The sequence below is a fragment of the Salvia splendens genome, chromosome 7, assembly GCF_004379255.2.
Source record: "Salvia splendens isolate huo1 chromosome 7, SspV2, whole genome shotgun sequence".
NCBI classification, from domain to species: Eukaryota; Viridiplantae; Streptophyta; class Magnoliopsida; order Lamiales; family Lamiaceae; genus Salvia; species Salvia splendens.
The window spans coordinates 24,877,738-24,949,528 of NC_056038.1; the positions used below are offsets into that span (position 1 = coordinate 24,877,738).

At 41.7% G+C, this 71,791-nt stretch overlaps 4 protein-coding genes across 4 annotated transcripts; 2 read left to right on the forward strand and 2 right to left on the reverse strand.

Moving 5' to 3' along the window:
* The first annotated feature begins 44,137 nt into the window (after nt 1-44,137).
* Nucleotides 44,138-46,728, forward strand: LOC121810603 (late embryogenesis abundant protein 47-like). Its single transcript, XM_042211363.1, has 2 exons — nt 44,138-44,434; nt 46,573-46,728. The coding sequence occupies exons 1-2, from the start codon at nt 44,138-44,140 to the stop codon at nt 46,726-46,728; spliced, it is 453 nt and encodes a 150-aa protein (XP_042067297.1).
* Nucleotides 46,729-49,317: 2,589 nt separating this feature from the next.
* LOC121810962 (40S ribosomal protein S18-like) lies at nt 49,318-51,760 on the reverse strand. Its single transcript, XM_042211709.1, has 4 exons — nt 51,666-51,760; nt 51,413-51,573; nt 49,714-49,902; nt 49,318-49,629 (listed from the first exon to the last, which is right to left on the reverse strand). Exons 1-4 carry the CDS (start codon nt 51,666-51,668, stop codon nt 49,524-49,526), a joined length of 459 nt encoding a protein of 152 aa, XP_042067643.1. The 5' UTR covers nt 51,669-51,760; the 3' UTR covers nt 49,318-49,523.
* Nucleotides 51,761-63,333: 11,573 nt separating this feature from the next.
* Nucleotides 63,334-64,887, forward strand: LOC121810273. The gene is made up of 3 exons (XM_042211050.1): nt 63,334-63,675; nt 64,344-64,485; nt 64,632-64,887. The coding sequence occupies exons 1-3, from the start codon at nt 63,344-63,346 to the stop codon at nt 64,719-64,721; spliced, it is 564 nt and encodes a 187-aa protein (XP_042066984.1). The 5' UTR covers nt 63,334-63,343; the 3' UTR covers nt 64,722-64,887.
* Nucleotides 64,888-64,944: 57 nt separating this feature from the next.
* LOC121810272 (pre-mRNA-splicing factor 18-like) lies at nt 64,945-67,647 on the reverse strand. Its single transcript, XM_042211049.1, has 2 exons — nt 66,663-67,647; nt 64,945-65,494 (listed from the first exon to the last, which is right to left on the reverse strand). The coding sequence occupies exons 1-2, from the start codon at nt 67,494-67,496 to the stop codon at nt 65,084-65,086; spliced, it is 1,245 nt and encodes a 414-aa protein (XP_042066983.1). The 5' UTR covers nt 67,497-67,647; the 3' UTR covers nt 64,945-65,083.
* Nucleotides 67,648-71,791: the final 4,144 nt, after the last annotated feature.

Genomic DNA, 71,791 nt, shown 5'->3' on the forward strand with positions numbered 1-71,791 from the left:
TATGTAAACTTAGGCAGACTAGGAGCAAGTTCTAGAAACAAATACATGAATGCAGATAGATCACACAAGAAATAAATTTGTGGCTCAAGTCTTACAAGGTATAAGCATGATTCAAGGCAAACAAACAATTCATTATTTATGCACCTTTTTGTTAGAATTGGTATACTGAAAAGCATATTTCGAGCATGTTGCACGGATAGAATTGCTTGTATACAATAAACTCTAAAATCCACTTTTATCCCAAGGCGAGAAGAAGTAATTTTGTCACATTGATGTTTGCTTGTGCATTTATAAGATGTATCTCAAACATTTAAATGTATAAGAAGCAAATAAGTGTAATTCTTCTACATAGTAGACTGGTCGTGAACGACGTTCACAGAAGGTGATGCAGTCGGTTCTTTGTAGAAGAGAAAAATAATTTCACAACCTAGATAGGCTTTGGCTACCTATCGTGAAAGGTTGCAGTGTCAGTCCGCATGTTTCCTTATCTTTGGAAATAAACGACACTGGTGTGGTATAGCACTGAAGGATCTAACAGTTGAGATAAGTCTTTCTTGCTATTTACTAAAAGACGAGGTCTCGGTGATTGTTATTTCTTAATCATTGTTGACATAACATAGAGCATACGATATTGATTATGCACTACTTTGATTTATCAAATGGTGTGGATTTTTCGCGATGCAAGAATCCTGGTATCTTGGGTAGTGGTGATCAATGTCTAGAGGTGCTAGTATTGTTATTGCAATGAATCGTGTGCTGGGTGAGTTCAGTTTGATAATATCCTCAAGAGGTGTTCGATAAAGGTTTTATTATTCAGAAACCCGGCCGGTTGGAATTTATTCCAGAATAATAAATAAAGATTTTGAACTAGACAACTCTTGGAAAAAGATACAAATTAATTAAAGTCAAATAGCACACTTAAATTAATTAATGGATTTATATCTTAACACGAGAAATAATAAATTAAAGAGGTAAAGCCCGGATTACTCGTAATTTGGGATTAGACGGGCAGTCAATATTATTATACTATAATGGATGATAATAATATTCTATCGGACTTGTATTAAATTGGGGCTCAATTTAATTAGTAAAAGTCCAACAGGTTTGGCCCAAGTCCAATCTCCATGGATCCCTAATCTGGCCCATCATAACTCTATATAAAGGAGACTAAATAGAAGACAAAATTAATGAATTTAATCATAAAATTTCGTGCTCCCTCTTTTTATGAGGAGACGGAAATTTTCATTCCCTTCTTGTGGGAATTCTGTCTTCTGCCTAGTCAAGCCCTTTTCGATTTTGACAAACTTTGCCCACCCAAAGGTCATTATCAGAGTTCGGGATAGAGATTAGAAGGTTTGTGATTGAGTATGAAGAACATCACGTGGAGAAGGCGCAAGCAATCGTCGATTCTTTAGAGAATCATATCGGTAATTCTAAACCGTAGGATTTCATGAATTAGGGTTAAATTCCTTAAGCATGAATTAATGTGCGTTCTACCATGCAATTGACTGTTTAACATGTGAATCAATTAATCCCATAATCGGTCAAATAGATCTGTAGATCTGATTTATTTGTTTATGCATGTCTTCCGCTGTGCAAGGGGCTCCAAACCCCAACACTTTTCACTTAACCTTCAAATCAATGCATCAAGTCAACTCAACCAACACATAAGCGAAATTTTTATCATAGGCAACTCGGTCTGATGTTCCTAAACATGAGTATTTCTAAATTTTCTATGTTATGTTCATGACAAGATTCACCTCGGGTTTATTAAAAAAAACAAATAAAAACAAACAAAAACAACTAAACTCACGGTCCACCACTTCATCCCCCCAAATTTATTCAAAACTACGTTAAGAATAAGTTTGAAAAGTCGGTGGAGATGTGAGTAAACTAAGAAAACAAATCAAACTAAATAAAAAAGATACCAAAGTTGGGTTGCCTCCCAACAAGCGCTTGGTTAACGTCTTTAGCTTGACGTTCTTTGAGGCTCATAAAATATCCCTCATTCTCGGGATTTTGTTTGGGATGCCTTATGTACCTACAATTTCGCAATGTGAGCATAGAATGAAGAAAATTATAGTAGAGTACAATGCATAACATGTGGCAATCCCCTAAACTTTAATCATATAAAGGCATAAAATATGCAAATCAAATTATCTACCTTAACATGATCATTTTTCATCCTCCGTAATCTTCTCTATCCCCCAATTAATTGCAAAAATTTTCAACAATAGACTAAGATCAAGCAAAAAAAAAATTAAGCTCTAGAAATATACACAATTCATGCAAGATAAAATAGCCTCGCAATGCTATGAACATGAACTATGTGTATCAACAATCAAACCAAAGTGATATTCAATTTTCATCCAACAAGACCAACATACTCAAGCACACCCAACAATAATTAATTCCAAAAATCCAAGACTCACAAATTCATCATCCTCCATCAAACTCCAATCCAAACTTTCAATATATAAATCAACAACAAGACCATTCAAGGAAAAAATTCAAAATCAAAGCTCAGAAATTAAAAGAAGAACATACCTTGGTTGATTGACAGTTGAGCATAAGAATTAGTGGAATCCAAAAAATGTGATTAAGTGTGTGAATTCGGAGTATGGGTGTGTGAATTGTGTGGAGAAAATAAAATATAAAGAGGGGAATGAGGTTTTTTTTAAGTTTTTTTAGGAAAAAAAAGAAAATCAGAATTAAAAGAATAAAAAGCAAAAAAAACAAAAAAACAAAAAAACAAAAAAAAAAACAACGAGAAAGAAAAGTTAAACGAAAGGATTTTTTTTAAATTTTCTTTTAAACTTCAACTATACGGAGAAACATCAGCTCTAAGGAGGACAAAACTAAAGAAGAAAACTAATAAAAACAAGGTAGCAATCAAATGTATATATCTCACCCACGCTCTACGGAACATATCAAGTGTTGTAGCAGATAATTCTATCTTGTACTGGAGTAATCCATTGTTATGCTTCGTGCTCCTTGCAAAACAAATAAAATAAAAAAAAATTAAAATAAAACTATACAAAATATTAAACTCTAAATTAGTATTATCAACCATTTTACAATATCAGCTTAAAGCAATAATATTCCCCGGCAACGGCGCCAAAAACTTGATGCACTATTTATTAGCACTAAAAATACCTGCAAGTTTACAGGGTAGATCTAGTATAGCTAAAGGTCAGTACCGGGATATCGAATACAAGGAATAAGATTGCAACTGGCTATCATATACTAAGCGTCATATACTATTTAAAGACACGGATGTTTTTTTGTTTGATTTTATTAAACTAGACTGAAAAATAAATAAACAAATAAAACGAAAGCATATAAGCAATGATACAAAGCAGGCTTAGGAATGTAGAATATTAGGATCCAAAACACAATCGACTTTCTTGAATTACGGTCTCTAGAGTTATTAAGTCGGTCACTTAACTGGATTAAACCCTCTCATGGGGTGAGAAATCTGTAGATTAGGTGTTGAAATCAAAGTCCCCTTTAAATCTCTAACATCTAACTCCTAAAAGATCGTTAAGACCAATGACCTCATGTGAAACCTCAACTCCCCCGAGTTCTATTGAATTAAAGTGTGAATTATCCATTTTCCAAGTCAACTATTTCGTCTCTCGAATACTCTAATCAACTATAACATGTATTCAAGTGGTAGCTAATTGATAAGGCTAATTTCATGCATAGGTCTAGGGGATAAATTTATATAATTACGGGGTCTAACACACGTTTTAAGCCAGGTGTATAGAAGAATTTCGTCAGGTTCAGGAAAGAGAGAGGACAATCACATGGTCCGAGAAAACTGGCGAATAAGTAAGCATTGTGGAGCAAATTGCAAGACGGAGGAAATCTCGGAGCTGAAGGTAGAATGGAGATTTCTACGAAGGCTTCTAGAAGATTATGTCCGCACCTATATAAGGAAGGAAGCATGCATTCTGGAGGGATCTTCTCGGTGGAGACCTCATTAACAGTCTGTGGCTCGTAGCTCACTTTTTTTCTTTTACACACTTGGGTTCTTTAGAGGGAAATTCTGGGGGTTTGCATTTTGGGATCACTTTTCGCTTTCTCGCATTTCAGTTGGGTTGTAACACCGTCCTGTCGAGGGTGAAGAAACAAGTTCCATTTTATTTTCTCGTATTTTGTGGATTTCACCGAGCTTCGCTGTTCGGAGCTCGGCCCTCTGTTTTTTTTTACCGAATATTTCTGTGTTTAATGCAAGTTTAATTTTCTGTCATGTCGTAGATGTTGATTTCTGATTTCATTTCTGTGATTATCTAGAGTTTGAGTTAGTTTACTTGTGTTGGATGCGTTTCGCAATTGTTCACTGAATCTGTGCAGAGTAATGGCTGGATCGGGTTTATCATAGTTTGTTGTTGGTTGAATCGGAGGTTTGAATTTGGTGTTGTAGCTGAGTTGAGTGGAATCGTTCGAATTCGGTGTTGATCGGTTTATATCTGTTAGATCGGAAGTTATGGAGTTGATTGAGGTTGTTGTTTGGTTCGAATCGCTTGGATCCGGAGTGGATTAAGCATCCGACGTGAATCCGAGCAGAGTTGGTTTAAATTTATGCCTAGCCTTCGTGTTTTCATTTCATTCCGTCAAGTATATGTAGATCATTGTTATTTCCGGTTTGTTGCAAGTTTCCAACGACCCAACTTTTATATTCTGTTCGAATCTAGGTACGTGCTCTGTTTTCTTCATCTTTGTTTTTGATTTAGTTAAAAAATGCATGTCGTTGTTAGTTAGAGTTTCAGTTTGTTATTTGCAGCCTTTCTGTCGTACTTGCTAATTCTGGAATTATGGTCCCCACTGTTATATGCTTCCTGTCTGGTTCTATTAGGTAGCCGTTTACACGGTCTAGGAAGGGAATTTAATATCCCGTAGTCTTGATGATGTTTGATCTCAGCATGTTTATAGTTTCCTAGGTCTAGTGTTTACATTTCTTGCCTAGGTCTAGTAGTAGTTATACCTCAACCCAGTTTGCGTGGCAGCAGCCGCCTTTGTCAAGAGTCTCTAAACACTTTCTTATGTGTCCATCTTCGTGGGATTGACCCCTGCTTCTCTATACTAATCTATAGTATTCGGGTTGAGGGATCTTTGAAGGGGAGTTTTGTGTGTACAACGACAGAGTATCCCGTGTTCCATTTAGTCCCTAGACCAAGTAATCTAGTGGATTCATAGGACTTGGTATCTCGACCTAGCATAGCACATCGCATTTTCACAACACGAACACATATCTCTCTCTCGCTTCAAATGGCGCCGTTGCCGGGGATGGATGGCGTAATTTGTGATTGTGTTTAGAGGATTTTGGCGTACATAGTTCTTAATTTTTCTTTTTCTTTTATTTCTAGTTTATGAGCAGGGGCTCACGGCTTGGATACCGTGGTAACTCATCTGAGTGGAGGAACGATCAGTTTATTGGGCAAATCAAGAACACAGCATCTACAGTCACCACCAGATCGGGATTATCTACGGGAGATCCATTTCCGTTTGATTCAGAAAGTGAAGAGGATTGAAACTCGTCAGGAAGGGAGGATCCTAAATCATCTTCGGAAACAAGTACAGAGGAGGAAGAAACAGGGGACATGGCGAACTTAATCGATCCAGATCCAGAGATCGGCTCGCTTACTGCCTAGAGAGAGAGCTAGCTCAAGCTATAGTGCTGAATCCGCGACAGAGGTCCATTGAGATAAAGACAAACGTGCTCGGCATCCTACCCACATTCTCTTGGCGAAGGAATGTGTGTTCGTAGGAGTTTTTGAATGAATTCAGTAAATTGTGTGGCATACAGAAAAGGCCGACTGAGGCGACTGAGGAGGATTATCGCCTGCATGCGATTCCGTTTTCCTTGAAGGGGGAAGCCAACACATGGTTATTGAGGTTGCCCCCGGATTCTATCCGCACATGGAGAGACTTTGAAGTGCGTGGTTTGCGTGTGGTGAAAATGCGATGTGCTAGGTCGAGATGCCAGGTCCTATGAATCCACTAGATCACTTGGTATAGGAACTCAATAGAACACGGAATGCTCTGTCGTTGGACACACTAACTCTCCTTCAAAGATCCCTCAACCCGAATACTATGATTTAGTATAGAGAAGCAGGGGTCGATCCCGCGAAGATGGACACGTAAGAAAGCATTTAGAGACTCTTGACAAAAGCGGCTGCTGCCACGCAAACAGGGTTGAGGTATTACTACTACTTGACCTAGGCAGGAAATGTAAACACTAGACCTAGAAAACTGTAAACATGCTGAGATCAAACATCATCAAGACTTCGGTATATTAAATTCACTTACTAGACCGTGTAAACGACTACCTAATTTAGTTAGACCGGAAACAACTAACAGTGGGGACCATGACCCAGAAATAGCAAGAACAGCAGAAAAGCTGCAAATAACTAACCGAGCATTTAACTAACACAACATGCATTTCTTCAACGGGATTAAACACGACAATGAAGGAAACAGAGCACATACCCAGATTCGAACAGAATGTAAAAGTTTGGTAGTCGGAAACTTATGACTAACCGGAAATAACTCAGATCTACATATACTAGACGAAGCGAAATGAAAACACGAAGACTAGGCATTAAAAAAACCAACTCAGCTCAGATCTCACGTCGAACGCTTAATCCACTCCGGATCCAAGCAATCCGAAACCAACAACAACTAGATTCCACTCCAGAACTTCCGATCTAATAGATCTACTCCGATCAACATCAAATTTAAACGTTTCCACAATCAAAACTACAAAACCAAATTCAGACCTCTGATTCATTCACCAACAAACTCCGATCACTCCGATTCAGACATCGACATAACAGAAAAATAAACTTGCATAAAACACGGAAATAGTCGATAAAACAGAATGCCGAGCTTCGAACAGCGAAGCTCGGTGGAAACCACAAAATGCGAGAAAAGTAAACTGGAACTTGTTTCTTCGCCCTCAACAGGACGGTGTTACAACCCAACTTGAAACGAGAAAGCCGAAAGTGAACCCCAGCGCGGAACGCCCTGAATTTCCCTCTAAAAACCCAAGTGTATAGAAAAGTGAACTAGCTGCCGACTGTTAGTGAGGTCTCCCCCCGAGAAGATCCCTCCAGAATGCATGCAACCTTCCTTTTATAGGGACGGACATAATCTTCTAGAACCTTCGTAGAAATCTCCATTCTACCATTCAGTTCTGAGATTTACTCCGTCTTGCAATTTCTTTCACAATGTTCACTTATTCGCCAGTTTCCTCAGGCGTGTGATTGCCTTCTTCTTTTCCTGGACCTGGCGAATTTCTTCTATACACCTGGCTTAAAACATGTGTTAGACCGAGCAAATTCACAAATTTATCCCCTAGACCTATGCATGAAATTAGCCTTATCAAACTGCTCACACTTAAACCATGCTTGTCCTCAAGCATGAAAGGCAAGAAAAAGAATAAGGCGAATTTCAATGCACGGTCCCCAAGAATGACTCTACAAACAAGACACTAACATAAAACAAACTCCTAGACCTAGACAACTACAGACTCATAAAAGAAGACAACACACAAAAAGAAACAACAGACAAGCATGAACTAGTTTCAACTTTTAGGCGACTGTCCCCACAAGCTTAAGTTCTCTCCGATCATCTACAGTCTTCAAATCTTCCCCCTTCCTTCTTCTACCTAAACGGTCCGTCAGTTCGTCAAGATAGCCTATTGATTTCCCAGCGGTTAGGTTCGCTCGATCACTCATTCCTCACCAGGGATGTTAGGATCGAAACGCTCCAAAGTTAAAGTTACACCACTGATGCGTCGAGCTATGAGAGTTTTCTCCTTTCTATTGTCTCCCGATTTTTCTATATTTTTTTTCATTCCTGGGTCAGGTAATTATCACTTCCTGCCCTTGGGTAATTAATCTTCTTTTTCCCCTTTTTTCCCTGGACTTCGTCCAGCTTATACATCCGATTTGTTATTTTATTCCTCCCCTGGACTTCGTCCAGCTTATACCTCCTTTTCCTGGACTTCGTCCAGCTTATACCACCAGTTCTGGACTTTGTCCAGCTTATTCCTCCATAACCCATTTTTTTCTCCTTTACACTCTACTCCGTAAGCATCAAGTGGCAGCCCTTTTTTTTCATGTTAGCTCAAAGTGTTTAGGCTTATAGCTCGCTTTTATAGTAGGGCTGCACAACTAAGTTATCTAAGGCATTTTCTATCGTCCCTACTTTATTCAGACCGCTTTTAGTTTATTAAGGAAAAATGCATCAAAGTTGACGTGTATCCTTTCTTCAATCGCTCTCACTAAGGGAATTCTTTGCCTTATTATATCCACTAGCTCATGCAACACACAAACACAAAAACTTAGAGACTCTTAGACTCTTATTAAAAAAAACAAAAACAAAAACAAAAACTGCACTTACTCTCCCCCCTCCCGCTTCACTCAAGCTTGTCCCCAAGCTATCCTAGTGAATGAGGGAAATAGGGAAGTAAGAACAACACTACACAGACCAAACAACACAAAACAAACAAACAACAAACTTCTCACACTTAGACCGTACACCGGGCTAAGTGGGAGAAATCATAACAAACAAAACCAAAACATGCAAAAACAGAACAACCCTGTCTCACACTTAGACCACGGAGTGGGCTAAGTGTGGGAAGTTGCAACACGTATATACAGAACAGAGCATGCTGGCACAAATAAACGCAAACAGAAAATGAAAAAAATTAAAAGATGAAAAGTAATAGTTACTTGGTTTGGGGGGGGGCGAAATCAATTAGGGGTCTGGCCCCCGCGGGAGCCAGACTTGGGCGGAGCGGACGGTTGGGTCACCTTGGCTTTCTTCTTTGCCGGAGATTCCGGCTTCTCCTTCTCTGTCTCACTCGGTCTGGGGACTGTCTTCTTCACGATCAACGGTCTAGTGGAGGATGGGGTAGTCAAGGGCTTCGATGCCTGTGGGGGTTTCGGAATAGCTACACTTCCTAGACCCAGTGATTTGGAACGGCTGCCAGGTCCAGAAAGTGACTTTGGTGCATCAGGGAATCTCTCACGAAACCACTTTGCCATCATCATCATTAGCGAGACGCCCTCCGCTATCCTCTCAGTGTGCTTAGACGATGTGGCCACAAGATCATTAATGTGCCCCTTGAAGGCCACGATTTCTTCCCTGACTCGCCCGACTTCCATTCTGACTTCAGTTACCTCCTTCCTTATTTTCTCTACCTCGACACTATCCTTTTTATTACCCCGTAGGGTCACAATCCCCTCCAGAACCATCTTAATTTCGGATCGCATCCATCCCACCTCCTGTCTCATTTCTTCAACTCCGATCTTAGCACCTGCCTCCACACTCGCCGTTTCCTGCTTCACCGGAACTTCGGACCCGCCAACCTCATAAAAACATACCTCATTTCCATGCATATATAGGAGCCCCTTGTTGAAGAAATAATCCATATTGAAAACTTCCGGGGGTAGGCACATCTCCACTCCTCGGCAGGTTTTATGGACTTTCAAGATCACGTTGCGCTGCAAATAAGCCCCTAGGAGATGACATGTGTATAAATGCCTGGAAGGGTTGGCAGTTACCTGGTGGCAAGCCTGGGCAAGCCAATAGCCTAGATGAACACGGACCCCCTTGGCCATACACCAAGTAAAATAAAGGTCGGGGGTTGTCAAGGCGTTGTTGGCAGTGCCCATCAGATTATAGCTAATAAATGTCTGGGCAAATCGCATGATTCTGTTCTCGATGTGGTGGGCTTTCGAAAAGCTGGTCTTAAACTGACCCACCCTTGGGTGGGTAACAAACTCCCAAGCACTCTGTGGCTTGAAATCGGGTGTGGACTTAGGCGGTCCTACCATTCTCTCATTCCATAAACCTTCGCCGTCCTGTGTACGTGTCAGCAAACCCATCCGGAGAGTCCATTCTCTGATGCTCATCACGTGCTCTTCATTGAAGAGGCGAAAGTTAATGGAGTCAGCATCCAAGTCAGTGGTGGACTTAAACCGGAAGGTCGAAAAGAATTCTCGTGCCAAGGCGATCGGAACCTCGAAGGTATTGTGCTTGAGCAGCCAGTCAAATCCGATTGCCTCTATGTACTCCCGAAATTCGTTGTTGGACGCAATCTCCTTGAGCTCCTCTGGGTCATACATCTTCCCGGACCCAGTTGATCTAGGTAAGGGCCTCTCCAAATCTCCTGCTTTAAAGTCATCCTTGATCAAGGAATTTTCACCCTCCAAGTTCCTGGGCCTCGGAATTGTATCCTCTTCCTTCTTGCCTTCCTTGGGATCTGTCGCTTCCTTCGTTCTTACCACTGGCCCTCATATCCTTTCCCGAATCTCAAGGTAATCTGACTTATATTCGCTCTATCAGGTGGTCTTACTGAGGCGGGAATCTTTCCTTCATTCCCCATCATATCACTCAAAGAAGTGGCTATCTGGGATAATTGCTTTGCCAGCATATCCATTGCTGCCTTTTGCTCTTGCTGAGCGTCTTGAAGCTTGTGCACTACGTCATTGTTCGATTACAGGTTGTTTTGCATATGTTGCTGAGAATTGACGAGGTCGTGCACCATATCATCGATACTTTTTGGTGGCTTTGGTGGCTGACTGGGCCCTGGCCCCATACTCAGGGTCGGTCCACTCACTTTATTCTGACGAACGTTTCCTTGACCTCCTGAAGAGTTGTTGTACTGATTTCCTGGACCCTGGTAATTGTTTTGAAAATTCCTTTGGTGCGGTGGTACATAAGAGTTCCCTTGATTGTTCTGATTTCTGTTTCCCCAGCTCGAGTGGTCTCCTTGGTTCCGATTGATCCAGTTGCCCTGCCCCTCTTGGTTCCTTCCTGTCCAGTTACCTTGTCTCTCGGGTTGAGGTGCAAACTGCTGATTCGGTTGTGGTGCTGACTGGTTCTGTTCGTTGTCAGTCCATCTGAAATTTGGATGGTTCATCCATGGTGCATCTCTCTGTCTCCCTGGATTCCAGCTCCCATCGGGATTCCAACTTCCCATTGCATTGACTTGGGCCTGATAATCTCCTTCCTGGGTCCCGTAATATTGCTGAATTTGATTATCTCCTGGACCAAGAGATTTCTCCTTCCCTTGTGAAGCTAGTGGATTTGTCTTTTCAATCGCGTTCAAAAGAGCCTTCTCGAGCCTGTCAATCCTTGCCTCTACTTTATCATCTTCTTGCTCTCTTATGGCATTCACCGATCCTCTCCTCACTGCATTCCTAGGGTTATCGTACGCCTTCTTAGCGTCGATCAACTTCCCTAGGATTTCTCTTGCTTTACTTCCCCTTTTTCTGGTGAAATTCCCCCCGCTCGAGGAATTCATTAAATCCTTCGACTCAGGATTCGCCTCTTCGTAAAACAGAGAGTAGGTCTCTGCCTCTATCATTCGGTGATTCGGGCACGCATCCAACAACCCCTTGAATCTCGACCAATACTGACTCAAGGATTCGTCGTAATCCTGCTTACACTCTAATATTTCTTTTTTCAGCGCATTCGTCTTGTTGGACGGGAAAAAATAATCTAAGAATTCCAACTTGAAATCCCTCCATGTGCGGATAGAATCCGGGGGCAATCTCAATAACCATGTGTTGGCCTCTCCCTTCAGAGTGAAAGGAATCGCGCGTAGGCGATAATCCTCCTCTGTTGCATCATTCAGCCTCTTCTGAATACGACACAACTTACTGAATTCATTTAAAAATTCGTACGGGCACTCACTTCTTGATCTCAATAGTCCTCTGGAGTGGATTCATCACTATAGCCTGAGTTGGTTCTCCATCTAAATGAGCGGTTAACGAACCGATCTCTGGATCTGGATCTACTACTTGCGCCATGACTACTTCCTCTGTTTCCCTTGTTTCTGACTCTGTCTCTGACTCTGGTGGTGACTCCGGATCTTCACGTCCTGACGACGTCCAAGATTCGTCGCTAGTAAATCCACTCGGAAACGGCTCTCCCGTGGTGAAACCTGATCTGGTGGTTACTGTTGAGGCGGTTTCCTTGACCTGCCAAATGAATTGACCTTGCTCCCACCCAGACGAGTTACTCCAGTAGGTAGACCGTGAGCCTCTACTCATAAACCGAAAATAAAAGAAAAATAAATCAAAACTTTGTACGCCAAAAACCTCTAAAAACTATCACAAAATACACCATCCATCCCCGGCAACGGCGCCATTTGAAGTGCGTGGTTTGCGTGTGTGGTGAAAATGCGATGTGCTAGGTCGAGATGCCAGGTCCTATGAATCCACTAGATCACTTGGTCTAGGAACTCAATAGAACACGGAATGCTCTGTCGTTGGACACACTAACTCCCCTTCAAAGATCCCTCAACCCGAATACTATGATTTAGTATAGAGAAGCAGGGGTCGATCCCACGAAGATGGACACGTAAGAAAGCATTTAGAGACTCTTGACAAAAGCGGTTGCTGCCACGCAAACAGGGTTGAGGTATTACTACTACTAGACCTAGGCAGGAAATGTAAACACTAGACCTAGAAAACTGTAAACATGCTGAGATCAAACATCATCAAGACTTCGGTATATTAAATTCACTTACTAGACCGTGTAAACGACTACCTAATTTAGTTAGACCGGAAACAACTAACAGTGGGGACCATGACCCAGAAATAGCAAGAACGACAGAAAAGCTGCAAATAACTAACTGGGCATTTAACTAACACAACATGCATTTCTTCAACGGGATTAAACACCAAAATGAAGGAAACAGAGCACATACCCAGATTCGAACAGAATGTAAAAGCTTGGTCGTCGGAAACTTACAACTAACCGGAAATAACTCAGATCTACATATACTAGACGAAGCGAAATGAAAACACGAAGACTAGGCATTAAAATAAACCAACTCTTCTCAGATCTCACGTCGAACACTTAATCCACTCCGGATCCAAGCAATCCGAAACCAACAACAACTAGATTCCACTCCAGAACTTTCGATCTAACAGATCTACTCCGATCAACATCAAATTTAAACGTTTCCACAATCAAAACTACAAAACCAAATTCAGACCTCCGATTCATTCACCAACAAACTCCGATCACTCTGATTCAGCCATTACTCTGCACAGATTCAATAAACAATTGCGAAACGCATCCAAAACAAGCAAGCTAGCTCAAAACTCCAGAAAATCACAACAGCAAAATCAGACATCGACATAACAGAAAATTAAACTTGCATAAAACACGGAAATAGTCGATAAAATCGAATGCCGAGCTTCGAACAACGAAGCTCGGTGGAAACCACAAAATGCGAAAAAAGTAAACGGGAACTTGTTTCTTCGCCCTCAACAGGACGGTGTTACAACCCAACTTGAAACGAGAAAGCCGAAAGTGAACCCCAACGCGGAACCCCCTGAATTTCCCTCTAAAAACCCAAGTGTATAGAAAAGTGAACTAGCTGCCGACTGTTAGTGAGGTCTCCCCCCGAGAAGATCCCTCCAGAATGCATGCAACCTTCCTTTTATAGACACGGACATAATCTTCTAGAACCTTCATAGAAATCTCCATTCTACCCTTTAGTTCTGAGATTTACTCCGTCTTGCAATTTCTTTCACAATATTCACTTATTCGCCAGTTTCCTCGGGCGTGTGATTGCCTCCTTCTTTTCCTGGACCTGGCGAATTTCTTCTATACACCTGGCTTAAAACATGTGTTAGACCGAGCAAATTCACAAATTTATCCCCTAGACCTATGCATGAAATTAGCCTTATCAGACTTCAAGTTGGAATTCTTAGATTATTTCTTCCCGTCCAACAAGACGATTGCGCTGAAAAAGGAAATATTAGAGTGTAAGCAGGATTACGACGAATCTTTGAGTCAGTATTGGTCGAGATTCAAAGGGTTGTTGGATGCATGCCTGAATCACCGAATGATAGAGACAGAGACCTACTCTCTGTTTTACGAAGGGGCGACCCCTGAGTCTAAGGATTTAAGAATTCCTCGAGTGGGGGGAATTTCACCAGGAAAAAAGGAAGTGAAGCAAGAGAGATTCTGGGGAAGTTGATAGACGCTAAGAAGGCATATGATAACCCCAGAAATGCAGTAAGGAGAGGATTGGTAAATGCTATGAGAGAGCAAGAAGATGATAAAGTAGAAGCAAGGATCGACAGGATCGAGAAAGCTCTTTTGAACGCTATTGAAAAGACAAATCCACTAGCTTCACAAGGAAAGGAGAAATCTCTTGGTCCAGGAGATAATCAAGTTCAGCAATATTACGGGACCTAGGAAGGAGATTATCAGCCCAAGTCAATGCAATGGAAAGTTGGAATCCCGATGGGAGCTGGAACCCAGGGAGACAGAGAGGTGCACCCTGGAGGAACAATCCCAATTTCAGATGGACTGACAACGAACAGAACCAGCCAGCACCACAACAGAATTTGCAGTTTGCACCTCAGCCCGAGAGACAAGGTAACTGGTTAGGAAGAAACCAAGAAGGGCAGGGCAACTGGATCAATCGGAACCAAGGAAACCACTCTAGCTGGGGAAACATAAACCAGAATAATCAAGGGAACTCCTATGTACCACCGCACCAGAGGAATTTTCAAAACAATTACCAAGGTCAAGGAAACGCTCGTCAGAATCAAGTGAGTGGACCGACTCTGAGTATAGGGTCAGGAGTCAGCCCCCAAAGCCACCAAAGAGTATCGACGATATGGTACACGACCTCGTCAGTTCCCAGCAGCATATGCAGAACAACTTGCAATCAAACAATGACGTAGTGCACAAGCTTCAAGACGCTCAACAGGAGCAAAAGGCAGCAATGGATATGCTGGCAAAGCAATTGTCACAGATAGCCACTTCCTTGAGCGAGATGAGGGGAAATGAAGGCAAGATTCCCGCCTAAGTAAGGCCACCTGATAGGGCTAATATAAGTCAAATTACCTTGAGATCCGGGAAAGGATATGAAGGGTCGGTGGTAAGAACGAAGGAGGAGACAGACCCCAAGGAGGGCATGGAGTGAGAAGATACAATTCCTAGACCCAGACACTTGAAGGGAGATAGTCCCTTGGTTAAAGATGACCTAAAGGCAGGAGATTTAGATAGACCATTGCCTAGACCAATTGAACCATTCTTCCTCGATCCAGAGCCGGAGTTGAGAAGTGAGGCAATAGCATAGGAAACTGGAGAGTTATCAGCTGAAGGTTCTATAGGAGCGGGAAAGCGACTGAAACCCTTCCCAAGCCGGGGGGAAGCCAAAAAGAAGAAGGAAGAGCCGGTAGACATCGTGGATATTTTTGGGAAGTTGGAAATCAATCTACCATTCTTACAGGCTCTGAAATTGCCAGTATTTAGCAAATTCATCAAGGAATTTATAGCTGGGCAGGCTAGACCCAGTGGAAAAATTTTGATTGGTGAGAACGTCTCCGATGCCTTCGAAATGCAATGACCCAGGCATGTTTACCTTGCCCATCTCTATTGGTGATGTTAAAATCGAGCATGCTATGTGTGACCTAGGTGCGTCGATAAATGTGTTACCACTTTCCATATACAAGAAATTAGTGGGGGTAAGCATGGTGGACACGAAAGTTGTGATCCAACTAGCGAATAGGTCGTGTATCTGCCCTGAAGGAGTGCTTGAGAATGTGATAGTCAGAGTACATGATTTCTTGTACCCAGCTGATTTTCATGTGATAAAGATGAGTGACAATGAGTCTGCAGAGTCAGGCGGAGTACTTCTAGGGAGACCTTTTCTTCGCACAGCCAAGACCATAATTGATGTTTTTGATGGAACTATATGTCTTGACTACAATGGGGAAAAGTATACATTCAACATAGACGAGGCGATGAAGAAACCCCTTGATATGGAAAATTTGCATGCTATTGATGTCATTAACCCCCTGGTCCAGGAATATCTGGAGACAGAATTAATGCAGGTACAGATCGAGAATTCCGAGATGAGTCATGCCATTAATAGAGAAGTAGCCAGTTGGTGTGAAGCCATGAAAACGAGTGAATTATCAGATGAAGGGTTAGCTGAAGCAATTCTGGAATTCTGTGCAAAACCCGTACTAGCTAGGCTTGGGAGGCACCTTATGTGGCGAGCGTGGAAGGTTCTGGTGGGTCGACAAAGGAAATGACTATCGAAACAACAGAAAAAAATCCCCTGCCCCAAGAAAAGAACATCCCAAAGAAAGAACTAAAAACACTTCCACCGGGCCTCAAGTATGCTTATCTAGGGGGAATGAAACCTTCCATATGATTATTAATAGCAGTTTGACCGGAGGACAAGAAGAGGAACTGCTATAGGTGATCCGGAGAAACAAGAAAGCTATTGGATGGACTCTCTCTGACCTGGTAGGAATTAGTCCAGATTTGTGCATGCATCACATCCGCTTGGAGGAAGGAGCAAAAGCCTGCAGGGACCCACAGCGTAAGCTTAATCCGAATATGAGAGAGGAAGTCCTGAAAGCAGTCTTGAAGTTACTCTCCCTGGGAATTATCTAATCTATCCCGGACAGTGAGTGGGTCAGCCCGGTTCATGTGGTACCAAAAAAATCAGGGATTCAGGTTGTCAAGAATGACAAGAATGAATTGGTTCCCACTCGACTTGTTACTAGGTGGATGATGTGTATTGATTATAGAAAGCTGAACGAAGCGACAAGGAAAGATCATTTCCCACTTCCATTCATTGATCAGAATGCTGGAGAGGCTGGCAGGAAAACATTTCTGTTTCCTAGACGGATACAGTAGATACTTCCAAATCTATGTGGACCCCGAGGACCAGGAGAAGACTACATTCACGTGTCCCTTCGGAATGTATGCTTATAGAAGGATGTCGTTCGGTATGTGTATTGCGCCAGGCACTTTTCAACGGTGCATGATGAGTATTTTCTCGGATCTACTGGAGGACTGCATCGAGATTTTCATGGATGACTTCACGGTGTATGGAAATTCTTTGACTCCTGTTTGGCAAGTTTGGATGTAGTGTTGAGGAGGTGCCAGGAAAAGCATTTGGTCCTTAATTTCGAGAAATGCCACTTTATGGTCCCTGAAGGAATTGTCTTAGGGCACGTAGTCTCGGAGAGGGGAATACAGGTGGATCGAGCAAAGGTAGATGTGATCTCAAAATTACCACACCCGACAAATCAGAAAAAGGTGAGAGGATTCCTAGAGCATGCGGGCTTCTATAGAAGATTCATTAAGGATTTCGCGAAGATTGCTCAACCGCTTACTCATTTGTTGCATAATGAAGTGGAATTCGTTTTTGATGAAGAGTGCAAGAAGGCCTTTCAGCTACTGAAGGATAAACTGGTTTCTACTCCCATTATTAGAGCGCCCGACTGGAATCTACCATTTGAAATCATGTGTGACGCAAGCGACTATGCAGTGGGGGCGGTGCTAGGTCAAAGAGTTGATGGGAAAAGCTATGTGATTTTTTATGCGTCAAAAATGCTTAATCAAGCCCAGAAGAACTGCGACACCACTGAAAAGGAAATGCTGGCGGTAGTATACTCATTTGAGAAGTTTCGCCCGTACTTGCTGGGATCGAAGGTGATCGTTTTCACGGACCACGCAGCTATTAAGTACCTGCTGGCGAAGAAGGAGTCCAAGCATAGATTAATCTGTTGGGTGTTACTGCTACAAGAATTTGATTGGGAGGTTAAAGACAAGAAAGGAACTGAGAACAAGGTGGCTGACCACCTGAGTCGTATTTTCTAGGGGGGACCGAGGAAGTAATCCCAGATGCATTCCCCGAGGAACATTTGTACTATATGGAAGAATTTCCTAGACCTATCAGCTGGGAGGAGATTGTGGCGTTAATAGGTCCAGGGGATGCCGAAAAAGGGAAATGTCGGATAAATGCTGAGCCGTGGTTCGCAGACCTATTAAATTACTTGGTCACTAAAGAGGTGCCCAGTTCACAAGAAATTTCCCAAGCTCAGAAGATGAAACTGAAAAGTGAAGCCAAGTACTACTTTTGGGACGACCCGTATCTGTGGAGAATGGGAGCCGACCAGGTAATTAGAAGGTGTATTCCAGAATGGGAACAGAGAGATGTGCTCAATCACTGTCATGCCCTAGCGTGTGGAGGTCACTTTGGACCTAGGAAGACCGCGAGGAAAGTGTTGGACAGTGGTTTTTACTGGCTGAAGGGTGGGTGAGTCTTATGAGTTATGCGCTTGCAAAATTCGATCTAAGCAATTGCTAGGTCGAGACACCACGCTTCTCCGAATTAACTGAATCATAGGGTCCAGTAACTCGAGGGATCGAATGGCGCTCCGGTCGTTGGGCACTCACGACTCTCCTTCAACAATTAAATTTCCTCAACCCGAATACTATGGATTAGTATAGGGAAGTGGAGTCGATCCCACAGAGATGGATTCGTAGGCTAGTATTGAGAGAATTTGGACAAAATGGCTGCTGCCACGCAAAAGGGGTTGAGATTTTAACTACTACTAGACCTTGGCACAAAACGTAAATACTAGACCGAAGAACAAAGGACTCTTAAACCAAGTAACAGGCAGAAAAGTTTAAACAATTCCTAGACTGAGTACATAACTACCGATAACCACTAGACAAAGGAAATAAAAAGTGGGGACCATGAAATCCAAGCCTGACAACGTACGGTAAAGCTGCAGCTAACAATCTTCATGCACTTTTCTAACCAATTCAGATTCGCAAATGGAGAAAACAGAGGAAATGCCCAGATTCAAACATAATAAACAGATTTGGTCGACGGAAACTTACAATAACTCGAAGATACGACAGATCTACGTAAACTAGGTGAAATGAAATGTAAATACGTAAACTAGGCATGGAAATCAAGTACTCCTTCTCAGATTACGTCGGACGCTTAATCCACTCCGGATCCAAGCCATCCGAACCCAACAAACAGCAAAACCAACGCCATAACTCCGATTTTCATAGATCTACTCCAATCTCAATCAATCATGAACAATCTGAAAATAAATCACAAACTCCAGCAAAACCCAACCTCCGATTCATCCAAAAAGCAGAACCATTCTTCAGATCCAAACAACAAGTATCGGCAATAAATCAGAACCAACTGCAAAAATAACTAACTCCGACAATCCTAACTCGAAATCAATCGAACTCAACCAGCAAACCAGAAATAAACACAATAGACATAAGCGAAAGTAAAATCTGGAATAAAACCGGAAATATTGGTTGTCAAAAGAAAACCGAGCTTCGAACAGCGAAGCTCGGCGGAATCAGTGTAAATAGCAACGGAAATGTAAATTGTTTCTTCGCCCTTGAACTAGGACGGTGTTACAACCCTCGAACCATTGTCGGAAAGCTAAACGTGAACCACCAGCCAAGTGCTAACTGGAATCTCTCACTAATTCAGTGTCAAGTATGTGGAAAGGTGAATCGAGCAAGGAGCTGTTAGTGAGGCCTCCAGCCGAGAAGGTCCCTCCAGCCTGCATGCTTCTCCCTTTTATAGATGCGGACATAGCCTTCTAGAGTTTTCGTAGAAATCCCTATTCTACCCTTCAACTCCGAGGCTTCCTCCGTCTAGCAATTTTCTTCCAATTGTTCACCCTTTCGCCAGTTTCCTAGGACCATGCAAGCGTCCTCTTCTTTTCCTGGATCTGGCGAAAAACTTCACATACCTGACTTAATTCAATGCGTTAGACCCAGCAATTTCATGAAATGAACCCCTAGACCGATGCATGAAATTAGCCTTATCAAACTGCTCACACTTAAACCATGCTTGTCCTCAAGTATGAAAGACAAGAAAATAGGAATAAGGCGAATTTCAATGCATGGTTACCAAGTAAAACCCTAAAAATGAAAACAAAACAAACTCCTAGACCTAAGCAACTACGGACTAAGAAAAGAAAAGAACACAAAGAACAGAAACACAACAAAACAAACAAGCATGAACTAGTTTCGAATTTTTAAGCTACTATCCCCACAAGCTCAAGTTCAATCTGATCGATTACAGTCTTCAAATCTTCCCCCTTCCTTCGTCTGCCTAAACGGTCTGTCAGTAAGTCAAGATAGCCTATTGATTTCCCATCTGTTAGGTTCGCTTGATCACTCATTCCTCACCAGGGATGTTAGGATCAAAACGCTCCAAAGTTAGAGTTATACCACTGATGCGTCGGGTTATGAGAGTTTTCTCCCTATTCTTCCTCCTTTCCTATGAATTTCCCTGGGCCAGGCTACGATTTTTTCTGCCCTTGAGGATTATATTTTTTCTTTTTTTTTTCTCTTCCTCATTTTCCTGTATTATAACCCCTTTCCCCTGGACTTCGTCCAGCTTATTCCTCCTAGAAATATTTTTTTTTTTTTTACCTCCCCTGGACTTCGTCCAGCTTATACCTCCGGTTTCTGGACTTCGTCCAGCTTATTCCTCCTTAACCCATTTTTTCTCCTTCATACTCTACTCCCTAAGCATCAAGTGATAGCCCATTTTTTCATGTTAGCTCTAAAAGTGTTTAGGCTTATAACTCACTTTATAGTAGGGCTGTACAGCTAGGTTATCTAAGGCATTTTCCATCGTCCTAACTTTATTCAGATCGCATTCGGCTTATTGAGGAAGAAAGTGTCAAAGTTGATCTGCTTTCTCTCTTCAATCACTCTTACTAAGGGGATCTCGCCTTATTATCTAGCTAGCTCATGCGAAGCACACATCCTAAGACACAAAAACGATACTTACTCCCCCCCCCTCCCGCTTCACTCAAGCTTGTCCCCAAGCCATCGTAGTGAAGGGGGGAAAAGGGAAGTACCAACAGCAGACTGATAAAGCAAACAACAACAAACACAAATACAGAGCAAAACTTCTCACACTTAGACCGAGCATCGGGCTAAATGGGAGAAGGCGCAACAAACAAACCAAGGCATGCAAAAAAAAAACAAAACATCCCCTTCTCACACTTAGACCAAAAGTTGGGCTAAGTGTAAGAAAGGCAACACATATGTACAATTACAGAGCATGCTGGCATATAAGAACACAAACAAAACGGAAAATAAAAAAAAAATAATGGTTACTTGGCTCCGTGGGGGGTTCAATTCGGGGTTTGGCCCCCGCGAGGGCCAGACTTTGGTGGCGCTGTCTGGTGGGTCACCTTAGCTTTCTTTCTGGCTGGCAACTCCGGCTTCTCATGTCGTTCTTCTGTCGGGCGGGGTACGGTTGTCTTCAATATCACGGGCCGAGAGGGAGATGGAGTAGTCTGGGGCCTTGGGGCATGCGGTGGCTTCTGCGCAGTCAGACTTCCTTGACCTGGCGTTGTAGAATCGCCGCTAGGCTTCGGAAGTTCCTTCGGTGTCTCTGGGAACCTTGCTCTAAGCCACTTTGTCATCGCCATCATCAACTCAACTCCTTCCGTCATCTTCCCAGTACATCTGGTCGATGTCGCCACAAGATCAGACATGCGCCCCTTGAGGGTCACCATTTCCTCCCTAACCTTCCGAACTTCCGTCCTTATTTCTTCCAGTTCCGTTCGTACTCCAGCGACATCTTTCCTGACACTCTCAGTACTATTCTTACTTTTTCCCCGCAGGGACACAATTTCCTCCTGAACCATCTTCATTTCTGACCTCATCCAACCAACCTCCTTTCGCACTTCCTCTACTTCTATCCTGGCTCCTGCTTCTATGTCAGCAGTATCCTTCACTTCCACCACATCGGGGTCCTGTTTCACATGAGCCTCTGACTGCCCAACCTTGTAAAAGCATACTTCCCTTCCGCGTGCGATCAGCAACCCTTTATTGAAAAAATAATCCATGTTAAAAACCTCAGGGGGCGAACATGTCTTTACCTCTCGGCATGCCTTATGGATCTTCATGATTACATTCCTCTGCAGATAGGCTCCGAGCAGGTGGCACGTGTATAGGTGCCGGGAAGGATTTGCAGTCACTTGATGGCAGGCTTGGGCTATCCAATAGCCCAAGTGAACTCTTACCCCGTAGCCATGCACCATGTGAAGTATAGATCGGCGGTAGTCAGAGCGTTGTTGGCTGTTCCCATTAAATTGTAACTAATAAAAGTCTGGGCAAATCGCAGGACCCTATTTTCGATGTGGTGTGCCTTCGAAAAGCTCGTTTTAAACTGACCCACCCTCGGGTGAGTCAAGAACTCCCAGGCGCTTTGTGCTTTGAATCCCGGCGTCATTTTCGGTGGACCAATCATCCTCTCGTTCCACAGGCCCTCATCGTCCTCCGTTCGCGTCTGCAAACCCATCCGCAAGGTCCATTCCCGGATGCTCATCGTATGTTCCTCACTGAAAAGTCTGAAATTAATGGATTCGGCATCCAAATCGGTAGTGGACTTAAATCGGAAGGTGGAAAAGAATTCTCAGGCCAGGTCAATCGGGACCTCGGTAGTACTGTGCTTGAGCAACCAATCGAAGCCTATTGCGTCGATATAAGTCCGGAATTCATCGTTGCAAGCAATCGTTTTGAGCTCCGATGAGCTATACATCTTTCCTGACTTAGCGACCTTCCCCTCAGTACTCTTCTCCTTATAAATGGCCGTGCGCTTTGGGTCGTCAAACATCTTCATTTTATCTAGCAAGCTGTTTGTTATCCACACTTCGGTTGGCTCAAAGTTGAATTCCTCTTCCTGTTCTTTTTCCGAGTCGCTGGACTCAGAAGGGCTCTCGGTTTCTGCGGCATATGGTACCTTAGCTGCCGGCGGAAGTGTGGATTCAGTAGAGTTCCCTCTCGCCTTCTTGGTCGAGGAAGGAGCAATTTGTTTCCCCTTCCTTTTCTTCTCAGCCGCTTGGCGACGCTTCTCCTCATCACTCTCCCCCCTGCCAGGTCTGGGAGAGTTCACCTGTTCAGATGCTGCGGTCTCTGGACCCAGCGATTCTTCCTCCGTCGGCTCCACTGTTTCATCAATCTCATCAATAAGGCTCCGGCGAGCCCGCCTCCTAGCATCTCTGGGGTTGACCGGCGAGTCGGTATCCTCTGGGATCTCGGTCAGATCCACAATCAACTTCACCCCGGCGTCAGCGGGTTCCTGGCTAATTTCATAATCGAGGGCTTCTCCCTCATTGGACAACAATGGGGTTGCCCCCGAGATGTAAACAGGGGTCTCTACCCCCTCAAATCTTTCCCCGACGTGGGCCTCAGTACCCACCGGTTTCTCAGGGGTATCCCCCTCCACATTTTGTTCAGAAATTAGGGCCTCGTCGCCCCCATCTTCACCAACTATAGGGGCCTCCTCCCCCACAGATTTTTCCAAAACAGGGGTTTCCCCCTCAGAAATACTAACATCAGCAACAAAATCTTTGACTTCCCCAGATGGTTCCAGAACATCTCTCTCAACATATTCCTCACTAGCAAGTACGGGCTTCACCCCCTCAGAAACACTAATCGAAACAGGGGTTTCCCCCTCAGTTGCAGAGTATACCCTTGGTTCGCACATAGCCAACAATCCCAACCTTGTGACCAAATCTGAGTCGTCTTCACGATTCCCTGCGGTGGTTGGTTCCGGGCTAGTGGTCGTGGATTCTTGAATGTCCTCTGGTTGTGTGGTGGTCTCCGGAACAACTGTCTCATCTGGTACGGCAGTGGGTTCCAGAATGGCGATGGCTTCTTGAACGGTTTCAGGTTCGGCGACGGGTTCTGAAACGACCTCCGGTTGTGGTACACTAGAAAACGGAGCAGCCTGTACGGATTTACCCATTGCGGTTGCAAACATGGCGAATGCCTCCATCGCCTTCTCCGCACCCCCAAATTTCTGGAATAGCTCGGCCATAAACGCCGCCGCCCCAGAGTCGGCGGACCCTGAGGTGCTTCCGGTTCCTTGTTTGTTTTCCATGGATGTTCTGTGGAATTTTTGTAAAGAATTTGGGGCGGAATTTGCAGATTAGGGTTAGAGAGAGAAAAAGGGGAGAGGAAATTGGGGATTTTTTTGTGTTTGTGAATATTGGAGAGAGAATAGGTAATGAAAATAAGAAGGCAAAACCGATTATAGTGTAGGCATGAGAGAGGACGTTTTTGGTAGGCGGTTGCAGGTGATGACGCTTGCGACCGTACGCCTCCCCATAAAGTTCCTTTTGAAATCCGAACCGGTGCCAACTCCCTCCAAAATTTTTACTCCACAACTCCTTGCCCTTGTGAATTCCTTCTGCAAAATCACACTTAAAGAAAAACATTAAACTAAAAATTGAAACGCCAGACTCCCCGGGTCTAGGGTATGACAGTATCAAAAAAAATTCCTTAAGGAGTCTGGTATTTTGAAAATATTTTTGGAAGATTATTTTTTTTCTGATTTGTTTGGGTTTTTCTTGATTTAAAGAAAGCGATTGAATATTTACAATTTATGTTCAAGTGTTCTCAAGATTCCCTAGGTCAGGTCATGCTAGAACTTCTTGGATGCTGGACCTAGGAAATCTCTAAGAACACTCACTGCCCAGATCTATTAGACGATATCGTGGAGTGCGCGTAGTGGTATTTCGTCCACTACACACATCTCCGAGCTATCCCTAAATACCTTTACCCTATGACCGTTAACAAGAAAAGGAGTAGAGTTTGAAGAACTTCCCTGGATTTCTACAGCTCCATTTGCACGCAAACTCACAACAGTGTATGGCCCAATCCATTTGGACTTTAACTTACCAGGCATTAGCTTGAGCCGGGATTGGAATAGGAGAACCTTCTGCCCGACTTGCAATTCCTTGACCCGGAGGTTCTTGTCATGCCAGAGTCTTGTTTTCTCTTTGTACCACATCGCCGATTCATATGACTCCAGCCTTAGCTCCTCCAACTCCTGCAGCTGCAATTTCCTCTCTTCCTCGCAGGATTCGGGTCTCATGTTTATTTCCTTGACCGCCCAATATGCTCGGTGTTCTACTCCCACGGGCAAGTGACACATTTTGCCGAACACAAGCCTATATGGTGACATCCCAATAGGCGTCTTGTATGCCGTCCGGTAAGCCCATAGTGCGTCTCCAAGCCTCTTACTCCAGTCTTTCCTGGACGGATTAACCGTCTTTTCCAGTATCGCCTTTATTTCTCTGTTGGATATTTCCGCCTGGCCGTTGGATTGAGGATGATAAGGTGTAGACAGTCTGTGATGGACGCCATATTTTCTCATCAGAGCTTCAATAGTCCGGTTGCGGAAGTGTGTCCCATTGTCAGATATTATAGCTCTGGGCACTCCGTACCTGTTGAAAATGTTAGTTCTAAGAAACTTTGCTACCTCCTTAGCTTCACACGAGGTGGTTGCTTTTGCCTCTATCCATTTTGACACATAATCCACTGCCACAAGTATGTAGGTGTTCCCGTATGAAGACGGAAATGGACCCATGAAGTCCATCCCCCAAACATCGAAGATCTCACACACAATCACTGGGACTTGCGGCATCTCATCCCTCCTGGATATTCCCCCGGACTGTTGACACCTCTCACAATTCTGACAAAACTTGAACGCATCCTTATGCAACGTAGGCCAGTAAAAACCACTATCTAACACCTTCCTTGCTGTCTTCCTAGGTCCAAAGTGACCTCCACAAGCTAGGGCATGGCAATGATTCATCACATCCCTCTGTTCCCACTCCGGGATACACCTCCGGATTACTTGGTCGGCTCCCATTCGCCACAAATACGGGTCATCCCAGAAATAGTACTTGGCCTCGCTCTTCAATTTCATCTTCTGGGCCCGGGAGATTACTTGCGAACTGGGCACTTCTCCAGTGACTAAGTAATTTGCCAGATCTGCGAACCATGGCTCAGCATTTTGATGGCATTTCCCTTTTTCGTCATCCCCTGGACCTGTTAACTCCATAACCTCCTCCCAGCTGGTAGGTCGAGGAAATTTTTTCACGTAGTACAAATGTTCCTCAGGGAATGCGTCCGGTATTGCTTCCTCGGTCTCCCTTTGAAATATCCTGCTCAGATGATCGGCTACTTTATTTTCAGTTCCCTTTTTATCTCTAACTTCCCAATCGAATTCCTGCAAAAGCAAAACCCAATGGATTAATCTCGGCTTGGATTCTTTCTTCGCCAGCAAGTACTTTATCGCAGCGTGATCAGTGAAGACTATCACCCTCGACCCAAGCAAATATGGTCGGAATTTTTTAAAAGAGTACACGACTGCCAACATTTCCTTCTCCGTGGTGTCATAGTTTTTCTGGGCCTGGTTGAGCGTTTTTGACGCATAGAAAATTACGTAACTTTTTCCGTCAACTCTTTCACCTAGCACCGCCCCTACTGCATAGTCACTCGCGTCGCACATTATTTCAAATGGCAAACTCCAATCGAGCGCTCGGATAATGGGAGCCGATACTAGTCTATCTTTCAGTAGTTGAAAAGCCTTTATGCACTCCTCATTGAAAACAAACTCAACATCATTGTGCAGCAAATGAGTGAGTGGCTGAGCAATCTTCGCAAAATCCTTAATGAATATTCTATAAAATCCTGCGTGCCCTAGGAATCCTCTTACCTCCTTCTGGTTCGTCGAGGCAGTTTTGATATCACCTCAATCTTTGCCTGGTCTACCTGTATACCTTTTTCCGAGACTACGTGCCCTAGGACAATTCCCTTAGGGACCATAAAGTGGCATTTCTCGAAGTTCAAAACCAAATGTTTTTCCTGGCATCTTCTCAATACTTTATCCAGACTAGCCAAACATGAGTCAAATGAATTCCCGTACACAGTGAAGTCGTCCATAAAAATCTCGATGCAGTCCTCCAAAAGATCCGAGAAGATACTCATCATACACCGCTGAAAAGTGCCTGGCGCATTGCATAGGCCAAACGGCATCCTCCTGTAAGCATACGTGCCGAAAGGACACGTGAAAGTTGTCTTCTCCTGGTCCTCGGGATCCACATAGATTTGAAAATACCCACTATACCCGTCTAGGAAACAGAAGTATTGCTTGCCCGCTAGCCTCTCCAGCATCTGGTCAATGAAGGGTAGAGGGAAATGATCTTTCTTGGTCGCTTCATTTAACTTCCTATAATCGATGCACATCCTCCACCCAGTGACTAGTCTGGTGGGCACCAATTCATTCTTGTCGTTCTTGACCACCTGTATTCCTGACTTCTTGGGTACCATATGGACTGGACTCACCCATTCAATGTCTGGTATGGAATAAATGATTCCTAGGGAGAGTAGTTTCAATACTTCCTTCAGCACTTCCTCCCTCATGTTAGGATTCAATTTGCGTTGAGGGTCTATGCAGGCTTTTGCTCCTTCCTCCAAGCGGATGTGATGCATGCACAAATCTGGACTAATTCCTACCAGGTCAGAGAGTGTCCACCCAATAGCCTTCTTGTTTCTTCGGATTACCTTCAGCAGTTCCTCTTCTTGTCCCTCGGTCAAGCTGCTGTTGATAATAACAAGGAAAGTTTCGTTCTCCTCTAGATAAGCATACTTTAGGCCTGGTGGAAGTGTTTTCAGCTCTTTCTTGGGAACATCTTTTTCCTGGGGCAAGGGATTTTTCTCTGTTACTTCCGTAGTCACTCCCTTCCTTGACCCAGCAGAACCTTCCACACTCGCCACATAAGGTGTATTCCTTGACCTGGCTAGCTCCGGATTTGCACAGAATTCCAGAATTGCTTCAGCTAACTCCTCATCAGATAACTCACTTGTGTTCATTGCTTGACACCAACTGGCTACCTCTCTATCAATGTCAAGACTCATCTCGGAGTTCTCAATCTGTTCCTGCATTAATTCCGTCTCAAGATATTCCTGGACCAAAGGGTTAATAACATCTATAGCATGCAAATTTTCAACGTCAAGAGGTTTCTTCATTGCCTCATCAATGCTGAATGTATATTTCTCCCCATTGTAATCAAGGCAAATTGTTCCATCAAAAACATCAATGATAGTCTTAGCGGTTCGTAGGAAGGGTCTCCCTAAAAGTACTCCGCCCGACTCAGCAGACTCATTATCACTCATCTTAATCACATGGAAATCAGCAGGGTACAAGAAGTCATGTACCCTGACTATCACATTCTCAAGCACCCCTTCAGGACAGATGCATGACCTATCCGCCAATTGAATCACAACTTTCGTATCTACCATGCCTACCCCAACTAACTTCTTGTATATGGAAAGTGGTAACACGTTTATCGACGCACCTAAATCACACATAGCATGCTCGATTTTCACATTACCAATAGAGATGGGTAAGGTGAACATACCTGGGTCATTGCATTTTGAAGGCATCTTCCTTTTCTGAATTACTGCGGAGACATTCTCGCCTATCAGAATTTTCCCACTGGGCCTAGCCTTCCCAGCTATAAATTCCTTGATGAACTTGCTAAAGACTGGCATCTTCAGGGCCTGTAAAAATGGCAGATTGATTTCCAACTTCCCAAAAATGTCCATGAAGTCTACCTGTTCTTCCTTCTGTTTCTTGGCTTCCCCCCGACTCGGAAAGGGTTTCAGTCGCTTCCCTGCTCCGGTAGAACTTTCAGCTGATAACTCTCCAGTTTCTTTTCCCACTGCCTCATCTTCCAACTCCGGCTCTGGATCGAGGAAGAATGGTTCGGTCGGTCTAGGCAATTGTTTCTCCAAATCTTTCTCCTCAAGGTCATCCTTGACCAAGGGACTTCCTCCCTCCAAGTGTCTGGGTCTGGGAGTTGTATCCTCTTTCTTCTTGCCTTCCTTAGGATCTGTCCCCTCCTTTGTTCTCACCACCGGTCCCTCATATCCTTTCCCGGACCTCAAGGTAATCTGACTTATATTAGCTCTATCAGGTGGCCTTACTGAGGCCGGAATTTTTCCTTCGTTTCCCCGCATGTCACTCAAAGAAGTGGCTATTTGGGACAATTGCTTAGCCAACATATCCATGGCTGCTTTCTGCTCCTGTTGAGCATCTTGCAGCTTGTGCACTACGTCATTGTTCGATTGCAGGTTGTTTTGCATATGTTGCTGAGAACTGACGAGGTCTTGCACCATATCATCGATATTCTTTGTTAACTTTGGTGGTTGACTGGGTCCCGGCCCTATACTCAGAGTCGGTCCACTTGCTTGATTCTGACGAGCGTTTCCTTGACCGCCTGAAGAGTTATTGTATTGATTTCCTTGGCCCTGGTAATTGTTTTGGAAATTCCTTTGGTGCGGTGGTACATAAGGGTTCCCTTGATTATTCTGATTCCTGTTTCCCCAGCTCGAGTGGTCTCCTTGGTTCCGATTAATCCAGTTGCCCTGCCCCTCTTGATTCCTTCCTGACCAGTTACCTTGTCTTTCGGGCTGAGGTGCAAACTGCTGACTTTGTTGTGGTGCCGGCTGATTCTGTTCGTTGTCAGTCCATCTGAAATTCGGATGGTTTCTCCAAGGCGCATCTCTCTGTCTCCCTGGATTCCAGCTCCCATTGGGATTCCAACTTCCCATTGCATTGACCAGGGCCTGATAATCTCCTTCTTGGGTCCCGTAATATTGTTGCATTTGATTATCTCCTGGACCAGGAGATTTCTCCTTCCCTTGTGAAGCCAGTGGAATCGTCTTTTCAATCACGTTCAAAAGAGCCTTCTCGAGCCTATCAATCCTCGCTTCGACTTTGTTATCTTCGTGTTCTCTCCCAGCATGCACCGATCCTCTTTTCACTGCATTCCTAGGGTTATCGTACGCCTTCTTAGCGTCAATCAACTTCCCTAGGATCTCTCTTGCCTCACTTCCCCTTTTTCTTGTGAAATTTCCCCCACTCGAGGAGTTCATTAAGTCCTTTGACTCGGGAGTGGCTCCTTCGTAAAACAGAAAGTGGGTCTCTGCCTCTATCATCCGGTGATTCGGGCATGCATCCAACAACCCCTTAAATCTCGACCAGTACTGACTCAATGATTCATCGTAATCTTGCTTACACTCTAGTATTTCTTTCTTAAGTGCATTCGTCTTGTTGGATGGGAAGAAATAATCTAAGAATTCCAACTTGAAGTCCCTCCACGTGCGGATAGAATCCGGAGGCAACCTCAATAGCCACGTATTAGCTTCCCCCTTCAAGGTAAACGGAATCGCTCGTAAGCGATAATCCTCCTCTGTTGCATCATTCGGCCTCTTCTGAATACCACATAACTTACTGAATTCATTTAAGAACTCATACGGACACTCATTTCTACGCCCAGAGAACGTCGGCAAGATGCCGAGTACGTTTGTCTTGATCTCGATAGTCCTCTGGCGTGGATTCATTACTATAGCTTGAGCTGGTTCTCCATCTAAATGGGCAGTGAGAGAGCCGATTTCTGGATCTCGGTCTACCACCTGCACCATGACTAATTCCTCTGCTTCCCCTGTTTCTGACTCTGTTTCTGATTCGGGTGGTGATTCTGGATCTTCGCGTCCTGATGACGTCCAAGATTCGTCGCTAGTAAATTCACTCGGAAACGGGCCTCCCGTGGTGAACCCTGATCTGGTGGTCACAGTAGAGACTGTATCCTTAACCCGCCAACCAAACTGGCCGTGTGTCCACCCAGATGAGTTGCTCCAGTAGGTAGACCTTGAGCCTCTGCTCATAAACTGCAAACAAAAAGAGAAAGAAAACAAATCAAAACTATTTACACCACAGACTCTGAACACTAGCACTAAGCACGCCATCCATCCCCGGCAACGGCGCCATTTGAAGGGTGGGTGAGTCTTATGAGTTATGCGCTTGCAAAATTCGATCTAAGCAATTGCTAAGTCGAGACACCACGCTTCTCCGAATTAACTGAATCACAGGGTCCAGTAACTCGAGGGATCGAATGGCGCTCCGGTCGTTGGGCACTCACGACTCTCCTTCAACAATTAAATTTCCTCAACCCGAATACTATGGATTAGTATAGGGAAGTGGAGTCGATCCCACAGAGATGGATTCGTAGGCTAGTATTGAGAGAATTTGGACAAAATGGCTGCTGCCACGCAAAAGGGGTTGAGATTTTAACTACTACTAGACCTTGGCACAAAACGTAAATACTAGACCGAAGAACAAAGGACTCTTAAACCAAGTAACAGGCAGAAAAGTTTAAACAATTCCTAGACCGAGTACATAACTACCGATAACCACTAGACAAAGGAAATAAAAAGTGGGGACCATGAAATCCAAGCCTGACAACGTACGGTAAAGCTGCAGCTAACAATCTTCATGCACTTTTCTAACCAATTCAGATTCGCAAATGGAGAAAACAAAGGAAATGCCCAGATTCAAACATAATAAACAGATTTGGTCGACGGAAACTTACAATAACTCGAAGATACGACAGATCTACGTAAACTAGGCGAAATGAAATGTAAATACGTAAACTAGGCATGGAAATGAAGTACTCCTTCTCAGATTACGTCGGACGCTTAATCCACTCCGGATCCAAGCCATCCGAACCCAACAAACAGCAAAACCAACGCCATAACTCCGATTTTCACAGATCTACTCCAATCTCAATCAATCATGAACAATCTGAAAATAAATCACAAACTCCAGCAAAACCCAACCTCCGATTCATCCAAAAAGCAGAACCATTCTTCAGATCCAAACAACAAGTATCGGCAATAAATCAGAACCAACTGCAAAAATAACTAACTCCGACAATCCTAACTCGAAATCAATCGAACTCAACCAGCAAACCAGAAATAAACACAATAGACATAAGCGAAAGTAAAATCTGGAATAAAACCGGAAATATTGGTTGTCAAAAGAAAACCGAGCTTCGAACAGCGAAGCTCGGCAGAATCAGTGTAAATAGCAACGGAAATGTAAATTGTTTCTTCGCCCTTGAACTAGGACGGTGTTACAACCCTCGAACCATTGTCGGAAAGCTAAACGTGAACCACCAGCCAAGTGCTAACTGGAATCTCTCGCTAATTCAGTGTCAAGTATGTGGAAAGGTGAATCGAGCAAGGAGCTGTTAGTGAGGCCTCCAGCCGAGAAGGTCCCTCCAGCCTGCATGCTTCTCCCTTTTATAGATGCGGACATAGCCTTCTAGAGTTTTCGTAGAAATCCCTATTCTACCCTTCAACTCCGAGGCTTCCTCCGTCTAGCAATTTTCTTCCAATTGTTCACCCTTTCGCCAGTTTCCTAGGACCATGCAAGCGTCCTCTTCTTTTCCTGGATCTGGCGAAAAACTTCACATACCTGACTTAATTCAATGCGTTAGACCCAGCAATTTCATGAAATGAACCCCTAGACCGATGCATGAAATTAGCCTTATCACTGGCCTACATTGAATAAGGATGCTTTCGAATTTTGTCAAAATTGTGAAAGATGTCAACAGACAGGGGAATTTCCAAGAGGGACGAAATGCCGCAGGTCCCTGTGATTGTTTGTGAGATCTTCGATGTATGGGGAATGGATTTCATGGGGCCATTTCCTTCTTCATACGGAAACACATATATCCTTGTGGCGGTGGATTATGTATCGAAATGGATAGAGGCCAAGGCTACTACCTCTTGTGAGGCCGGTGAGGTGGCAAAATTTCTAAAGTCTAATTTTTTGGAAGGTATAGAGTGCCTAGGGCTGTTATTTCGGATCAAGGAACTCACTTCCTGAACCGAACGATTGAAGCTGTGATGAAAAAATATGGAGTCCACCACAGGTTGTCCACACCATATCATCCTCAGTCTAACGGTCAGACGGAAATATCAAATAGAGAGATCAAAGCAATACTAGAGAAGACGGTGAATCCGTCAAGGAAAGACTGGAGTAAGAGGCTTGACGACGCACTATGGGCTTACAGAACATCATATAAAATGCCCATTGGGATGTCTCCTTACAGGTTAGTGTTTGGCAAAATGTGCCACTTGTCGGTTGGACTGGAGCACAAGGCATACTGGGTGGTCAAGGAGATTAACATGAATCCTCAAGCTTGTGAGGGAGAGAGGAAACTGCAGCTCCAGGAGTTGGAAGAATTGAGGCTTGAGTCTTACGAGTCAGCGATGTGGTATAAGGAGAAGACTAAGCTCTGGCATGATAAAAATCTCCGGACCAAGGAACTACAAGTTGGGCAGAAAGTTCTCCTGTTCCAATCCAGGCTTAAGCTGATGCCTGGAAAGCTAAAATCCAAGTGGATCGGACCATATACTATAGTTGGCCTTCGCGCAAATGGAGCAGTGGAGATCCAAGGAGGTGCCTCGAATTCTGTGCCTTTCCTCGTCAATGGTCATCGTGTGAAGGTATTCAGGGATAACTCGGAGCTGTGCGTAGTGGATGAAGTACCTCTACGCGCACTCCCTGATATCGTCTAACCAGTCTAGGAAGGAAGTGTTCTTGGAGAAATCCTGGGTCAAGTAAATTGAGAAGTTTTTTATCCATACCCTGACCCGGGGAATCTCAAGAATACATGAAAGAAAGTGTAAATATTTAATCGCTTTTCTTTAAATAAGAAAATCCCAAACAAAGTAAAAAATAATAATCTTCCAAATATATTTTCGAAATACCAGACTCCGAAGGCAACTTGAGTTATCATTTGTTAGATCCTTGATCTAGGAATCTGGTGTTTCAATTTCGTTTTTCTTTTCTTCTAAGTGTGGAATTGCAGAGAGCATTTACATGGGGCAGGGAATTGAGGAAAATTTTGGAGGGAGGTGGCGTCGGTTCGAATTTCAAATGATGACTTTATGGGGAGACGTACGATTGCTCGCGTCATGCCTGCAAACCGCCTGCAAAACCGTCCCAGCCCATACCTACCGGCTATTTCCGTGCTTTTACTTTTATTTTTCATTTCATATTTGCTCTCTATCTAAAAAAACACTCTCTCTCGCAATTTCTATTTTTTTACTAACCCTAATCGGAGTATTTTCTTCCGAGTTCTTGAGAAATTTTCCAGATCCCAACTATGGCCAACGCAGCAGACACAGGAACCTCTTCCACATCCGCTGATTCTGGTGCAGCCTCGTTCATGGTGGATTTAATGGAGAAATTTGGCAGCCCAGAAGAGGCAATGAAGGCCTTCGCCATGTTTACGGCGATGATGGGGTAGACTAGGCCACCCGCTGCAACAACCCCCGTGCCACCGCCTGTCCTTCCCGAAGTTTCAGCGATTCCAGGCGACATTATACCTGCGATTACAGACTCGACCATCACTGCAATTGAGCAAGGCGCCATGAATGATGAAGGAGCAAGGGGTGAGGCAGATCTGACGGCTGGGTTGGAACAGTTGACGGTCGACGACCAGAGGTTAGCATCTGTGTTTGAGGGGGAAACCCATGTTATTACTGTTGGAGTTTCAGAGGGAGAAATCCCTGCTGGAGTGGAGGCTGTTGAGGGGGGAGCCTCGGTGATTTCTAATGCTATTGTTTCTACGGGGGAAACCCTTAATTTTTCTGTTACTGGTACTATGGAGGGGGCAACCCCTAGTGTTGATGTAGAGGGGGAAACCCCAGTTGAAGAGTTGGAGGGAGCGACCCCTGATGTTCTTGAAAAGTTTGCTGGGGTAGAAACCCTAGAAAGCGTTGGGGGCGATGAGGCCCAAGTCTCTGTTGAGAACGATGATGAGGGGAGGACCCCTGAAAAGGTTGTGGGTACTGAGACCCACAATGAACAAGATTTGGTTGGGGTGGAAACCCCTGTTTATATCACGGGGGCAACCCCTTTGCTGTCTGAGGAAGGTGTGGCCCTCGTTACTGAAGATGTACAGCAACCCGTCGACCACAGGGTAAATCTAGTTATGGATTTGACTGTTGTCCCAGAGAGGACGATTTCACCGGTAAAGGAAAGGGAAGCCCGGAGAAAAGCTCACCGGAGCTTAATAGATGAAATTGACGACTCTGTCCAGCAGACGGAAGGAGAAGCGCTGGATCCAGAGACCGCAGCCCGTGAGCAGGACAACTCTCCTAGACCCAGTGGTGGGGAGAGTGACGAGGAAGAACGCCGCCAGGCGGTTGAAAGAAAAAGGAAGGGAAAACAGGCCGCTCCTTCCTTGACCAAGAGATCGAAAGGAAAATCTGTTGAAACCTCTTTTCCTCCACCCGCTAAGGTTCCGTATGCTGCTAAGTCAAACAGCCCTACTCGATCTAGCGAATCCGAAGAGGAACCTAAGGAGGAGCTCAATTTCAAACCCACTGAAATCTGGTTGACCAAGGAGTTGCTTGATGCAATGAGAAAGTTCACTGACCCCAAGCGTGCAGCAACATATAAAGAGAAGAGTGCCCAGGGCAAGTACGCGAAGTCCGAGAAGAGATATGATCCCGTGGAACTGAAGGAGATTGCTTCCGACGATGAATTCCGGGAGTACATCGACGCGATCGGGTTCGACTGGTTGCTGAAGCACAGCTCTTTTGAAGTCCCAACTGCATTAGCGCGTGATTTTTCTCGACCTTTCGTTTGAAGTCTACAACTGATCTGGATGCCGACTCTATTACCTTCCGCCTTTTCAACGAGGAGCAAGAAATGAGCATCCGAGAGTGGTCGCTCCGAATGGGGTTGTTATCGCGCATACAGGATGATGAGAGCTTGTGGAATGACAGGATGGTAGGTCCGCCTAAGTTTACCCCGGGTTTCAAACCATAAAGCGCTTGGGAGTTTATAACCCACCCGAAGGTAGGTCAGTTTAAAACAAGTTGTTCGAAAGCCTCGCACATAGAGAACCGGATCCTGTGATTCGCTCAGACCATCATAAGCTATAATCTGATGGGCACTGCAAATGCTGCCTTGACTACGGCAGATCTCTACTTCACTTGGTGCATGGCCAAGGGAGTCAGAGTCCACCTGGGCTACTGGTTAGCTCAGGCATGCCATCAGATGACCGTCAACCCTTCCAGACACATGTATACATGCCATCTCCTAGGGGCCTATTTCCAACGCAACATGATACTAAAGATAGCCAAATCTTACCGTGATGTGGAGATGTGCTTGTCTCCGGAAGTTTTTAATGTCGATTATTTTTTTAACAAGGGGCTTTTATATATGCACGGGAAGGAAGTGTGCTTCAATGAAGTCGGCAGGTCTGAAGCCCAGGTCAAGCAGGAACCAGAAAGTGTGGAGGCAGGTGCCAAGATTGAAGTTTATGTGTTCTGCGCTCAGCATGCTTTAACTTGTATATATCTGTGTTGTGCCTTCACACACTTAGCCTAATGATTGGCTTAAGTGTAAGAAGAGGTTGTTTTTGTTTTAAAGCATGTTTTGCTTATGTGTGTTGTACCTTCTCCCACTTAGCCCGATGTTCGGTCTAAGTGCGAGAAGTTTGTGTTTTGTTTGCATTTTTTTTTGGTTGTTTGCTTTGTCTTGGTTTTGTACTGTTTTACTTCCCTGTTCCCCACTTCACTAGGATCGCTTGGGGACAAGCCGGAGTGAAGTGGGAGAGGGAGGGAGTAAGTGCAGTTTCTTTTGTTTTGTATGTATTTAGACGTCTTTAGGTCTAGCCTAGGTTTTTGTGTTTGTGTATCGCATGAGCTAGTGATATAATAAGGCAATATCCCCATAGTGAGAGCGATTGAAGATAGGATGCATGTCAACTTTGATGCTTTTTTCCTTAATAAGCTGAATGCGGCCTGAATGAAGTAAGGACGATAGAAGATGACTTAGATAACCTAGTTGTGCAGCCCTATTATAAGAGCGAGTTATAAGCCTAAACACTTTGAGCTAACATGTAAAAAGGGGGCTGCCACTGAATGCTTAGGGAAAAGAGTCTGAAGGAGAAAAAAGAAGGTTTCTAGAAGTATAAGTTGGACGAAGTCCAGAAAAGGAGGTATAAGCTGGACGAAGTCCAGGAACTGGTGGTATTAGCTGGACGAAGTCCAGGGGAGGAGTAAATTGAACAAAAAAAAATCTTTGGAGGCATAAGTTGGACGAAGTCCAGAGAAAGTAAGAAAAAAAATCTGTTATAGGAAAAGGGAAAAATTCCTTAAGGGCAGGAAGCAATAGTAACCTGACCCAGGAAATTAATAGAAAAAAAGAGTAGTAAGAAGGAGAAACTCTCATAACCCGACGCATCAGTGGTATAACTTTGACTTTAGAGCGCTTCGATCCTAACATCCTAGGTGAGGAATGAGTGATTGAGCGAACCTAACAGCTGGGAAATCGATAGGCTATCTTGACAAACTGACAGACCGTTTAGGCAGAAGAGGGAAAGGGGAGGATTTGAAGATTGTAGACGATCGGATAGAACTTAAGCTTGTGGGGACGATCGCCTAAAGGTTGAAACTGGTTCATGCTTATGTGTTTTGTTTTCCTTTGTGTTTATCGTTTTTTTAGTCTGTAGTATGTCTAGGTCCAGGAGTCTGTTCTTTGTTCGAGTCTTGTTTGAAGAGTCATTCTTGGGAACCGTGCATTGAAATTTGCCTTATTTCTTTTTCTTGTCTTTCATGCGTGAGGACAAGCATGGTTTAAGTGGGAGCAGTTTGATAAGGCTAATTTCATGCATAGGTCTAGAGGATAAATTCATATAATTACGGGGTCTAACACACGTTTTAAGCCAGGTGTGTAGAAGAATTTCGCCAGGTTCAGGAAAGAGAGAGGACAATCACATGGTCCGAGGAAACTGGCGAATAAGTGAGCATTGTGGAGCAAATTGCAAGACAGAGGAAATCTCGGAGCTGAAGGGTAGAATGGAGATTTCTACGAAGGCTTCTAGAAGATTATGTCCGCACCTATATAAGGAAGGAAGCATGCATTCTGGAGGGATCTTCTCGGTGGAGACCTCATTAACAGTCTGTGGCTCGTAGCTCACTTTTTTCTTTTACACACTTGGGTTTTTTAGAGGGAAATTCTGGGGGTTTGCATTTTGGGTTCACTTTTCGCTTTCTCGCATTTCAGTTGGGTTGTAACACCGTCCTATCGAGGGCGAAGAAACAAGTTCCATTTTATTTTCTCGTATTTTGTGGATTTCACCGAGCTTCGCTATTCGAAGCTCGGCCCTCTGTTTTTTTTACCGAATATTTCTGTGTTTAATGCAAGTTTAATTTTCTGTCATGTCGTTGATGTTGATTTCTTATTTCATTTCTGTGATTATCTGGAGTTTGAGTTAGTTTACTTGTGTTGGATGCGTTTCGCAATTGTTCACTGAATCTGTGCAGAGTAATGGCTGGATCGGGTTGATCAGAGTTTGTTGTTGGTTGAATCGAAGATTTGAATTTAGTGTTGTAGCTGAGTTGAGTGGAATTGTTTGAATTCGGTGTTGATCGGTTTAGATCTGTTAGATTGGAAGTTATGGAGTTGATTGAGGTTGTTGTTTGGTTCGGATCGCTTGGATCCGGAGTGGATTAAGCATCCGACGTGAATCCGAGCAGAGTTGGTTTAAATTTATGCCTAGCCTTCGTGTTTTCATTTCATTCCGTCGAGTACATGTAGATCATTGTTATTTCCGGTTTGTTACAAGTTTCCGACGACCCAACTTTTATATTCTGCTCGAATCTAGGTACGTGCTCTGTTTTCTTCATCTTCGTTTTTGATTCAGTTAAAAAATGCATGTCGTTGTTAGTTAGAGTTTCAGTTTGTTATTTGCAGCCTTTCTGCCGTACATGCTAATTCTTGAATTATGGTCCCCACTGTTATATGCTTCCTGTCTGGTTCTATTAGGTAGCCGTTTACACGGTCTAGGAAGGGAATTTTAATATCCCGTAGTCTTGATGATGTTTGATCTCAGCATGTTTACAGTTTCCTAGGTCTAGTGTTTAAATTTCTTGCCTAGGTCTATTAGTAGTTATACCTCAACTCAGTTTGCGTGGCAGCAGCCGCCTTTGTCAAGAGTCTCTAAACACTTTCTTACGTGTCCATCTTAATGGGATCGACCCCTGCTTCTCTATACTAATCTATAGTATTCGGGTTGAGGGATCTTTGAAGGGGAGTTTTGTGTGTACAACGACAGAGTATCTCGTGTTCCATTGAGTCACTAGACCAAGTGATCTAGTGGATTCATAGGACTTGGTATCTCAACCTAGCATAGCACATCACATTTTCACAACACGAACACACATCTCTCTCTCCCTTCACTAATCAATTGAATATAGAAAGCGCAAGGATAAATCAAATAACTACAAGAGCTAACAAGGAAAATCAATCGAATATCTTCACCAAAAATTCCACAATTGATGTTTAACTCATAGACAAGTAAAAACTACAAATAAAGTACGAGACATGAAAGAAATTGATAAAACCCAAGGTTGAATCTTCAATCTTCAGTCTTCTCTTGTCTGGATCTGCAGAACTCCACTCCAATGGAAGATGAATGAATTTAAGGGTGGAATATGGAATGAAAGAAGTGTAGAGAGGGAGAAGGATTGGAGGCTCTGAGATAAAGATTATGAATTAGGTTCACAGGTATTTATAGGCTGGAAAAAGGTTTATTTTTGATAAATTTCGTGCCCTACAAGAAATAGGAGAGATTTGGCTTCACAATATAATAATATCTTTTCTTTCGTGAATTTCCGCATAAATTCCCGCCAGCTTTGACTGCACTGCGCAACGTTCGTAGAATTGTTATAAATTTCTCTACAGAACTCCGATTGAGACATGCAAGATATCCATGCGAAGCTCTTTCAAAGACTAAGAGAATGGCATGTAGTAAGCACTGACTGGACTTCAAAATCGCTGGCAGAATGGGCTCGAATAGAGGCTGCTGCACTTTGGCCTTTTTTCACCTTTTTTCTATCTTTTTCTATCATTTATCAACAAACACGTCAAAAATACCAAATGTATAACATATGCAATTTAAGAACATAATTTGCATGATTGACATTTAAAAGAAGTCAAATATAGTCCTTAAAAACATGCAAAATCTGTGTTTTTCAACGAGTACGATGTGTTTATATCGTCGGACTCGGACAACAATGATGATAGATCTCATTCTCGTATTCCGTCTAGCACCGGAGGAAATGAGGAGATGCCTCCTCCCCCTCCACCCACTAACACTACAAAAGCTTTGAAATCTGATATTTTTGTTAAACACTATAAGAAGGTCCCGGTGGCGATTCCAAGTCCTCATGATCCGCACTCTCAAGAAGAGAGATCGGTGTTTCATGCATATTGTAACTATTGTGATAAAGTGTACAAATTTGCGAGTGGTGGGGGATATGGCACCCTCCGTCGTCATTTGGTGACAAAGCATCCGGTAGAATGTGGCACTACCTCTACCCAAACCCAACTAAACTTCCAACCCGGTGGCTCAGGTTCGTCAGGTACGCCTCTTTTTAAATATGATCAAAAAATAATTTCTGGCGTTATGACTAGATGGGCTGCAATGAAACATTTTTCTTTTAATGTTTATGATGACAAAAAATTTAAGGTTACTATGCAAAGTGATTTAAACGTAGCTATCAAAAGAATAGGTCGAATGACCGTTCTAAGATCTACCGTTAGACAATGTTTAGAGAAAAAGGTTTAATTATGACGTTATTTAGTTAACTTGGGCCACAAAGTAAACATTTGCTCAGATGTACGGACTGATTGTTTTAGCCGGCATTCATACATGGACATTACGGTTCACTTTGTGGACAATAGTTGGACTTTGAACAAGCGTTTAATTGGTTTTAGAAAATTTGAGACACCACACACTGCACCCGAAATTGCTTCTTTAATTATTCAAGTTTTGAATGAATTTCAATTATGCAATAAGATATTTTCAATTGGTTTTGATAATGCAACTGCTAACACCGCAAGTATTAGTGATTTGATTGCGGCTTGTGCTTCGGTAATTGGAGGTAAGTATTTTCAGCAAAGATGCATATGTCATATTTTAAATTTATGTGTACAAGATGCGCTTGAATTATGGCAAAAGCATGTTAGTCCTATTAGAACATCAGTTAGATTAATCCATCAAAAGCCAGCTATTGGCAAAGCTTGGAAGAAATATTGCCATCAAAAGAATGTAAGATATATGAATTTTACTATGGATGTGTCTCATAGATGGAATTCGATATATGATTGTCTGAATTTTACTTTGACGCATAAAGATTCTTTATGTGATTTTTTTAGAACCTATCATGTTCATGATTTATATCTTTCGCATCGTTGTTGGGAACATAGCGTGGCTTTATTTAAATTGTTCAAATATTTCAAAAATGCTACTGTTGAATTATCGGGTGTTTATTATTGCATTGTTGTTCGTGTTTTAGAGCATTGCATGTATATATCACTTAGTTTTAAAACTGCAATGAAAAATGCTTCCTCTTCACCTGAATTGATGTGTGTTTTATATTATATGATTGAAAAATGGCTTAAGTATTTCAGTGAGATTCCAACAATGTTTTTGATTGCAAAGATCTTGGATCCAAAATAGAAATTAGCCGATACCTCCAGGATTTTAGATTTTTATTATAACAATTTGAGTTCTATTGATCTTGGTCCACTTCAAGCGGTGCAATCGGATACTAGTGACGAATTTGGAGTAGACCACTCAGAAACATTTCAAATAACCCTCCCGGACCGGTCAATTATCCAACATACATTCGAGTTTAACTTGCGTGCTCTCTACATCGAATATGAAACCAAGTATAACAGTACCCACCAAGTCAGAAGACCCCCCCCCCTCCTCCACAACATAACTATGGCTTCGCTTCGGATTATGATGACCCCGACGCGCAATCCCAATTAACCGACCTATACAGCTACAACATCGGCGGAATGTCCTCAGGTATGGTAAGTGAATTAGATTTATATTTCGATTCACTCTTTTCCTTTGGTGATGAAGGTCATACTCATCCCGCCCAAATCGACGTCCTCGATTAGTGGGGAACCCACGAGAAAGATTTTCCCATACTTGCGTCAATGGCCAAGGAGATTTTTTCTGTTCCGGATTCCGCTGTCGCCGTCAAGTCCGCTTTTAGTGTTGGCTCGCGTGTGTTGGATGAATCAAGAAGTAAGCTCTCCGCGAAAAATATGGAAGTCGTGATGTTACTTGATGATTGGGCCAAAGCTGACGTCAGAGAACAAGAAAATGATTGGGATGATCGTCACGAGGGATCACAAGATGAATTCACCGGGGATGAATCGTAGGCCAACCGTCAACCGCCGTCGGCCAAGCCAAATAGGTAAGTAAGGTAAGAGAACTACGTGGGCTTTGATTCCCTAATGCAAATGAGCATTGGGGATACGTAGGCACCTCAAATTTAAGTTGAGCTCATGTCCTTTTTCCTTTATTTCTTTTTTTCCATTTGTTCCTACTTTTAAAATATGCAAATACAATTAAATAATTGTATTTGTATATACTCTAGTCGATGAAGTAGATTTCTCTATAAGGCTAAATCCGGGAAACTTTTGACAATTCTACTATAATTGTTGATTGTTAGACTAAACTCAACATTTAAAGTTGAATTGCTAAAGGTGTCCTCAATTTAGTTATGTAGAAAGATCTCATTCGCCGACTAAGAGTATATATACTTATAAGTTTTTTATAAGAACTTCTAAGTCTTTTTTGTATTTTGTAATTAGCTTCGTTGTTGACTAGTAGTCTCGTTGTATTTAAATTTTTGTTTAAGTCTTCAAGACCTCAAGGTTTTTGTGATTTGTAATTGTTGTAATGTGTAATCTCAATAAAATAGCAACTTTCAGCGCGTTTTTTAAAATTTTATTTACGCACATTTCATACACAAACAAATAAAAAAATGAAAAAAAAAATTAGACGAACCGCCGAAACGGCCGGAACCGGAACCGCCGGGACCCTTGGCGGGCCGGTTCCGGTTCATGGGAATCATGAACCGTGAACCGGCGGTTCATGAACCGGAACCGGCGGTTCCAGAACCGTGTGCATCCATCCATCTATTTCAACAAATTAATTTCTTATTTCTTTAATCGTCATCCACTTTATAAAAATTAAACAACATAATTACTTAGTTAAAAATTACTCCCTCCGTCCTCACAAAAGATGTCACACTTGTGGGATGAAATAGGATTTTGGAGGTTTTATTTTGTGTATTAGGTATAGATGCGAAGAGAAAATATAGTTTTTATATTAATATATAAAAGAACTTTTTTCTAAAAATAGAAATGTAATATCTTTAGTGAGACAAACTAAAATGAAGCGAGACAACTTTTATGGGAATGGATGAAGTATAAATCATAGTATTGAAAATAAAATTCCTAAAAGTGAAAAGTCCTAATATGTAAGATAAAATTACTTCGACTCCTTTAGGATGTACTTCTTCGAACCATCCATCCCTAGTAGGCAGTTTCTCGCCCTTCTCGTGTTGTTGTGAAAGTCAGTTTTGTTGACTCTATAGTAGTCGGTATTCAACATTGACGATAAATCTGTTAATACATAAGGAGGCACATTATCCGTTCGGTGTTCCAGCTAGCCGAAACAACCCCCGAGGTCGTCGGAGCATATCAAGTGAAGCGAGGTCTTCAACGAATCTGGCCTAGCCATCAAGGGTGGTCCCGCCAGGTCTTGCAACTTTAACAATTGTTGGACACCATCGTCGAAGTCAATCGGTGGCTATTACTCTTGCAACTCTGCTCCTTCGAAATCAACTGCGTATTTTAACTGAAAGTTGTTAGTGGACAAATAAGTATATAATTTTCTACTCATAATTATTTATGCAGATTTGAAATATTTTATGTGCTAATTTAGTCTTAGACTTAATCATAAGAGTGCACTTATTATGATAAACTTTAGTACTAGTAAGTAGTATATGGACGACAGAATTGTATTAAAAACTATACACATCGAAAATCATGCATCGTTTACCTACATGTGCTTGAATATGTGTATTGAGAGGTTTTATAGGAAATCAATAAAACCAGAGCATGCGCAATAATATAAATTAAGATTATTTACATAGAAAAGAAAACTACATATTTGATCTAGTTTATAAATACGATATGGAAAAAAACATGTGAGAAATTAGAGGGTCTCAAAACCTTTCCTTTTCTTTAAGTTTTTTGGCTTTTTAACTTAAGGTAACCTCCAAGTTATTTATGAGGATCCTTAATGCCAATACTTTTGAAGTGGTCTCTCATATCCTATAAATAGATGGGTTTGAGAGATGAGAACACCAACAAATCATTCTCTCTTCTCTCTAGCTCAAGCATTCTACTTCGCATTAGGAGCATTGTATTGTTCGGTTCTCGCCTCCAATTCAAGTTCGCCGGAGCCTACGAGTTTGAGGTGCTTCAACTCGATAGGAGGAAAGTCGTTTCATCTTTGGGGACATTACATCAATCCGTGAGCACTAGCCGGGACGTATTTCGTCTTGCGGAGAGAGGGTCACCTCGACTCGACTTGAAGAATACTATAGTTTGCATCTCTTTACGTTCGTTGTAATTTATATTGTTACATTTACCTTCCAGTTTTTGTTCTTTTGTAGTAGCAAGGGTTGCCCGTGTAAAGGCTGCATTATTTCCAACATACGGGCGGTGGAGATGGAAATCAATCAGACTAAATCTACAGCGGAAGCGGGTGGTGACGACGACGACACGGTCACGATAGGAGAGACTTTGGAAGCGCCAGCCCTCTCCGCGGGAAACAAGGCGATTGACAAGAGTGACGTAGCCGCAATACAAGCGGCGGAGGATCGCGCGACCGGGCTCGGCCATCTTGTGCCCGGTGGCATTGGCGCAGAAGCCGAATCTGCGGCCGCATACAACATGAAGACCACGAGGGATGATGAGAAGACCACGCTCGCCGACATTTTAACCATAAATAAGAGCATCCGCAACGTGTCTCGTGGGCATCTCGGTCTCGTCTCCGAGAGACGAGACGGCCGCAAGACAGCGTTGCAGCCTTCCGTCCCGGTCCCGTCTCACCGAGCGTCTCGTCCGGGAGCGACGGCTCGCGCGACAGCTCATCACGCGCCAGCGCCACGTGGCGCGCGCTGGCGCTAGGCGTGACGCCCACTCGCCGGCCCGCAAGTGGACGTCGTCACGCTGACGCAATAAATTATTTTTTTAAAAAATAATTGATTTTAATAAAAAAATTTAAAAAATTAAAACAAAAACGGTAATATTACCGTTGAATGGTAAAAAAATTTATTTTATTTTATTTTTTTTCTTTTTTTACTCTATAAATACTACTCTTCCATCCTCATTATACACACAAACACACATATATTATTCTCAAATCATCTCCATTTCCTCTCCAATTTTCATCACCATATGTCTGGCGACGGAAACTCTGGCGGCTCCGGCGGCTTTGACATAAACGCGTTTGGCGACTGGGGGGGCATGTACAATGTCTTGTGTGGTTCCGGTTCCGGTTAGTCGACGCCGGGCACCCAAGGCTCGTCGACACCGGCGGCGTACCAACCACCCCATTTTGATGTTGATGCATACGCTCGTCCCTCCGCCCCAAGGTATTCGCAGGGATTATCCCAAATTAGGGAGGATTATCCGGATGAACCCAATCCGGAAGGAGGACGAGGCGGTGGAAGCTCCAGGGGTCGCGAATTCGACGCTGTGGAGGGAGAGGAGGAGGAGGAGGAGGAGGAAGAGGCCGAGGAGGAGATGATATAGGTCGTCATCCATACAGCCGGGCGGACACGATGACTCTGTTCAACAAATCCGTAAGTATTTTTGGGAAAAGGTCATCGCCGCCTACAACGAGAACAAGCCGGCTCGGTCCCGCCGCCGCACCCTGAAGGTGCTCTGCATTCATTTTGACCGCGTCGACAGAGATGTCAAAAAATTTTGCCGCATCTATAAGAATGAAGTAGCTCAATACCAAAGCAGAGCCAGTGGAGTCGGCATTATGAGAGCGACTTTGCGAGTCTTCTTTGACGACAATGGCAAAGAATTCAAACATGTCGATGCTTGGGAGGCCGTCAAAGACGTTGAAAGGTGGGTCGGCGGTGTCCAGTCCAACCAGGGCTCGAGCTCGAAGCGCACGAAACATACGGCGGGTGGATAATACTCGTCTAGTGAGAGCGGGTCAGGCAGCGCCTCACAAGAGGTTGAGGGCACGGCCACCGATGCAGGGGGCTCCTCTCTTGGGCGCCGTCGGCCGCAAGGGACCAAGGCGGCGAAGGCGGCTTGAGGGATGAGGGGCAGAGGCGAATCAAGCCAGGCGGGCTCGGTCTCGTGCTCAAACACCCTATTGTCCATGTACTTGCCCGCCATGATGGCGGACACTTCCCGCATGACGCCTCCACAATATCAAGCCCATCTTGCCGAAATTGAGTATGTGGCAAGACAAATTGGTATTCCGCCTCCAGTTAGCTTGAGTGCACCGCCACCGCCTTCGGGGGATGATTCGCCGACAGAGTAGTTTTTATAATTTCTATAAAATTATATTTTAAATTATGTCTTTTTTATTTATTTTACCACTAATTTAATTATGTATTTGTTTTAGGATTTTAAGTTATAATTTTATTTTATTTAATGAAGTGTGTTTTTATTAATTGAATTTGTTGGAAATAAAAATTAAAAACGAAATTGAATGAATAGTTAAGGGATGAGATGGTTAAGAGATGGAGGGTTGCAGGTGATGTCTCTTAGTTAAGAGATGGAGTGAAAAGTACAGTGGGGCCCATGAATAGTTAAGAGTTGAGACGGTTAAGAGACGGATAAGAGACAGCGTTGCGGATGGTCTAATACTCTTTCCGTCCCATTAAACTGAAACGTTTTCTTTTTTTGGGTTGTCCCATTAAAAATGAAACATTTCCTAAAATGGAAACAAGATCATCTCTACTTTTTCATCTTTGTTACTTTATTCTTTCTTCATTAACTCACAAAACAATAGTACTACATAAAATCATATGCTGAAAAGTAAATGTTTCATATTTAATGGAACAGATGGAGTATTTTAAATTTGAAAATGTGATGGATTTGTTCTTCATATTTATGCTTGATTGATTTTGTAGGATGCTAGTGAGAAATTGGTGGACGATAAGGCGGTGACAAGGGAAGATGCGCAAAGGGTGATATATGCGGAGCTGAGGAACAACGATGATCAACCCACGAACCCAGGCGGAGTTGCTGCAAACGTCGCGGCGGCGGCCAAGCTTAATCAGAAATGATTCAGTGTAGTTTCTTTATTTGAAAACGAATAGAAATTTAAAGATACTGCAACACGATGGAATCAAATCTGAATCATTTGGCCTCGGATATCAAGTACTTTACCACTAGGTCAACTCACACACATGATAAACATGTTTTTTATATGTAAATATGGTGGATACTTGCTAATGTTGGAGTACGTTTTATTCTGTTCTCTTTGATGAAGTATTTGTCAACTTCAATGTGGTTGGTTTTGTCATATTGAACTTGATTTTCTGTTATGTTAATTGCAGTCTTATTGTCAAAAAAACTTGGCATGTTCGTATCAATTGAAACGCACTTCTCCCATCAACTTCCTCAGTCATAACACTTCATTAAAAACTATAAAATCTTGAAATTTGTTGTCGTATGCTCTATAGATGCTATAAGCTTCTTTCTCATCATCCTGGTTGGTTCGTGTGTAATATCATGAATGCTCCATTTGGAATGTTTGTTCTTTAACTTCATTAAAAACTATAAAATCTTGAAATTTGTTGTCGCATGCTCCGTAGATGCTATAAGCTTCTTTCTAAACAACATGGTTGCTCATTCCACTCATGTTTCGCTTGTTTGTTTTTTTTGCAAGCAGTCACCCATTATTTTGCATTTTCATTAAATCGGTTCCATTCAGTGGCGGAGCCACATGGGAACAAGGGGTACCACTGTACCCCCAAAATTTGTAACTATAATGTATTTAGATATACACATTAACAATTCTCATACTTGGTCCAGCGGTAATCAATGCTGAGTTCGAGACACAGCAAAAGCCCTTAGTTCGAGATTTGTCAACGCCGTCCTAATATGCTTTTTTTTATTCAATTTTTTTTATCCTTTTAAATATTCTAATATGGATTTCAAAATAGGCCATCTGATGCACACATCTCTATTCTTTTGTTTTATTTTATCTTATGCATTTTTATATTTTTCATTCTTCTATTTATTTAATATCCTAATGCATTTGAAACCTATACAATTCACATATATATTTATTATTTTATTATTTCAAATTTTTTAAAATATTTTTTATACCTTCATCGTTTGAGCTTTTTTAAAAATATTTTAATGCATTTGAAACCTACATAACTCACACATATATTTATTCTTTCTGTTTTTCCAATCGTTAAAAGAATATTTTATATCTTCATCATTTTAGCTTTTTAAAAATATTCTAATCTATTTTAATTTCATATCGCTACTATATAATATATAATTAGTTTTTATCATTTTAATTCTCTTCTAATACACATCTTTGTGATGTTTTTAATAGTAAAATAAAATCATAAATTTTGACTGAGAAAATAATTAAATAAAAAGATCGGTTAAATTTTGAGGCTTTGAAGTGCCATAATTATTTTCGTACCCTCAAACGAAAAATCCTTGATCCGCCACTGGTTCCATTGACACTTTCAACGATTCCATGTTTCTTATGTGGATCTAAATTATATTGTCTACTTGACTCTCATGATACAATTTCTTAACACATGCCCTAGTGATTCGCCAATTTCATTTTTGTTACAAACACTATCTTCGCTTGCATAGACCCAGGATGTCATAATATCCAGATCTTCCTTCACACCCCAACTCGCATATTTTGAGTTGTTCTGATTCTTGTTGGAGTGTTGAGTTTTTCCGAATAAATTGTGGTTGACATTTTTTAATATGATAATTTGTTGAGATGTATGAAGTTGGATTATATATGGAGGAATATAGTATTTGAGAATCTCCAGAATTTGGGGAAAATGAGGGTTTTTAAACGATGCAAAATTCAGAAAATTTTAGGAGCCAAGATTTTCGGATGAGTGTGACTGGTAGGGGTGAACACAAAAAACCGAAAATCGAATATTTGAACCAAATCAAACCAAAATTTTGAAATTCAGATAAGGTTTTTTTTTTATAATTTAAAAATTCAATATAATACATTTCTTTTATCAAAATTGTTATTGATTTATTAAATCTATTGTCTACTATACGAAAGAATATGCAATAGTGGATATCTAGAGTTAAACCCTGCTGAGTTAGTGTTTGTTCGGGTTATCTTCTTTTTAGTTAAAAATTTACTCTCTCCGTCTCATAAGAATATACACTTTTAGTTGGGCACGGTTTTGAATGTACAATTAGAAGGTAAGAAAGATAGAATAAACATATAATTAAAATATTATTAGTAGAAAATGAATCCCACCTAATTAGAGAGAAATGAATTCCAAAATTAGAAAATGCATATTTTTAATGGACGAAGAAAGTAGAAACTAATCCTATAAATTTACACACTGTCCAGATCAACCTACAATTTCAAAATACATAACTCTCTCTATTTAAAACATTCAAAAACCTTTTACCTTTTAAACTTTTTAAAATAAGAGTACATTCTTCCGTAAACAGAGGGAATAGTTTATACAGATTTAACGTTTTTATTCTTTTCGTCAGTAATAGTTATGCAAGACCAGTTATTGAAAAATCAAAAGCTAGCACAATTGATTAAGACGGAATTTGGACTTGTAAAAAGATATTTTCAAACAACAAAATAGAAAATATGCAGAAACTCGTTAGGATAACAAACGGCGCAATCCAAATTAACAAAATCATCTCAAATGCAATTATTACTGATCAAGGAACAAACATTATAAGTTCATCAAAAAATCTATCGCCTTGTGTCCCAGACCAAATTGCAAGAACAAAACTGAAGCAGAATCCGAAATTCAAATCTTCAACGATACAAAACTCGACATATATATAATTGATAGAAAGCCTAGATATCCATAAGACAGAAACAAGATTCTTATCGCTTCTTTGAGACACCAACAGTCTTTCCCCTGCGACCAGTAGTCTTGGTGTGCTGACCACGCACACGAAGGCCCCAATAGTGACGGAGACCACGGTGGTTCCTGCAGTTATCAAATACAAGGTACAAAAATAAGGTGAAGATTAACTTGTTAATACAAAACACATGGATGTTTGAAGAATCTGACCTGATCTTCTTCAAGCGTTCAAGGTCGTCCCTGAGCTTCATGTCCAACGCGTTGGACGTCACTTGGGAGAACTTCCCGTCCTTGTAATCCTTCTTCCTATTCAGAAACCAGTCTGGGATCTTGAATTGGCGGGGATTTGCCACGATCACCATCAAGCTATCTAACTCAGCAGCAGTCAGCTCACCAGCCCTGTATAAGGCATAACAAACAACTTTTACACATTTTCTTACAAAGCACTCACACGTGGCAAGAAAAAATAAAAGTAAAACATCATTAAATTTCAAAAAATATAAATAAATAATCCCTCTGTACAAGAATATGAGTCACATTATTACTAGGAATGGTAAAGAGGCCCCACATTTCACTCACATATCATTTAAAACTAATATATACAAGTGAGACCCATATTCTACTAAATTTTCTTCCACCCACTTTTCATAAAATTTCTTAAAACCCGTGTCGGAAATAAATGAAACTCGTATTCGCAGACGGAGGGAGTACATACCAATAATCAATGTCCAAATAGTTAAAAAAATCCACAAGATTCAATATGAATCTAACTTTGGATGACTTAGAAATAAATCGTAGATCATTATCCACTGTTAGATAAAAACACAATTATTTCAATAATTCTTACTGTAAAAGACAGTTGGTTGTACATGTACGCTGAATTAAAGATCCGACTGTTTTGAAATACAAATTCAGTGCTCAAAACATCAGTTTGTTTTGTTAAGAGCAAATAAAAATCTATCAAGTGCTTGTTAGGTGATTGGGTTTTTTATTTAAGGCAAAGGATTTCCACAGCTCGACAGCAGAGTTCTACTTCATATTTAGATGAATAAAACACAGGAAATAAAACTGTGACCGAAGACATAATAAGGAATCTCAAAACTGCACAAAATTCGGTTAGAAGTGCAGAATTCGCCTAGTAAACGTAACATCTAAGGTAGCTTTTGCTATGACTCATTATCATTTATCATATACTTATCTGTTTTAATTTGACGGGTGGATATGACTCATTATGCATGTTCAAATAATCTTTTAAACCGAAAGAGCCCTAGAGATAGATACTCCCTCCGTCCCATGTTACTTGCACTATGGCTTTTCGGTCCGTCTCAAACTACTTACATTATTTCTAGTTTAAGTTAGAATTAATGTATTTAATTAATATGTTAGATTTAGTTAAGAGCCCCTTTATTAAGTTATGTCTCATTACACTTAAAATTCTAATTTAATTATACTAAAAACTCAATCCTAAATTTACGGCCTAAAATGAAAAATGCGAGAAAAAAATGCAAGTAACATGGGATGAAGGGAGTACTATTTCTATCTTAGGTAAGAAGACACAATAAAAATATACTCACTCCATTTCCTAAAAATAGAAATCCTCTCTTTTTTAGTCCGTTTCATAAAAATAGAAACTCTTCAGTTTAAGAAATGACCCTTAATCCATTAACACTAATTACACTACTTTTTCTATTTCTCTCTATTACTTTATCCATTTTTCTCTTCCCCATGCAATTTTCAAAGTTCCTATTTTTAGGAAACAAAGAGAGTAACAGATTTCTTAATCAAACCTAGCAAGCAACCAACGAAATTAGGAGAACAAATACAGCGAACAATCCCGTGGTACACTGCGAATCTAATTAATCAGAAACAAAATCAAAAGATTGAATTGGAGTGTGAGAAAGAGTGAAACCTCTTGTTCATGTCGATATCAGCTTTCTTACAGACAATGTTGGAGAAACGGCGACCGATACCCTTAATCGAGGTCATGGCGAACATGATCTTCTGCTTTCCATCGACGTTTGTGTTCTGCACACGCAGAATGTGCTGAAAATCCTCGTTTGCAACAAGCGACTGCAAAATTGAACAAACAAAATGCCGCGAATCAATAACCAGAGAAGAACATATCGCAGAAATCACACGGTGATAATTTCACAGTGACGAACCATTGGTGTGTGTGGACTAGGATTCCCTGAGGAAGAAATTTACAAAACCCTGAGACGATGCAACGTTGCATACCCTAATTTATACGAACCCTAAGCCCATAAGTTTGGGCTCGTAATAAATTGGGCCGAAATTTGAGAAAATTATCAATTTTAACCCGACTTGGTCGACCAATATTTTTGAAAAAAATAATTAAATTAGCTTTTATTACTTGTATAAAGCCGTACGTTGGAAATCTATATCTATCTATACACATATAAAAGACGAGTTTTAGCCATATTTTCAAATACTTATAAATTATGGGATGAATTTGAATATCAATAAAATATGTCATAATTAATGTAAAAAATGAAGGTTAGAAAAAATGGTTCATCCATTGGCTTGCTTGCCTATAACCTATTGCGTCGTTCAAAGACTCAATTTGTAACGCCCTACTTGATTTCAATGTTTTGATGTGAATAAGGTGATCGTTTATATTTAAGGTGTGGTGTGTTTGAATGCGGACCATTAGTTAGCCTTGATATTACTCATAAGTTTTTGTATTTATATAATCGAGTAATGCTCATATTTTAGCCGTTTTATTTTTAAACCTATAGAATAATTATATCAATTGTCTTTCTCTTAGTACCAATGATATATATATTCAAGCACTAATATTAGTATTTTGCATGGTGGATTATTAGGGGAAACATGTTGCTTCCAATGTTTCATTCAGGATTAGTAGAAAGAAATCGAAGATTTTGTAAGTGTTTATAAGATATATTCTTAGTTGTTCTTAATTTTTTGTTTGAAGTTCTTATCTATAAATGGAGGTCAACCGGCCAGAGAGAAAAGATGGCGCCGGTGCAAGACGATGAGAGTGTTAGAGACAATGACCGGGAGAAGATGACGCTACTAGAAATAGATGGCTACAGACAGAAAAGGTAAAGGAGAAAATAAGATGGAGGTGTACTTGAACAGAAGGGAGACAAATTATTTCTTAATTAGTCTTTTTAATTAATTATAATCAATCGGTCCAATTATTTTATTGAATATGTTTTGCTAAATTCACTAATCAATATATTTGTATAAATATATTTATTTAAAAAATTATATAATTTTATATTTTCATAATAAATTTTTGTTATATATGTTTATGATTTAGGTTTCGTGAGATGGTATTAAGATGGAGGCGGACAGAAAAGGTGGTGGAGAAGATAAGATGGAGGCGTACTAGAGGATAAGAGAAGACTGTGTTAGTGTTTGAGCTCATCAAAGATCGAATTGAGCTGGTGGAAGATTCACTCCAGAATATAGCCGTTGAAGTCCAAAACCGGAGCTAGCCGTTGGAACGGTTATAACCGTTTTTTGGAAGGGAGCTGGCAGCGGTTTTGAGCTGGATTGTTTTTGGGCTCGACACTTCTTAAGGAGATGCGATAGATTCAAAAACAAGAACAACAGAAATCAAGAGTGATTAAAACAGAATTCAAGAGAGGAAGTGATATCCTTCAGCTGTGCGATTTAGCTCTCGAAGCAAGAAGTTTTCGGGTTAGTTGAGGGTTTTCCATCTTGTAAATTCTTGAGAGTTTGAGTGCTCTTGTATTTGTAATCTTTCGAGTGATCAATAAAAGAAACACACCAGATTCTGCCCGTGGATGTAGGCTTACGCCGAACCACGTAATTGCTTGTGTTCTTCCTTGTTTTGTTGCTATTTTGTTCATTTGCATTTTGATCATCACAACTGTGGGATTGTTCTTCACAATGTGGCGCCGTCTGTGGGAATTCGTCTGGTGAATTGATCAAGAAGGCATAAAGTTTTGGGAGTTCTTTCTTGGTGTTTTGTGTTTTCAAGAAGGTGCTCAATCTGTTTGAATAATGGCTGCAGCGAGGTTTGATGTTGAAAAGTTCACAGGCCGAAATGACTTTGGCCTATGGAGGCTGAAGATGAAAGCAATCTTGATGCAACAGGGTTTGTGGGAAATCCTAAATGGTGGAGGCAGTAATGAGGAGAAGAAGCCTGAGCCTGATGAAAAGGAAAAGGCAAAGGCTCAAGACAGAGAGTACAAGGCATATAGCACTTTGATACTCAACCTCAATGACAGAGTCCTCAGAGAAGTTTCAAAGGAGAAGACAGCGGCTGGAGTTTGGTCCAAGTTAGGGTCATTATACATGGCCAAGTCCTTGGCAAATCGGCTGCACCTGAAACAGAAACTTCTCACATTCAAGATTGGTGATGGAAAGGGTGTGTTAGAACAGCTCGAAGAATTTGGAAAGTGCATCGATGATCTTGAGAACATTGATGAAGAGATTAAAGATGAGAATAAGGCTCTGATGTTGTTGAATTCCTTGCCACCAAGCTATGAGCATTTCAAGGATGCTATACTTTTTGGTAGAGAGTCCAAGATTGGATATGAAGAGGTATATTCTGCCTTAAAACTTAAGGAAATCCAGAAATCTAATCCCAAGTCCACTGAAATGGTGTCTGAAAGTCTGAATGTTACTGATCACAAGAAGAGTGTGAAGAAAAAATCACAGAAGAAGCCATGGAAAAGCAAAGCAGCTGACTGGAAAGAAAATAGGTCATGCCACTATTGCAAGAAACCTGGCCACATAAAGAAGAATTGTTGGGCTTGGAAGAAGAAGCAGGCCGAGGAAGAGAATGGCAAGAATAATGCTGATATTGCAGAAGAGTTGGTAGTCCCAGAGGCTCTGTGTGTGACTGAGGATATGGAAGAACTTCCATGGATCATGGATTCCGGATGCAGCTTCCACATGTGTCCAACTAGAAGTCATTTTGATGAAATCAAGGATGCAGCTGGATCAGTTTTGTTAGGAAATGACCAGATATGCAAAATCAGAGGAGTTGGGTCCATCAGGCTTAGACTTCATGATGGCTCCATCAGATTGCTCACTGGTGTGAGGTTCATTCCAGAGATTAAGAGGAATTTGATTTCTATTGGAGTGTTGGATGCTGCAGGATATAATTGCATATTGTCTGATGGGATTATGAACATTATCAAGAATGGTGATGTTGTTATGATGGCTGAGAGGAAATGGAGCATATACTATCTAAAGGCAAGTGTGGTTGTTGGATCCATGAATCTGGTGCAGGTTTTGGACTTGAGAATGTGGCATCTCAGACTTGGACACTTGGGAGAGACTGGAATCAAGGAACTAGCCAGGAAGGAGCTGATTAAGCTGGAAAATCCCAATGAACAATTGGGTTTATGTGAGCAATATGTGCTCGGAAAGAGTAAGAAATTGCCCTATGGAAGAGGAATTCACAGCTCAACATCACCACTAGATTATGCTCACAGTGACTTGTGGGGCCCAGCTACACCAACTACATTGGGTGGAGGAAAATACTTTCTATCCATTATTGATGACTTTTCTAGGAAGTTATGGGTGTTTATCTTGAAGGAAAAGTCTGAGACATTCATGAAATTCAAGGAGTGGTGTAGGGAAGTGGAGGTGGAGAAAAGGTGTTCTTTGAAGTGTTTAAGAACTGATAACGGGCTGGAATTCCTGAGCGGTGAGTTTGATTCTTACTGCAAACAGAAAGGTATGAAGAGGCACAGAACGACTCCATGTAATCCCCAACAGAATGGAGTTGCTGAGCGCATGAATAGAACCATCCTAGAACGAGTTAGATGTATGTTTTTTTGCTCTGGAATGCCTAAGAGATTCTGGGGTAAGGCTGTGAGTATGGCAGCGGTTCTTATCAATAGAAGTCCTTCTTCAGCTATAGCTTTTGACACTCCTGATCGGAGGTGGTATGGAAGAACCATGGACTATTCTAACATGAGAGTCTTTGGTTGTATGTCTTATGCACACATCAGGCAAAGTAAATTGGAGCCAAGTGCCTTGAGGTGTATGATGATTGGGTACCAAAAGGGGGTGAAAGGCTACAGGCTGTGGTGCATAGAGCCAGGAAATCAGAAGGTTATTATTTCTAGAGATGTGCAATTTGAAGAAAATAGAATGCCATTTCTGGAAAAGGCTCAAGAGAGTCAGAGATCATCTCATTCTGAGAAGGAACCAGAGCCTGAGAGGATGGTGGAGATGGGAGTTTCAGAACCTGAGGAGGCTGAGGAATCAGTTCAGGTGGAGGATTCTGGAGCAGACAGAGTTGCTGAGTCTGAGCAAGAGATGGGAAGTCATGGTGAACAAGAGGGAGCAAATGCTGGTGCTTTGAACCCTGAAGAAGAGCAGCAAGACTTAGGTGACTATGTTCTAGCCAGAGATAGGATCAGAAGGATTCCTAAACCATCTACAAGATACAGTGAAGAGGAGTACTTGCTCTATGCACTATGTGTTGCAGAGAACATTGAGTATGCTGAACCTGCAAGCTTCAAGGAAGCTATGAAATCTAAGGAGAGCAAGCAGTGGATGGAGGCTATGATAGATGAGATACAGTCCCTGATCAAGAACAAGACCTGGGAGCTTGTGAAGAGACCTTCCACACAGAAACCCGTTAGTTGTAAATGGATATACAAGAAAAAGGTGGAGGTTGGGAACAAGATAAGATTCAAGGCTAGACTTGTGGCTCGAGGCTTCACACAAGAGGAGGGAATAAACTATAATGAAGTGTTTTCTCCAGTGGTAAAGCATACCTCAATCAGAATTTTGCTGGCTATAGTTGCTCAAAGAAATTGGTTTTTGGACCAACTTGATGTGAAGACAGCCTTTCTTCATGGAGATCTTGAAGAAACTATATACATGAATCAGCCAGAGGGGTTTGTGTTACATGGGAGTGAAGATAAGGTTTGTTTACTGAAGAAAAGTCTATACAGTTTGAAGCAAGCAAGTAGACAATGGCATATCAAGTTTGATGAGCATATGCAGAGAATGGGTTTCATAAGTTTCAAATATGACAGCTGTGTGTACTTCAAATCCAGACCTGAGGGGCCAGCTGTGTATTTACTATTGTATGTGGACGACATACTGCTTGCTGGATCAGATAGACAAGAGTTGGATAAGGTGAAGAACCTATTGAAAAAGGGTTTTGAGATCAAGGATCTGGAGAGTGCTAGCAAGATATTGGGAATGGATATATTCAGAGATGCTGATAGGAGGGTATTATGGCTGTCACAAGAGGGCTACAATCAGAAAGTATTGCAAAAATATCAGATTGACAAGAGTAGAACAACCTCAGTTCCATTATCACAACAGATAAAGCTATCTAAAGCACAATGTCCCAGGAATCAGCAATAAGAGAAAGAGATGAGCCGGATACCTTACTCCAACATAGTTGGTAGTGTGATGTATATGATGATATGCACAAGGCCTGATATTTCTCATGCGGTGAGTGTAGTCAGCAGGTACATGTCTTGTCCGGGTAGAGAGCATTGGTTGGCTTTAAAAGGGATTCTCAAGTATCTCAAAGGAAGTAGTGATCTGGGAATAATGTTCAAGTCAGAGAATGAAGGAGATAAGGATAATATTGTTGGGTTTTGTGACTCAGATTATGCAGCTAACCTTGACAATAGGCGCTCACAATCTGGATACATATTTACCTTATTTGACTCTGCAGTGAGCTGGAAGTCCAATCTCCAATCTGTGGTAGCTCTCTCGACGACAGAGGCAGAATATATAGCGCTTGCTGAAGCGGTGAAGGAAAGCCTCTGGCTCAAGGGTATGATTGGTGACTTTGGAATGAAGCAAGAGAGTGTTGTGATCAAATGCGACAGCAATAGTGCAATTTGTCTCTCGAAGCATCAGACATATCATGAACGCAGCAAACATATCGACGTGAGACTGCATTTCATTCGAGATGAGGTTGAGAAGGGTGCGGTGAAGATTGAGAAGGTCAGCACCGAGCACAATGCGGCTGATGCACTTACAAAGGCCTTACCAAGGTCCAAGTTTCGACATTGCTTGGATTTGGTTGGGGTGGTTCAAAATTTATAAGTATAGGAGAAAGGTGGAACTGGTTGTGGTGGATCTTGGATCGCTCAAGGTGGAGGATTTGTTAGTGTTTGAGCTCATCAAAGATCGAATTGAGCTGGTGGAAGATTCACTCCAGAATATAGCCGTTGAAGTCCAAAACCGGAGCTAGCCGTTGGAACGGTTATAACCGTTTTTCGGAAGGGAGCTGGCAGCGGTTTTGAGCTGGATTGTTTTTGGGCTCGACACTTCTTAAGGAGCTGCGATAGATTCAAAAACAAGAACAACAGAAATCAAGAGTGATTAAAACAGAATTCAAGAAAGGAAGTGATATCCTTCAGCTGTGCGATTTAGCTCTCGAAGCAAGAAGTTTTCGGGCGAGTTGAGGGTTTTCCATCTTGTAAATTCTTGAGAGTTTGAGTGCTCTTGTATTTGTAATCTTTCGAGTGATCAATAAAAGAAACACACCAGATTCTGCCCGTGGATGTAGGCTTACGCCGAACCACGTAATTGCTTGTGTTCTTCCTTGTTTTGTTGCTACTTTGTTCATTTGCATTTTGATCATCACAACTGTGGGATTGTTCTTCACAGACTGAAAATTGATTATTTCTTGATTAGTAAGCCTTTTTTTTAATTTTAATAATTCTGCCCAGTTATTTTATTGGTATTTATTGCTAACTTCACTAATCTACATATTAATCTACATATGTGTAAATTTTTTATATCAAAAGTTATTTGATTTTTTTATTTTATAATAAACTTTTATTATATATATTTATGATTTTAGGTTTTGTATGATGATGTATTGATGGAGGCGGAAAAAAAAGGTGGGGGATAAGATACAATCGAAGCGTATTAAGCGTACTAGAGCATAACAGAAGATGGAGACGAATTAATTCTTAATTAGTAATGTTTTTTTTATTAATTCTCATTAGTCGGCTCAATTATTATACTCTATTGGGAATTTTTTTGCCTAATTCACTGATGAGTATATTTATGTAAAATATTTGGTTTCAAAAGTTATTTGATTTGATATTTTTAACAATAATTTTTTGTTATATATATTTATGATTTGAGGTTTAGTATGATAATATTGTTTATCATTTTATAAAATTATTTAATAATGTAAAACAAGTGTGATGAAAATAAAATGGATCGGGGGTGTGATACTAGTATTTATAACAATATCATTTTTCTTTCAAACAAAACACGCTCATAAATGTCCAATTGATTATAGATTGCGCATAACATGTTCTGATCAATTATAACATATCTCAGTAATTAAAAAACGAATCGTAGTTAAATAGCACATAATAGCAGGTTAAAAACAAGATTATGTTTAATATTTTGATTATACGGGTAGTGATAAAATACAAACTTATATATATTGTACAAACTCCAAACTTTTCAACATAGTGTCAACACAGCATCAATACAATATCAGCATAGTGTAAAATTTCAAAATTTTGATGTTAACACAATGTCATTACATCTGTTGATATTTTCTAATGGTCCAGATTATAGTTTAGAGTTTGTATAATATATAGAGTTTGCATTTGATCACATACCTTGATTGTACAGTACATAGTTTTCATTCATATGAAATTCTGGTATCAAAATAAAGAAGGAAATTGTAATTTGTTTTAAGGTATTATTTCAAAGCATTGGTGACAATAATAGATAATTCCATAGTATATACTATAATTTTAATTGCAGAATAACGACAACGTCAAAAGTAGTAAATAGGTGTTGAACTGAAAAGCTTTTAAACTAAGCTAAAAAGACGGGGCAACGAAGTGCAGCTCAGTTGGTAAGACGCTTCCCCTCCAACCAATAAGTTGGGGGTTCGAGTCATCACGTGATAGATGGGAAACCATTTTTTATCCTAAAAAACTAAGTTAAAAATATGGATAAAATTAATTAAATTAAAACAAGGATAAGTCTTGAAGCATATGAAAACTAAGGGAAAACCTAGGTGACAAGAACTAGTTTTACATGGTTATGGTAGCTTCAATAAATTAATTTAATTGTATTAAGGATCGCATTTGTTTTATATTCATCATCTATTGAACACAATTGATTAAATTGTAATGAGAAGTTTGTAGCCCTTTTCAGCCCAACCACATTTTAAGTTCGGGCCCAATATCCACTTCCACTTGGTGACCCAATTCTTGGAACCCTAGACACGTGTCAACTTTTGAGAGGTTTGAGCTCCCTGACTCCTTTTAGCAGAGCATCCGCAATGGCGAACGTCCACGCAGAATTTCCACCGGCGTGCGGGAATTCCGTGGCGGACGTCCGCCATTGAGCGTCCCAGGCACGGATACGGAATTCCGTGAAGGAATCCGCGAAATTCCGTACGGACGTCCGCCATTGCGTTGACGCTCGCGGAATTCAGCGCGAAATTCCCATTTAATGCATTAAATATTTTTTTTCAGTTCCTATATATACATCCCGTTGAACTTCATTTCATTCGCACCACTTGTATTAACAAGTTTCTCTCTCTCTAAAAATACATTTCTTGTGAATCAACAATGGAGCACCACGACAACGATTCACCCGCCTAGAGCGAGTCACCGGCGCCCTATTTTCCCATCGGTGGGAGTACGTTGATGTCCGCTGCGATGCCTCAAATGCCGGGGATGATGCCCCAGTCTCAAATGACGTGCGATGGTTGAATGGCGCCAAGCGACCGACCCCATTACAAGCGGAAGCTTAAGCCCCTCCTCGATAGTATGCGCCGCGATTTGGGGCTCGACGGGATGACGGCGACGGCGGCGAGGGGACTGGAGACGAGGAATCCGAGGAGTGAGAAGCCGGTTTTTATTTTTATGTACTATTTTTTAGTAATTATGCACTTTTTTTAATGAAGTATGTTTTTTTAAAAAATAAAGTGGCTGCATTTTCTCCGTATTCGCGTCGAAATTTTAATTCCGTAAATTGTTTACTTTTGTCTAATTTGTTAATTTGTGAATTTTTTTAATTGTGGGAATTCCTTCGGGAATTCTGTCACTGTGCAGTGGGAATTCCTTATGACGTGGCAGTGCAGTGAGAATTCCTTATGATGTGGCAGGAGGTATTTTTGGGAATTCCGCGGGAATTCTGCACCACTGTGGATGCTCTTATTGACCTCTCTCATTATTCTCATTCGCACCTTCTCTTTCGAGCGACATTCCTCTTTCTCTCTACAGGGTTATCATCCTAATTTTCTTACCTCCTCTCTGTGTGTGAGCTTGGGGTTTTTACATTGTCTATTCTTCTTCGCGAGTGTATACATTGCGAGTGTAGGGGATTTGTGGTGAAAGCCTGTTGCGGGAACCTCTGGTTTGTGGTCTTAGGGTTAGACCGACTGTTGGTTCTTATGGTGTGGGAGAAAGCTTATTGTGTGATACAAATGTTACCGTGGTGGTTTGAGGGTTCATTTGTGTGGCCTCAAGTGTGATTGTGGATCTAGGGTTCTGATGTGCCTAGCTTGACTTATTGTGGTCTGTCTGTATCTTCCCTTGGTGCAAAAATCGAAGTTGGCTGAATATTGTGGGTCGGATATCAAAGGATTTGTGCAGTTGTACTTGGTGCAACTTGATCCACTTTGATATTGAATTCACAGCTTTGTTCGAGTTCCTATATCGTTTATATTTCTTGTGTCTTGAAATTACTAATGATTTAGTTTGTGTTTCAGGCTAATCTCCTTGAGAACTGCTAACATTTGAATGCAATGTTATAATATAGAGTAAACCAAAAGTGGTCCTGAACATATGATCATTTTATGATTTTGGCCATAGACATTATCTTTTGAATTATTGAGTCCCACACATTTCAACACGGACCGGAATCAGTCCATTTTGGACGGTACCGTTTAAAATTGACGGTCAACTAGTGGATTATGAATTTTGACTGTATTATAGGCTTAAATTAAAATATTTAATTATTTTCTTATTATTAAGGATAAATTATTTTTTTACTGTCTCTCTCAACACTCTCATCTCTCATTCTCATTGATCTCAAACGGAAGAAGCAAATGTTGTGCACCTTAAATCCACCCTCCCGCTGCTCTCAGCCACGCCACCAAATCACCCCCAATTCTTCCTTCCTCCTCATTCCCGTCTGGTCCAACTCGCCTCTCCTCCCTTACATAGGCACCAAGCTCGTCACTCACAACCCAACAACTCCGCCCAAAACTTGCCCGGAGTCTACGCAATTTTCGTCCTCTTCAACTCCCTCACCGGCCAGCCCCTCGTCATATCTATCGAGAGAGGACGTCGAGATTCTCGTGATGGTCAGCGCTAGATCCATGGCTCCTCACTTACTCAAGGCTCATTTAAGTCGTCGATGAGGAGGCAGTGAGTGTGAACTCAATTTTATGAATTTTTTTACAGAAAAATTTGGTTTTCAAGGCCAAAATTTGAGTTTTCTCTCATCTTCTGGAGCGACAAGAAGATGCAACCTATCAAACCATTCGAGATGTTGGACTGCTTAGGGGTGGGTTGATACGAGATATCGTATCGAAAACGTTGTATCGTATATCGTATCGAAAATATCGATATGAAAGAATTTCATATCGTTATCGTATCGAAAGTTTCGATATATCGAACTTTCGATATGGATAATATCAATATCGATATCGTATCAAATACCTGTATATCGAAAATTATAATTTCAAATATGTTTCGATATATTCGAATATTCGATATAAAACGATATATCGAAAATATCGATATATATCGTATATGCGATATAAAATGATATATCGAAAATATCGATATATATCGTATATTCGATATAAAACGATATATCGCGATATAAGGAAATTCATATCGTTATCGTATCGAAAACTTACGATACGGTATCGTTTCGTATCGAAAATTACGATATATTGAAAATCCGATAATTTTTCGATATTTTTCAATACGATACGAGCGATATATCATTTTTTCGATATTTTTCCCCAGCCCTAGGACTGCTCAATCTGTTCATCTTTGTCATAGTTTCGTTTTTACCGTTTGGTTTTTCAGTTTGCGTCGAGTTTTGGCCGGTTTCTGTTCTGTCTAGCGGAAACCTTATTTTCCGTCATCTTCTTTACTCCTTTCCGACGGTTTCCACCGTCTATCAGTCGTGTCTTGAGTCTTATTTGAGTTGGTTGTTGGTGTTGCGTGTTTGTTCACGGTTTGGTGAAGTTTCGACATGTGAAAATATTAAAATAATTAAGGTTATAATTAGGGAGTTAGTAACCACAAATAACAGTTTAAGTTGGTCAAAATTGGGTTTAAATCCGTTGACCGTCAATTTTAAATTGTGCCAAACAAAATGGACCGATTCCGGTCCGAGTTGAAATGTGTGAGACTCAATAATTCAAAAGGTAATGTCTATGACAAAAATCGTAAAATTGACATATGTTCATGACCACTTTTAGCCTTTACTCTATAATAAAAGTTGTTCTTATTTTTCGTATGATACAAATTTCAAGATATTTATAGAAATGTGAATTGAATAATATAATTAACTGATCAAGAGATCGATCCCTACCTGTATGAAACAACTTTAAATACTAGGGTCAGTTGTCCTACTCATTGAAGTATCTACAAATCAGCACGGAAATTAGTCACTGGGTTCACCGATAAATATCCTTGATAATTACGAAATAATGATAAAAAAAATAATCAACTAAATTTTGTTAAATGAGGTAATGTAATATGACGTCTACTAGTATCATCGAAATGTGACTTGAATATATAGTCAACCAAGATAACAAAATGAAACTAGTTTAGTCTATAATTCATAGTTTTATTGGCGTTTCCCCTATATTTCTACATAAAAAATGCACAATCTCCATCAAACTTGCAGTTCACAAATTAAAATGATATCTGTACTCCAGAGCCACTCTCCAACTATTCTCAACTTATCTTCTTCATTTTATGTCTATCCCCCACAAATTCCTGCAATTTCCAGCTCAAAGCTCTCTTGGCTTTTCAAGAATTCCCACAAGAGCAGAAGCCAAACAACCATTAGGAGGAGCGAGTTTGGCGATGGAGTGGACCCAGTTCAAGAACCCTCATTCTTCGACGAAAACGGCGTCGTACAGGACATGGATGGCTATCTCAATTATCTCTCCCTCGAGTATGAATCCGTTTGGGACACCAAACCTTCTTGGTAAAACCTATTTCCCCTTTTCTCTCATAATATATAAAAATAAATCAGCCTTTTCATTCCCTTCTACCTGTTATTTTTTGGCAATAATTTTTATTTCCATTCCGTTAGCTTATTATGCAACTGGTATTTGGTAGTTTGAATTTGAAAATTGCAATTTTATTTCAAAATTTTGTGTTTGATATTCATGTTAAGAGAGTCTTGTAGCATACATAGCAAATAGCTTTAGCACTTTAACTGAATGTGTATTTACCACTAATTAAGCTATATGAAGTAGAGCTCTTTAGAATAATCTTAAATATAAAATGAATATTTCTCTAGATGGATCCTTATACCCAAGACTGCATTTTTGAACTTCTTCAGTTCTCAATGCAGTTTGGACTTCATCTAATGTGATAGTCTTTTTCTCTGCGTTGATGCACGCCATTTTTGAGTTGGTTATAGCGCTTCGGAAGAATGATCGCCTTGTCCTCATCCTCTAAGCTGGCATCTATATTTTCAAGTTCATCTATATATTAGGTCTGATGATGAAGAACCATTGGTTGTGAAATATGTTGATGTTCTTATTTGGGAAAATATCAGTCTATGCCCCAATTTTCAGCCACTTCTTAGGTAACATTCCAACCTAAGTTGTATTGTTATTTACATTCGTAATGTTTGGCCACTTTCAGGTGCCAGCCATGGACAATTCTGCTGACCGGAACTGGAATAGTTACAGCCAGCTGGCTAATTTTGAACTCGATCGTGGTTACTTCAATCGCAGCAACCCTGATTTGTTTGTGGTGGTACATATTTCTCTACTCTTATCCAAAGGTATGGATACCACACTCATATATATCTCTTCACTTCAAAGTTAATGCTGTTAGTTTTCATGACTACAAGTATACTTCAATTCTTGTGCGCCTCCTCTAACTGATAACCACATCCTCTAAAGGAAGTTCTCTTCATTCTTTACTCAGGCATATTCGGCTATGATCACAGAGCGACGGAACAAGGTAACAAGTGGCCAGGAAGATACGTATGGGATGAAAACAGGACGACGAAGCTGAAGGCGGAACAAACCTTTTTTTGTCGGGAGGAAAATCTCTAGTACTTTTCACAAGTATTGTTAATATGTTCTCTCTAGTAACTAGTGATGATATTTTCTCGAAATATACTGTGTATTATACTATTATTAGGGCGTGTTCTTGCTTAGTAGTAATTGAATTTGGCCAATTAGCTGAAGGCTATCTCAATTGCCAAAACTCTAGAGCAGCAAAACCATGTGAAATGTGGAGGATAAAATGGTCATTGTCAGTTAAATTCTTTTTCTAAATTAGACATACCGAGGGAGACAGTAACACGGGGAATAGAATCCGAGACCTCTTCCTTTGACAGAGATCCTGTCTTTACATTTCCAAACATGCTAAACTTAGTCATCCTTGGGGGCAGCCGTTAGTAGAAGCCTCTCTTCAGCTTGTTTCCCTTCAGACATCATCTCCTCAGCTAGCAGCGACTGCAGATCACTACCGTTGGCCAGGCTGTTGAACTCGACAGCTTTGGAAGGCATTGTTGGATAGCGTCGTTGGGCGAAAGTCATCAGCCTTTTGATGGATTGTAAATACTTACGGGTAGTCTCATCGTTCATGATGTGTGCCACACTGTTTGTGTAAATCTTCTCACGTGCAGAACGTTCGTGGATACCAACCATAGTAACTCCAATGGGCCAGGGAGCATTCCCGATGGCCATTTTAATGTAGTGATCCATGGCAGCTAGGTAGTCCCGTTTCATACAGCACTTGACAACAATCATCAATGCCTGCCGGATATCATCAGGAAGAACCTAGAAACGAACAAAGGAAAACATAAGTCATTGAGTCCTAAGTTTGCCTGCGCCTTGAAAATAAATCACTTGTAGGAACAAAGAACAAATATTTGCTCACTATTTTTCAACCTCTCATCAATAATTTTTATCCTTACCTTTACAGTTCAGTGATAAATCACATATCACTAAAATTATAATGCATCAGAATGAAGAAACAATATGTTCTCATTACACTTAAATTGTAATGCATCAAAATATTGTGATTACTTTTTTTAGAGTCAAATTTGTCATTGGTTATACAAGCACAACTGTATGCATTACTGAAACAGACTCAGAAAAAACTCAGGCTCTTCTTTCGGCCACATTGGTCAGAATTTCATAAAATATTGTTTGCCAGAATCCCTCAAACACACCTCAACTACCTAACATCTCTAAGCAAGAGAAAAGATGCTTTATCCATGTATAGCTGCTAGTGAAAGCTGTTACAAGTTAGTTGCACATGAATGGAAATTTGACACTGGGTTTTGCTTTAGTCACCTACATGACTGAAAACATAGATCAAGTGTTATCACATCCTAAACTGAATTCCTCATAAACAAAACTCCAACCGACATTGATGTCCTCCCAATAGATAAACTGAAACAATCTAGCCCAAGCATCAATACAAACTCAAATGCATGAAAAGATAGCAAGTGTTATCTATCCTATCCTAATCAACTTTGCCTAAATTCATCACCATGGCACATGATAATGACAGTAATTTACAAAGTTTAGAGATAGTAAAAAGTTATCATGCCTACATTGTTTGCACTACATTCAGAGGTAGACAATATAAATATTTTAAAAGGTATACTAAGTCTTTTTGCTTGTACCTACATTCCTACACCTGTTATGCGCTACCACTGCAACTTTCCCGGCCGGCTCACACTTTTCTACGAATTGTGAAACTGGTTTGGTGGTTGTAGCAATAAATTTATCTAACAAGGTTGAAAATAGCTAGCAAATATTGACCATATTCCTTCGTTAGAAACCTTTGATGCATCACAACTGAGGCTAAATCCAACACCAATTGCTCTAGATTAATCATTCACTCAACACTCCAAAAAAACCATAAATTCAATTGTATATAAACAGAGACATCGTTTAAAGATGAATGTAAAATCAGAAGAGTGAAAGAAAATATCACCTTCTTTCTGCAGAATTTGAACAATGGACTCAAATACCGAGCACATTGCTTAAACGTTGCCACCATCGACTTCCCTTTAGCAGTCCTCTTTTCCGTCTCACTCATCTCATCAAGCTCCTGATTCCACTCATTCAACAACTTCTTGAAAAAAACTAGAATCTTATCTTCATCGCACAACTCCTCAAAATTCGCCTTCATTCTCTTAATATCCTTGTCGTGATCAACCCCGGAAGATGCCCCGTCGCCACTGAGATCCTTATCCCCATCCCCACCATCCTCATCCTCGCCTCGATCCTCCCTCGACTTCCTCTTCCTGTCGCTCACAATCCCCGACTTCTGCCGCTTCTTCAGCTCCACAATATCCCGCAGGAAGTCATTCGTCTGCCCTTCCGTCATATCGTCGTCTACCTCGAATAGCCCGGCCTTCAGCACGTACTTGAGGCGGTCGAGCCTCGCCTCGTCGTCTTCGCCGAAGAGCGTCACCGGCTGTTTGAGAAACCGGAGGCGGCGGATCACCTCTTGCTTCGGTAGATTGAGATTGTCGATGTTCTGCTCCTCGACTAGGGATTTGGACGAAGAGGATTCGGGCTTGGATTTGGAGGTGTCGGTGTTCGAATTTGGGTCTGATGAGGAAGATTTCGTATCCTTACTCTGGTGATCTTGCTGTAGCTGCTTCTTGAGGAGGGCTTTGGCTTCGGATTCCTGCTTCTCCTCCTCGCGCAGCCGCTGGAGTCGTTTCTGCTCGATTTCGGAACGCTTGAAAAACTTCTTTCCGCCGACGTCCTGCTCCAGACTCTGCCGTTTCTTCAGCAATTCCTGCTTAAGAATGTCCATAGTCTCGATTCGATTATCGGGAAGATTGGTTCGATTCAAGAGTGCGTAAGCGAACTTAAGATTGGGGATCTGGGGCTAGGGTTTTCTTCTGGTTTCGGTAGTGGCTTTGTTGAAGAAGGGTATTTTCGTTAATAAGTAACGGTCTAAATTCGGATTTCGATATGAATAACTTGTAGTAGGATAATAAGCGTATTGTATTTTAGGGCATTCACATTGGGGCGCACTAGCTATACGTACGATTAGGGCTGGCAATTTTTGACACGACACGATAACATGACACGAACCGGCACGAAAATAATGGGTTTGGGTCAGAGCTTATTGGGTTCGTGTCCTTATCGGGTCGACCCGTTAAGGACACGAAAATTTCGTGTCGTGTTCGTGTCGTGTTCGTGTTATCCGTTAACAATACGTGTTCGTGTAGTGTTCGTGTTATCCGTTAACAAATAATATTTTAATATTATTAATTCTTATTATTTTCATTTTTAATAGGTTTAACCGTTATCAGGTCGTGTTGTTATCGAGTCGTTATCGTGTCATCTCGTGTACGTGTTGTTATCGTGTCGTGTTGACCCGAATTGGTTCGTGTCGTTAACGGGTTCGTGTCGTGTTCGTGTCGTGTTCGTGTCTGAGGGTTTCGTGTCGTGTTCGTGTTTGAGGTTTTCTTAACGTGTCGTGTTCGTGTTTGTTGTTATCGTGTTCGTGTCGTTATCGTGTCGACACGATAACGACCCGACACGCACGATTTGCCACCCCTACGTACGATGGCACGTCCACGTCCACGTCCGCGCCCTATGCTTCATCCTCAGACGATAGGGCTTCGACCACGCATCGTCCATGGTATCGTCCGCCCGACTGCGGGTCATGCGGACGATGCAACGCATTTTCCTTTTTTTATTTTTTATTTTTTTAATTCTTCAAAATTTATTATATATACACCCCAACTTCACTCTTCCATTCACTCCACTCTTCCATTCTCACTCTTCCATACACTAAAAAAATGAATCCCGGTGATTGCCCAAGTCCGAATAGTCCGACGTTCAGTGGTGGTGCACGGTGGCCAGGGACAGACCCTGATGAATACCGGCCCTTTGGCTCTAACACCCAGTACGATCCCGATTTCAGTACGAATTCGTACGGGCTGTCAGACATGGAGCCGTCTCCCACCCGCGCCCGCGCCCCACTTCGCCGCGCCGCCGCCGCCGCTGGCTCCGCCACCAAGAAGAAGCGGAACAGGCAAAGAGCCCAGAAGTTGCCGCCTCCGGAGAAGAATGAAGAGTTCGCCCTAGGGAGGACGAACTACAACCCGAATGAAACCATCGTCTTGGTTAGGTGTTGGATTGATATTTCGGAGGACCCGGTGTTTGCCAACAACCAAAAGCAAATCGCGTACTGGGAGCGCATCGCTGATCGCTACAACGAGGCCAAGCCGGTGGCCGCCTATAAGCGTCATAGGTAGCAGCTCCGCAAGCACTGGGATCAGGTGAAGAAACATGTCAATTTGTTCTTGGCAGAGTACGAGAAGTGCTTGAGGGAGCAGGGCAGCGACGAGAGTTTTACTGATGTGCTACTAATATTTTGATTTGAAAAAAAAATGCAAAACCAAAAAGTAAAAATTGGTTTCTTTTTATAATATTCTACTCGTATATGATTTTAAAATTTTATTTTGATTTGTAACTTTTATAAAAATATATAAATGAAAATAGATACAAAAAATTAATACTAGAATATCACTGCTACTTTTATATCTAGGTTATTAAAAATATTAATGAAATTTAAATTTACTAAATGAGATTTTAAATCATAAGAGCAGGGGCGCCTTGCTGGCCGCCCCCGAACCGCCGTCGTCGTGCCGGCCGATAGCGTGGGAAGTGTTCGCTCCGAGGCGGACGCATTCTTTGGGGCGGAAGGCCCATCGGCAAGAAGGCGCCGAGGACGCACCGGGCGTGCTTCGCCGCGCCGATAGGCGCGCTGGCAAAGGCCGGACACTTTTTTTTTATAATTATTTTCGAAAATTTTATTATAAATATCACTCCTCCACACACATCTTCACACACACTTCACACTCCATCCATTCACCTACTCTCAAAATTTTCACTTTTTAAAATACACGGTGGAAACGACGAATCACACGACTTTGACGAATATTTGGTTCCAATATTTTTTTAATTATATACATTCCGATAATTTTAATTAGAATTGAATTAAAATATAAAAAATAAAATAAAATGAAAAGTAGTTAAAAAAAAGTGTCCATTATTGCTGCAGATACTTATTTTTATGGGCGCGGACAAATAAGAAGTGGCTGTGGATAAAATTAGTGGCAGGGCTATTGGAAGTGTCTACCTCAGTAGATGCTCTAAAAAATATGATATCTACGTAATGTGAACTGTGTTACATAAGAGCACCCACAACCGTGCTCTTGCCAGCGGCACAGTTGTGGGCCCGGGCGGTACTATTCATGCCTGCTCTCTGGCAAGAGCACAACACCCACAACTGTGCTCTTCCGCAAGGACGAGCACAATTAATATAAAATTCAATTACACAAAAACATTTTCATAATACTAAAATTCATTAAAAAAACCACAATAAAAATTACAAATTACAAATAAAATAAAAAGACATAATTAAAATCCTAAAAATTAAAAATTACATAATTAAAATACTAAAAATAAAAAATTACATAATTAAACTCCTAAAAATTAAAAATTACATAATTATTGGCTAATATTACCCGAGGAAGACTACGCATCCGGCGGCACCAACCCCAATTGTTTTTGGAGACCCAATATCATGGACTCGTGCGTTTGAAGTTGCGTGGGGGTCATAGTTGACCTATCGGCCATATTGAGTTGGGCCAAAAGGGTCCACAACGAGTTGTTCGGGGGTGGAGGTGGAACATAGGGTGCGGGTTCGGGAGCGGGGGCAGATGGAGTCGCGGCGCGACGGCGTTCGGCCGCCGCCTTCTTCCTTCCTTGCGGTCGGCGTCGGGAACCGCTTGGTCCGGCGTCGGGGCTACCCAAGTTAGCTTCGGCGAGTTGGCTAGCCACTTCTTCGCCGGCGTCGGATAGGGATGCCGACCGTGAGCGTTTGGAGGAGCCGCTAGAGGAGGATGTTACGCCTCCCAGATACTTCGGGTGCGTCCTCGTTTCCTGCCAAACATTAAGGTACTTGAACGACTTACCGTTCATGGATTGGTAGGTGCTCAGCGCGGCAGTGATGATGTCGACCTCGCTCCGCCCGCTCCCGGCATTCCGCGACTCCTGGAGGAAATAGCCGTTGAACTTGCCAATTTCGTCGTTGGCTCGGCCGATGCAGTTGCGCACCATACTCTCGTTGCGCTCGATCGTTCCCGGCGGCCGGTTTGCATTGTACCGCCGAGAGACGCGCCACCAAAAGTGATCGCCGGATTTCCAAGTACGACTTGAACAATCTATCCATCTCCGCCGGTGAGTACGGTGTGCGGACACCGGCGCGAGATGGAGGAGTCTGCGTTTGGGAAGGGACGGGAGGCCTAGGCTCCGGAGTCCACCCGTATCGCCCATCGGAGCCTCCTTGGTCGTCGACCGGGTATGGCCGGTAACCACCCGGAACGCCCGAATCTTGGGTTTGAGGAGGGGCCGAATATTCCGTATCCGGACTAGGAAACAGTTGCGAACCGAACCATTCGGGGTTCCAACCGTGGGAGCCGCTTGGGTTGTCGTCGTGACCGGACATAGTGGTGTTGTAGGGTGTGAGATGAAGATGAAAATGGATATGAGAGATTGAAGATGAGAATGGAGATGAGAGAATGATGATGAGAATTGTGTAGTGAAAGTGTGAATTTTTGGGAGTGAAATTGGGGGTATTTATAGATGAAAGTGTGTATTTTTGGGGTAAAAAAAATTAAAAAAAAATTAAAAAGGTGTAAAAAACGGTTATAAACGGATATATTTTTTTGGGGAAGTGAAATTTTTTATTTTTTATTTTTTATTTTTTATCGGTTTTTTAATTAAAAAACCGATTTTTTAAAAAAAAATAAAAAATTTTAAACTCAACGGCTATGCCGTTGACGAATGGGATCGAGCACGTCCGTGCTAGCGGCGCGGCTGCAGCGGCGGCGGTCCTTCGCCTTGCCAACGGCGCGGACGTCGGTGGCGACTTTCGCCACCGCTGCGGATGCAAGTCGCCACCGCTGCGGATGCTCTAACTCGTTAGACATACGTTGTTCAATTTTATAAGTTTAGTTTATCTTTAATACATTAAAATTCTTTAATTTTATAAAATTCATAATATTTTTTAATATGTTAAAAATAAAC

Bases quoted from the DNA above. Each gene is read 5' to 3' on its own strand.
- LOC121810962 (XM_042211709.1), bottom strand. The intron at 49,903-51,412 runs GTTTCACTCTTT...TGCCTTATACAG, and splicing joins GATATCGACATGAACAAGAG to GGCTGGTGAGCTGACTGCTG. The intron at 49,630-49,713 runs GTCAGATTCTTC...TGATAACTGCAG, and splicing joins GAACGCTTGAAGAAGATCAG to GAACCACCGTGGTCTCCGTC.
- LOC121810272 (XM_042211049.1), bottom strand. From the start codon at position 67,496: ATGGACATTCTTAAGCAGGAATTGCTGAAGAAACGGCAGAGTCTGGAG. The intron at 65,495-66,662 runs GTGATATTTTCT...GTTCGTTTCTAG, and splicing joins TCAAATTCTGCAGAAAGAAG to GTTCTTCCTGATGATATCCG.
- LOC121810603 (XM_042211363.1), top strand. From the start codon at position 44,138: ATGGAAATCAATCAGACTAAATCTACAGCGGAAGCGGGTGGTGACGAC. The intron at 44,435-46,572 runs GTGTCTCGTGGG...TTGATTTTGTAG, and splicing joins TAAATAAGAGCATCCGCAAC to GATGCTAGTGAGAAATTGGT.
- LOC121810273 (XM_042211050.1), top strand. From the start codon at position 63,344: ATGCACAATCTCCATCAAACTTGCAGTTCACAAATTAAAATGATATCT. The intron at 63,676-64,343 runs GTAAAACCTATT...GGCCACTTTCAG, and splicing joins TGGGACACCAAACCTTCTTG to GTGCCAGCCATGGACAATTC. The intron at 64,486-64,631 runs GTATGGATACCA...TTCTTTACTCAG, and splicing joins TTCTCTACTCTTATCCAAAG to GCATATTCGGCTATGATCAC.